The 71,532-nt window shown below is 45.4% G+C and overlaps 4 protein-coding genes across 5 annotated transcripts; 1 reads left to right on the forward strand and 3 right to left on the reverse strand.

Moving 5' to 3' along the window:
- Positions 1-15,392: 15,392 nt before the first annotated feature.
- LOC109732639 (uncharacterized) lies at positions 15,393-16,137 on the reverse strand. Its single transcript, XM_020291819.1, has 2 exons — positions 15,522-16,137; positions 15,393-15,448 (listed from the first exon to the last, which is right to left on the reverse strand). Exons 1-2 carry the CDS (start codon positions 16,135-16,137, stop codon positions 15,393-15,395), a joined length of 672 nt encoding a protein of 223 aa, XP_020147408.1.
- Positions 16,138-25,066: 8,929 nt separating this feature from the next.
- On the forward strand, positions 25,067-27,079 carry LOC109732632 (succinate dehydrogenase subunit 6, mitochondrial). The gene is made up of 4 exons (XM_020291810.3): positions 25,067-25,372; positions 25,458-25,560; positions 25,676-25,819; positions 26,762-27,079. The coding sequence occupies exons 1-4, from the start codon at positions 25,208-25,210 to the stop codon at positions 26,773-26,775; spliced, it is 426 nt and encodes a 141-aa protein (XP_020147399.1). The 5' UTR covers positions 25,067-25,207; the 3' UTR covers positions 26,776-27,079.
- A 552-nt stretch (positions 27,080-27,631) lies between these two features.
- Positions 27,632-29,864, reverse strand: LOC109732631 (MADS-box transcription factor 26). Of its 2 annotated transcripts, none has more exons than XM_020291808.4 (7): positions 29,487-29,864; positions 29,309-29,390; positions 29,119-29,180; positions 28,396-28,498; positions 28,278-28,319; positions 28,139-28,189; positions 27,632-28,040 (listed from the first exon to the last, which is right to left on the reverse strand). In XM_020291808.4, the coding sequence occupies exons 1-7, from the start codon at positions 29,666-29,668 to the stop codon at positions 27,879-27,881; spliced, it is 684 nt and encodes a 227-aa protein (XP_020147397.1). In that variant the 5' UTR covers positions 29,669-29,864; the 3' UTR covers positions 27,632-27,878. The 2 variants fall into 2 exon arrangements, with proteins under 2 accessions (XP_020147397.1, XP_020147398.1); XM_020291809.4 differs by having other exon boundaries at positions 28,148-28,189; positions 29,487-29,862.
- Positions 29,865-33,568: 3,704 nt separating this feature from the next.
- LOC109732633 (uncharacterized) lies at positions 33,569-37,556 on the reverse strand. Its single transcript, XM_020291811.3, has 3 exons — positions 37,228-37,556; positions 34,279-34,393; positions 33,569-33,913 (listed from the first exon to the last, which is right to left on the reverse strand). Exons 1-3 carry the CDS (start codon positions 37,468-37,470, stop codon positions 33,840-33,842), a joined length of 432 nt encoding a protein of 143 aa, XP_020147400.1. The 5' UTR covers positions 37,471-37,556; the 3' UTR covers positions 33,569-33,839.
- Between the last annotated feature and the right edge of the window lie 33,976 nt (positions 37,557-71,532).

Genomic DNA, 71,532 nt, shown 5'->3' on the forward strand with positions numbered 1-71,532 from the left:
TCTGACTTAAATGAATAACCGTATCACAATAAACATGACCCAATCATATTCATGCTCAATGCAAACACCAAATAACATTTATTCTAGGTTCAACACTAATCCCGAAGGTAGAGGGAGTGTGCGATGGTGATCTTATCAACCTTGGAATCATTTCCAACACACATCGTCACCTTGCCCTTAACTAGTCTCTATTCATTTTGCAACTCCTGTTTCGAGTTACTAATCTTAGCAACTGAACCGGTATCAAATACCTAGGGGTTATTATGAACACTGGTAAAGTACACATCAATAATCTGTATATCAAATATACCTTTGTTCACTTTGCCATCCTTCTTATCCGCCAAATGTTTGGGGCAGTTCTGCTTCCAGTGACCATTTCCTTTGCAGTAGAAGCACTCAGTTTCAGGCTTAGGTCCAGACTTGGGCTTCTTCCCAGGAGCAGCAACTTGCTTGCTATTCTTCTTGAAGTTCCCCTTCTTCCTTTGCTCTTTTTTCTTGAAACTAGTGGTCTTGTAAACCATCAACACTTGATGCTTTTCTTGATTTCTACCTTCGCTGATTTCAGCATCACGAAGAGCTCGGGAATCGCTTTCGTCATCCCTTGCATATTATAGTTCATCACGAAGTTCCAGTAACTTAGTGATAGTGACTAGAGAACTTTGTCAATGACTATCTTATCTGGAAGATTAACTTCCACTTGATTCAAGCAATTGTAGTACCAAGACAATCTGAGCACATGCTCACTGGTTGAGCTATTCTCCTCCATCTTGTAGGCAAAGTATTGTCAGAGGTCTCATACCTCTCGACACGGGCATGAGTCTGAAATACTAATTTCAACTCTTGGAACATCTCATATGCTCCATGGCGTTCAAAACGTTTTTGAAGTCCCGATTCTAAGCCGTTAAGCATGGCGCACTGAACTATCAAGTAGTCAGCATACTAAGCTTGTCAAACATTCATAACGTCTGCTTCTACTCCTGCAATAGATTTGTCACCTAGCGGTGCATCAAGGACATAATTCTTCTATGCAGCAACGAGGATAATCCTCAGATCACGGACCCAGTCGGCATCATTGCTACTATCATCTTTCAACTTAGTTTTCTCTAGGAACATATCAAAAATAAATGGGAAGCTACATCGCAAGCTATTGATCTACAACATAGATATGCAAATACTATCAAGACTAAGTTCATGATAAATTAAAGTTCAATTAATCATATTACTTAAGAACTCCCACTTAGATAGACATCCCTCTAGTCATCTAAATGATCACGTGATTCATATCAACTAAACCATGTCCGATCATCACGTGAGATGGAGTAGTTTTCAATGGTGAACATCTCTATGTTGATCATATCTCCTATATGATTCACGTTCGACCTTTCGGTCTCAGTGTTCCGAGGCCATATCTGCATATGCTAGGCTCGTCAAGTTTAACCCGAGTATTCTGCATGTGCAAAACTGGCTTGCACCCGTTGTATGTGAACGTAGAGCTTATCGCACCCGATCATCACGTGATGTCTCGGCACGACGAACTATAGCAACGGTGCATACTCAGGGAGAACACTTATACCTTGAAATTTAGTGAGGGGTCATCTTATAATGCTACCACCGTACTAAAAAAATAAGATGCATAAAAGATAAACATCACATGCAATCAAAATATGTGACATGATATGGCCATCATCATCTTGTGCCTTTGATCTCCATCTCCAAAGTACCGTCATGATCTCCATCGTCACCGGCATGACACCATGATCTCCATCATCTTGATCTCTATCAACGTGTCGTCACATGGTCGTCTCGCCAACTATTGCTTTTGCAACTATTGCTATCGCATAGCGACAAAGTAAAGCAATTATATGGCGCTTGCATCTTATGCAATAAAGAGACAACCATAAGGCTCCTGCCAGTTGCTGATAACTTTAACAAAACATGATCATCTCATACAACAATTTATATCTCATCACGTCTTGACCATATCACATCACAACATGCCCTGCAAAAACAAGTTAGACGTCCTCTACTTTGTTGTTGCAAGTTTTGCGTGGCTGCTACGGGCTTCTACCAAGAACGTTCTTACCTACGCATCAAAACCACAACGATTTTTCGTCAAGTGTGTTGTTTTAACCTTCAACAAGGACCGGGCGTAGTCAAACTCGAATCAACTAAAGTTGGAGAAACAGACACCCGCTAGCCACCTGTGTGCGAAGCACGTCGGTAGAACCAGTCTCATGAACGCGGTCATGTAATGTCAGTCCGGGCCTCTTCATCCAACAATACCGCCGAATCAAAGTAAAACGGTGCTGGTAAGCAGTATGACTATTATCGCCCACAACTCTTTGTGTTCTACTCGTGCATATAACATCTACGCATAGACCTGCCTCGGATGCCACTGTTGGGGAACGCAGTATTTCAAAAAAATTACCTACAATCACACAAGATCTATCTAGGAGATGCATAGCAATGAGTGGGGAGAGTGTGTCCACGTACCCTCGTAGACTGAAAGCGGAAGCGTTTAGTAACGCGGTTGATGTAGTCGGACGTCTTCGCGATCCAACCGATCCAAGCACCGAACGTACGGCACCTCCACATTCAGCACACGTTCAGCTCGATGACGTCCCTCGATATCTTGATCCAGTTGAGGACAAGGGAGAGTTCCGTCAGCACGACGGCGTGGCGACGGTGATGATGAAGTTACCGGCGTAGGGCTTCGCCTAAGCACTACGACGATATGACAGAGGTGTGTAGGGGGCACCGCACACGGCTAAGAGAAGGCTTGGTGTGCCTTTGGGGTGCCCCCTCCCACGTATATAAAGGGTGGAGGAGAGGTGGCCGGCCCAAGGGGGGCGCGCCATGGGGGGAAGTCATACTTGGACTCCCGGTCCAAGTAGGATTCGCCCCCCTTCCTATTCCCACTAGGAGAAGGAGGGAAGGAGGTGTTGGGAATCGTAGCATAATTTAAAATTTTCCTACGCTCACCAAGATGCATCTATGGAGTGTACTAGCAATGAGGGTAAGGGAGTGCATCTACATACCCTTGTAGATCGCGAGCGGAAGCGTTCCAATGAACGTGGATGACGGAGTCGTACTCGCCGTGATCCAAATCACCGATGACCGAGTGCCGAACGGACGGCACCTCCGCGTTCAACACACGTATGGTGCAGCGACGTCTCCTCCTTCTTGATCCAGCAAGGGGGAAGGAGAGGTTGATGGAGATCCAACAGCACGACGGTGTGGTGGTGGATGTAGCGGGTCTCCGGCAGGGCTTCGCCAAGCTTCTGCGAGAGAGAGAGGTGTTGCAGGGGAGGAGGGAGGCGCCCAAGGCTGTTGGTTGCTGCCCTCCCTCCCCCCCACTATTTATAGGACCCCTGGGGGGGCGCCAGCCCTTGGGAGATCAGATCTCCAAGGGGGCGGCGGCCAAGTGGGGGGGAAGGGGTGCCTTGCCCCCCAAGGCAAGGGGGAAGCTCCCCCCCCCCCCCCCCGGGTTCCCAACCCTAGGCGCATGGGGGGAGGCCCAAGGGGGGCGCCCCAGCCCACTAAGGGCTGGTTCCCTTCCACTTTCAGCCCACGGGGCCCTCCGGGATAGGTGGCCCCACCCGGTGGACCCCCGGGACCCTTCCGGTGGTCCCGGTACAATACCGGTAACCCCCGAAACTTTCCCGGTGGCCGAAACTTGACTTCCTATATATAATTCTTCACCTCCGGACCATTCCGGAACCTCTCGTGACGTCCGGGATCTCATCCGGGACTCCGAACAACTTTTAGGTTTCCGCATACATATATCTCTACAACCCTAGCGTCACCGGACCTTAAGTGTGTAGACCCTACGGGTTCGGGAGACATGCAGACATGACCGAGACGCCTCTCCGGTCAATAACCAACAGCGGGATCTGGATACCCATGTTGGCTCCCACATGTTCCACGATGATCTCATCGGATGAACCACGGTGTCGAGGATTCAATCAATCCGTATGCAATTCCCTTTGTCAATCGGTATGTTACTTGCCCGAGATTCGATCGTCGGTATCCCAATACCTTGTTCAATCTCGTTACCGGCAAGTCTCTTTACTCGTACCGCAATGCATGATCCCATGACTAACGCCTTATTCACATTGAGCTCATTATGATGATGCATTACCGAGTGGGCCCAGAGATACCTCTCCGTCACACGGAGTGACAAATCCCAGTCTCGATCTGTGCCAACCCAACAGACACTTTCGGAGATACCTGTAATGCACCTTTATAGTCACCCAGTTACGTTGTGACGTTTGGCACACCCAAAGCACTCCTACGGTATCCGGGAGTTGCACGATCTCATGGTCTAAGGAAAAGATACTTGACATTGGAAAAGCTCTAGCAAACGAAACTACACGATCTTTTATGCTATGCTTAGGATTGGGTCTTGTCCATCACATCATTCTCCTAATGATGTGATCCCGTTATCAATGACATCCAATGTCCATAGTCAGGAAACCATGACTATATGTTGATCAACGAGCTAGTCAACTAGAGGCTTACTAGGGACACGTTGTGGTCTATGTATTCACACATGTATTACGATTTCCGGACAATACAATTATAGCATGAACAATAGACAATTACCATGAACAAAGAAATATAATAATAACCATTTATTATTGCCTCTAGGGCATATTTCCAACAGTCTCCCACTTGCACTTGAGTCAATAATCTAGTTACATCGTGATGAATCGAACACCGATTGCGTCCTGGTGTTGATCATGTTTTGCCCTAGGGAGAGGTTTAGTCAACGGATCTGCTACATTCAGGTCCGTGTGTACTTTACAAATATCTATGTCTCCATTTTGAACACTTTCACGAATGGAGTTGAAGCGACGCTTGATATGCCTGGTCTTCCTGTGAAACCTGGGCTCCTTCGCAAGGGCAATAGCTCCAGTGTTGTCACAGAAGAGAGTCATCGGGCCCGACGCATTGGGAATCACCCCTAGGTCGGTAATGAACTCCTTCATCCAGACTGCTTCCTGTGCTACCTCCGAGGCTGCCATGTATTCCGCTTCACATGTAGATCCCGCCACGACGCTTTGCTTGCAACTGCACCAGCTTACTGCTCCTCCATTCAAAATATACACGTATCCGGTCTGTGATTTCGAGTCATCCAGATCTGTGTCGAAGCTAGCGTCGACGTAACCCTTTACGACGAGCTCTTCATCACCTCCATAAACGAGAAACATATCCTTAGTCCTCTTCAGGTACTTCAGGATATTCTTGACCGCTGTCCAGTGTTCCATGCCGGGATTACTTTGGTACCTTCCTACCAAACTTACGGCAAGGTTTACATCAGGTCTGGTACACAGCATGGCATACATAATAGACCCTATGGCCGAGGCATAGGGGATGACACTCATCTTTTCTATATCTTCTGCTGTGGTCGGGCATTGAGCCTTGCTCAATTGCACACCTTGCAATACAGGCAAGAACCCCTTCTTGGACTGATCCATATTGAACTTCTTCAATATCTTGTCAAGGTATGTACTCTGTGAAAGACCAATGAGGCGTCTTGATCTATCTCTATAGATCTTGATGCCCAATATATAAGCAGCTTCTCCAAGGTCCTTCATTGAAAAACACTTATTCAAATAGGCCTTTATACTTTCCAAGAATTCTATATCATTTCCCATCAATAGTATGTCATCCACATATAATATGAGAAATGCTACAGAGCTCCCACTCACTTTCTTGTAAACACAGGCTTCTCCATAAGTCTGTGTAAACCCAAACGCTTTGATCATCTCATCAAAGCGAATGTTCCAACTCCGAGATGCTTGCACCAGCCCATAGATTGAGCGCTGGAGCTTGCATACTTTGTTAGCATTCTTAGGATCGACAAAACCTTCCAGCTGCATCATATACAACTCTTCCTTAAGGAAGCCGTTAAGGAATGCCGTTTTGACGTCCATCTGCCATATCTCATAATCATAGTATGCGGCAATTGCTAACATGATTCGGACGGACTTCAGCTTCGCTACGGGTGAGAAAGTCTCATCGTAGTCAACCCCTTGAACTTGTCGATAACCCTTAGCGACAAGTCGAGCTTTGTAGATGGTCACATTACCATCTGCGTCCGTCTTCTTCTTAAAGATCCATTTGTTTTCTATGGCTCGCCGCTCATCGGGCAAGTCAGTCAAAGTCCATACTTTGTTTTCATACATGGATTCTATCTCGGATTTCATGGCTTCTAGCCATTTGTCGGAATCCAGGCCCGCCATCGCTTCTTCATAGTTCGAAGGTTCACCGTTGTCTAACAACATGATTTCCAGGACAGGGTTGCCGTACCACTCTGGTGCGGAACGTGTCCTTGTGGACCTACGAAGTTCAGTAGTAACTTGATCCGAAGCTTCATGATCATCATCATTAACTTCCTCCCTAGTCGGTGTAGGCACCACAGGAACATTTTCCCGCGCTGCGCTACTTTCCGGTTCGGAAGGGGTGACTATCACCTCATCAAGTTCCACTTTCCTCCCACTCAATTCTTTCGAGAGAAACTCCTTCTCCAGAAAGGACCCGTTCTTGGCAACAAAGATCTTGCCCTCGGATCTGAGGTAGAAGGTATACCCAATAGTTTCCTTAGGGTATCCTATGAAGACGCATTTTTCCGACTTGGGTTCAAGCTTTTCAGGTTGAAGTTTCTTGACATAAGCATCGCATCCCCAAACTTTTAGAAACGACAGCTTAGGTTTCTTCCCAAACCATAATTCATACGGTGTCGTCTCAACGGATTTCGACGGAGCCCTATTTAAAGTGAATGCGGCAGTCTCTAAAGCATAGCCCCAAAATGAGAGCGGTAAATCGGTAAGAGACATCATAGATCGCACCATATCCAATAGAGTGCGATTACGACGTTCGGACACACCGTTTCTCTGAGGTGTTCCAGGCGGCGTGAGTTGTGAAACTATTCCACATTTCCTTAAGTGTGTACCAAATTCGTGACTTAAATATTCTCCACCACGATCTGATCGTAAGAATTTTATTTTCCTGTCACGTTGATTCTCGACTTCACTCTGAAATTCCTTGAACTTTTCAAAGGTTTCAGACTTGTGTTTCATTAGGTAGACATACCCATATCTACTTAAATCATCAGTGAGAGTGAGAACATAACGATATCCTCTGCGAGCCTCAACACTCATTGGACCGCACACATCGGTATGTATGATTTCCAATAAGTTGGTTGCTCGCTCCATTGTTCCGGAGAACGGAGTCTTGGTCATCTTACCCATGAGGCATGGTTCACATGTGTCAAATGATTCGTAATCAAGAGACTCCAAAAGTCCATCTGCATGGAGCTTCTTCATGCGCTTGACACCAATATGACCAAGGTGGCAGTGCCACAAGTATGTGGGACTATCGTTATCAACTTTACATCTTTTGGTATTCACACTATGAACATGTGTAACATCACGTTCGAGATTCATCAAAAATAAACCATTGACCAGCGGGGCATGACCATAAAACATATCCCTCAAATAAATAGAACAACCATTATTCTCAGATTTAAATGAGTAGCCATCTCGAATTAAACGAGATCCAGATACAATGTTCATGCTCAAAGCTGGCACTAAATAACAATTATTGAGGTTTAAAACTAATCCCGTAGGTAGATGCAGAGGTAGCGTGCCGACGGCGATCACATCGACCTTGGAACCATTCTCGACACGCATCGTCACCTCATCCTTCGTCAGTCTCCGTTTATTCCGTAGTTCCTGTTTTGAGTTACAAATATGAGAAACCGCACCGGTATCAAATACCCAGGAGCTACTACGATTACTGGTAAGGTACACATCAATTACATGTATATCACATATACCTTTGGCGTTGCCGGCCTTCTTGTCCGCTAAGTATTTGGGGCAGTTCCGCTTCCAGTGACCACTTCCCTTGCAATAAAAGCACTCAGTCTCGGGCTTGGGTCCATTCTTTGACTTCTTCCCAGTAACTGGTTTACCGGGCGCGGCAACTCCCTTGCCGTCCTTCTTGAAGTTCTTCTTACCCTTGCCCTTCTTGAACTTAGTGGTTTTATTCACCATCAACACTTGATGTTCTTTTCTGATCTCCCCTTCCGCTGATTTCAGCATTGAATATACCTCGGGAATGGTCTTTTCCATCCCCTGCATATTGTAGTTCATCACAAAGCTCTTGTAGCTTGGTGGGAGCGACTGGAGGATTCTGTCAATGACCGCGTCATCCGGGAGATTAACTCCCAGCTGGGATAAGCGGTTGTGTAACCCAGACATTCTGAGTATGTGTTCACTAACAGAACTATTCTCCTCCATTTTACAGCTGAAGAACTTGTCGGAGACTTCATATCTCTCGACCCGGGCATGAGCTTGAAAAACCAGTTTCAGCTCCTCGAACATCTCATATGCTCCATGTTTCTCAAAACGCTTTTGGAGACCCGGTTCTAAGCTGTAAAGCATGCCGCACTGAACGAGGGAGTAATCATCAGCACGCTGCTGCCAAGCGTTCATAACGTCTTGGTTCTCTGGGATTGGTGCTTCACCTAGCGGTGCTTCTAAGACATAATCTTTCTTGGCTACTATGAGGATGATCCTCAGGTTTCGGACCCAGTCCGTATAGTTGCTGCCATCATCTTTCAGCTTGGTTTTCTCTAGGAACGCGTTGAAATTGAGGACAACGTTGGCCATTTGATCTACAATACATAGTGTAAAGATTTTAGACTAAGTTCATGATAATTGAGTTCATCTAATCAAATTATTTAATGAACTCCCACTCACATAGACATCCCTCTAGTCATCTAAGTGATACATGATCCGACTTTAACTAGGCCGTGTCCGATCATCATGTGAGACGGACTAGTCAAGATCGGTGAACATCTCCATGTTGATCGTATCTTCTATACGACTCATGCTCGACCTTTCGGTCCTCCGTGTTCCGAGGCCATGTCTGTACATGCTAGGCTCGTCAAGTCAACCTAAGTGTATTGCGTGTGTTCCGAGGCCATGTCTGTACATGCTAGGCTCGTCAACACCCGTTGTATTCGAACGTTAGAATCTATCACACCCGATCATCACGTGGTGCTTCGAAACAACGAACCTTCGCAACGGTGCACAGTTAGGGTGAACACTTTCTTGAAATTATTATAAGGGATCATCTTACTTACTACCGTCGTTCTAAGCAAATAAGATGCAAAAACATGATAAACATCACATGCAATCAAATAGTGACATGATATGGCCAATATCATTATGCTCCTTTGATCTCCATCTTCGGGGCACCATGATCATCTTCTTCACCGGCATGACACCATGATCTCCATCATCATGATCTCCATCATTGTGTCTTCATGAAGTCGTCACGCCAACGATTACTTCTACTTCTATGGCTAACCATTTAGCAACAAAGTAAAGTAATTTACATGGCGTTATTCAATGACACGCAGGTCATGCAAAATAATAAAGACAACTCCTATGGCTCCTGCCGGTTGTCATACTCATCGACATGCAAGTCGTGATTCCTATTACAAGAATATGATCAATCTCATACATCACATATATCATTCATCACATCTTCTGGCCATATCACATCACAAGGCATATGCTGCAAAAACAAGTTAGACGTCCTCTAATTGTTGTTGCAAGTTTTTACGTGGTTTGTAGGTTTCTAGCAAGAACGTTTTCTTACCTACGTATGACCACAACGTGATTTGCCAATTTCTATTTACCCTTCATAAGGACCCTTTTCATCGAATCCGTTCCGACTAAAGTAGGAGAGACAGACACCCGCTAGCCACCTTATGCAACTAGTGCATGTCAATCGGTGGAACCTGTCTCACGTAAGCGTACGTGTAAGGTCGGTCCGGGCCGCTTCATCCTACAATGCCGCCGAAACAAGAAAAGACTAGTAGCGGCAAGAAGAATTAGCAAACTCAACGCCCACAACTGCTTTGTGTTCTACTCGTGCATAGTAACTACGCATAGGCCTGGCTCATGATGCCACTGTTGGGAATCGTAGCATAATTTAAAATTTTCCTACGCTCACCAAGATGCATCTATGGAGTGTACTAGCAACGAGGGGAAGGGAGTGCATCTACATACCCTTGTAGATCGCGAGCGGAAGCGTTCCAATGAACGTGGATGACGGAGTCGTACTCGCCGTGATCCAAATCACCGATGACCGAGTGCCGAACGGACGGCACCTCCGCGTTCAACACACGTACGGTGCAGCGACGTCTCCTCCTTCTTGATCCAGCAAGGGGGAAGGAGAGGTTGATGGAGATCCAACAGCACGACGGCGTGGTGGTGGATGTAGCGGGTCTCCGGCAGGGCTTCGCCGAGCTTCTGCGAGAGAGAGAGGTGTTGCAGGGGAGGAGGGAGGCGCCCAAGGCTGTTGGTTGTTGCCCTCCCTCCCCCCACTATTTATAGGACCCCTGGGGGGGCGCCAGCCCTTGGGAGATCAGATCTCCAAGGGGGCGGCGGCCAAGTGGGGGGGAAGGGGTGCCTTGCCCCCCAAGGCAAGGGGGAAGCTCCCCCCCTAGGGTTCCCAACCCTAGGCGCATGGGGGAGGCCCAAGGGGGGCGCCCCAGCCCACTAAGGGCTGGTTCCCTTCCACTTTCAGCACACGGGGCCCTCCGGGATAGGTGGCCCCACCCGGTGGACCCGCGGGACCCTTCCGGTGGTCCCGGTACAATACCGGTAACCCCCGAAACTTTCCCGGTGGCCGAAACTTGACTTCCTATATATAATTCTTCACCTGGACCATTCCGGAACCTCTCGTGACGTTCGGGATCTCATCCGGGACTCCGAACAACTTTCGGGTTTCCGCATACATATATCTCTACAACCCTAGCGTCACCGGACCTTAAGTGTGTAGACCCTACGGGTTCGGGAGACATGCAGACATGACCGAGACGCCTCTCCGGTCAATAACCAACAGCGGGATCTGGATACCCATGTTGGCTCCCACATGTTCCACGATGATCTCATCGGATGAACCACGGTGTCGAGGATTCAATCAATCCGTATGCAATTCCCTTTGTCAATCGGTATGTTACTTGCCCGAGATTCGATCGTCGGTATCCCAATACCTTGTTCAATCTCGTTACCGGCAAGTCTCTTTACTCGTACCGCAATGCATGATCCCGTGACTAACACCTTAGTCACATTGAGCTCATTATGATGATGCATTACCGAGTGGGCCCAGAGATACCTCTCCGTCACACGGAGTGACAAATCCCAGTCTCGATCCGTGCCAACCCAACAGACACTTTCGGAGATACCCGTAATGCACCTTTATAGTCACCCAGTTACGTTGTGACGTTTGGCACACCCAAAGCACTCCTACGGTATCCGGGAGTTGCACGATCTCATGGTCTAAGGAAAAGATACTTGACATTGGAAAAGCTCTAGCAAACGAAACTACACGATCTTTTATGCTATGCTTAGGATTGGGTCTTGTCCATCACATCATTCTCCTAATGATGTGATCCCGTTATCAATGACATCCAATGTCCATAGTCAGGAAACCATGACTATCTGTTGATCAACGAGCTAGTCAACTAGAGGCTTACTAGGGACACGTTGTGGTCTATGTATTCACACATGTATTACGAATTCCGGACAATACAATTATAGCATGAACAATAGACAATTACCATGAACAAATAAATATAATAATAACCATTTATTATTGCCTCTAGGACATATTTCCAACAGGAGGAGGACGAGAGAAGGAAAGCCCCCCCCCCAACCCTAGTCCGGTTTGGGCTGGGGGGGTGCGCGCCTCCACCTGGCCGCCACCTCCTCTCTCCACTAGGGCCCATGAAGGCCCATTAACTCCCCGGGGGGGTTCCGGTAACCCCCGGTACTCTGGAAAATGTCTGAACCTTTCCGAAACCATTCCAGTGTCCAAACACAACCTTCCAATATATCAATATTTATGTCTGGGCCATTTCGAGACTCCTCGTCATGTCTGTGATCTCATCCGGGACTCCGAACAAACTTCGATACATCAAATCACATAACTCATAATACAGATCATCATCGAACGTTAAGCGTGCGGACCCTACGGGTTCGAGAAATATGTAGACATGACCAAGACACATCTCCGGTCAATAACCAATAGCGGAACCTAGATGCTCATATTGGCTCCTACATATTCTACGAAGATCTTTATCGGTCAAACCACATAACAACATACATTGTTCCCTTTGTCATCGGTATGTTACTTGCCCGAGATTCGATCGTCGGTATCCTCATACCTAGCTCAATCTCGTTACCGGCTAGTCTCTTTACCCGTTCCGTAATGCATCATCCCGCAACTAACTCATTAGTCACATTGCTTGCAAGGCTTATAGTGATGTGCATTACCGAGAGGGCCTAGAGATACCTCTCCGATACACTGAGTGACAAATCCCAATCTCGATCTATGCCAACTCAACAAACACCTTCGGAGACACCTGTAGAGCATCTTTACACCCAGTTACGTTGTGATGTTTGATAGCACACAAGGTGTTCCTCCGGTATTCGGGAGTTGCATACTCTCATAGTCAGAGGAACATGTATAAGTCATGAAGAAAGCAATAACAATAAAACTTAACGATCATTATGCTAAGCTAACGGATGGGTCTTGTCCATCACATCATTCTCTAATGATGTGATCCCATTCATCAAATGACAACACATGTTTATGGTTAGGAAAGTTAACCATCTTTGATTAACGAGCTAGTCAAGTAGAGGCATACTAGGGACACTCTGTTTTGTCTATGTATTCACACATGTACTAAGTTTCCGGTTAATACAATTCTAGCATGAATAATAAACATTTATCATGATATAAGGAAATATAAATAACATCTTTATTATTGCCTCGAGGGCATATTTCAATCAGGGAGATGGTTAATGGAGAAACGAAGGCCTCCCCAGCGAGGTTTGCATATGCTATACAAGCTTTCTCATCAAATCACTCATCAGTTCGAATCATGAAATACCATGGTCAAAACTTCCCCAAGAATCCTATAAAACTGAACAACGATGTTGCTTATTTCAAGGATGGTATGGGTGCTACGGGTGCTGTATTACACAATGATCATGTTGAGGTTGTTGTAGGTGTCATTGTTCAGCTTTTAAAATGGTCTTGCCTTCCTGGAACAATTAGGGTGCTCCCTAATTATCATCGAATCCGACTCTTTGGATATTATTCAGCTATGGAATGGTGATATGGAAGTCCCGACCCCTGTTCCGTAACTACAGATGAGTGTTTTGTGAGAGCTCAGATAATTGGAACATTCTCATTCCCACATTGTTCAAGGAGTGCCAATAAGGTGGCTCATTCTACTGCAAGGCATGCTTATGATTCAAAGTGTAGTCTATTTTGGGATGGTGGTCCACTCATGTTTGTCACGCCTCTTGTAATAATCAATGTAACGATATTGCAATAAATGAGCCAGGACGCATTTTTTCAAAAGAAAAAAATTCTATGATTTGTATATTCTTTTGAGTGGTCAACTAAAATTTGTAAGCTCCCACACAAAAAAAACTATTACCTCCATTCGTTAATATAAGACATTGGGTTAGTTTAATTTTAGGACCCTGATAAGTGTCACACGTGTGGCGCGAACACATGGCAACTCCGAACGTTTTTTATGGCAAGTTTAGTGACGCAAGAATGGCAACAGTAGTTGTCAAGCATGGTAAATTTATTTTCCGGATGGCAAGTTTTAGTTTTTTGGGTTTGTTTTTCTTTTTGGATGGTAACTTTAGTTGTAAAAAACGTCAGGACCAGAGTGCTTCATGCCACACATGTGGCACTTACCAATTGGGTAATTTTAAACTAGCCCAATGTCTTACTAGTATGACGCACGTGCAGTGCACGTGGTGTCCCGGTCGAACTGCAAATACGATATCTGTTCCTTCATTAAAAAAATCTATGTTTACACAATAGGTACTACAAAAGCCAGCCATAGAAGATCTTGAATGAGAAAATTTCTAGTCACCATCACGTGAGGATGCAAGGTGTGCAGGTAGCCGTGCAGTGTCTCGATCGGTCCAGAAAAATCCCGCCCACCTCGTTTTGGCGGGCGACTGGATGGAGCGAATCCCAGTAACTACAGCCGTTGGATCACTCGAGTTTCCTATGATAAGCGACAAGGATTCACTCCATAGAGGGAATCAACGGCTAAGAAGTGCCTCTGCTCAGGATGGATGGCTAATCCCAAATTTAAAATTTCTTGTACTATAGTAGTAGAGATATTAATGAATGGAGGTAGTACAGGGTGTGTTTGGTTCCAACCCTGGAGAACAATTGCCTGGCCTGAGACCTGCCTGAGATGTGCCTGGATATTGTTTTGTTAGAGGCCTGGAATTTCGGGTACCTCCCAGGCCTGGAACTGATAGCCTGGCAGGCATTTTGCTTAGCCTGGCTCAGGCCGATGAATTCAGACGCGTGGCTTCCAAGCTAATGCCACCCGGGACTAATTAGTGCATCTGCATGTGATTATCTATGGTTTGCATGCTCACTGCCGTCAACTCAACCTGACATGCTGATTTTTTTATTGTGTACATATGTGTGCTAGGCAAGGCGTTCAACCAAACAGCAGGAGCAGAGGCAAGCCTGACCAGACATATTTTCCCTTTTCTCCAGGCTACCAGGCATCATTTTTTGCCTGGCATGAAACCCAGGGCATCAACAAAACAGACCCACAATTTGTAAGCTTAGGTGAAAAGAACTCATCCCCGTAATTTCATGTAGGCCATTCTGGCCCATCTGGGTCGGGAAAATATCTAGTACTCCCACCCCTAGGGTGCTTCCGGTGCTTCAAAACTCGGTAGCACATTTTTAAATATTCGAAAAATTCTGAAAAAAATCCATCACATTGACACAACATCAAAGTATGTTGTCAAAAAATTTGAGATCAAAGTTCGAAATGTGGTTTGAGAAACATAAATGACAAATTCGACGGTAAATAGTACGCAACTTAAGTTGGGCTTTATATTAGGCCCATTATCACATTGATGTCCATTTTGTCATTTTTTTTCTATCTCGAGTAATGTTTTGAATTTTGATTTGAATTTTTTTAACGTACATTGATGTTGTGTCAATGTGCTGAATTTTCTTCAGAATTTTTTAAACATTTAAAAATGTGCTACCGAGTTTGGAGCACCGGGAGCACCCTAGGGGTGGGAGTACTAGATTTTTTTTTTTTTGAGGAAACTGCACCCTTTATTAATGATCAATGTTCATGGTGGTACAGATTACATCGGGCAAGCATAACAGCCACACATGGCGCCCAAGAGAAAGGGAAGAACTGGCTTTGGCAAGTGCGTGTGCCTCGCCATTATGTTGACGCTTCTCATGGATAAACTTCAGGTCTCGGAATAAGGTCCGCTGGGCTGTGATCTCCCTCAAGATAGTGACATAGTGACACGGAACGCCTGCTTCAATATTGGCCACCACTTCACTGCAATCCGAAGCAACGCAATCTGAATCCACATGCAAGTACATAGCTAATGCCAGAGCTTCGCTACACGCACGAGCTTCCAATGATGCCGGGTCAATCAAGCCTTCAAACACGACGACCGAGGCACCCAAATAAAGTCCATTTTTGTCCCGGCAGATGGCAGTCGCCGCTCCTTTCGTTCTGTCCCGCGAGATGCCCCCATCGACATTGATTTTCACATTATGCTCTGTTGGACGCTGCCAGCCCTTCGAGAGATCGTGTACAAGCCCGTCCTCCTGCACTGCACGCTGCAGCTCATTTTTTGCATGCACAGCCTTTTCCCTTGCATGCATGCCGCTGGCTCGTTCGGAGCTCTGAATAGTGACCAACTCAAGATCAGCAAGGAATTTGTTAATGAAGCAATGCATGCTAATGGGGCTCTGGTACTGATCATCGTGTATAGCCCGTCGTCTAGCCCACCATATCGCCCACATCGTCACAAGCACCTTGGAGAGGTCCTCCGACGGTAAAGTGTCCACGAGCCAATGCAACCACAGCTTAGGATCCTCCGTGCGGTTTGATATGGCGACCTCAGTCAACTCCTCGTCCGCGAGAGCCCAAACACATCTGGCCATCTGACAATCGAACAGGGAGTGGCGCCAAGTATCGTTGGCCGCCTGGCATATCACGCATTCAGGTGTTTCGGCCATGCTCCGATGCTTGCGCACATCGCCTGTCGGCAAAGATGTCCTAGCTAGTCGCCATGCAAAAACCTTGATTTTAAATGGCACATCTGCTCCCCATAGTTTTGTCCAGGAGCGCCGGTCTGCATCAATATTGGAGTGTCCCGGGTTGTGCTCCAACCAGTCCGTCCTTTGCAGCAAGTAAACGGTAATCCGATCGAACGGTGAAAACACCCTTCCTTTCATAATGCCAGGACCAAAAATCTACCTGAACTCTGGTGCTTAACGGAATATTGAGTATCGCTGCTATGTCCATCGCATAAAAGTGTTGATCAAGCACTTGAACATCCCATGACGCTGTAGCTTGGTCAATCAACTCAGAAACATGCTGCGACGGGTTATTTGATTTAGCACATACCGGCCTCAACTTGTAGTCGCGGGGGGTCCAGTTCTCTGCCCAGATGTGTGTATTTTCTCCGGAACCAATCCGTTTTATGAGGCCAAGTTTTAGCGTGTCTAATCCTTCGAAGATCGACCTCCAAACCTGCGATGGGTTTTTGCCTATCTCTGCATTTAACACCGAAGAATCAGGGTAGTACACAGCCTTCAAGATGCGGGCACTTAACGAGTTAGGTTCCTGGAGGAGACGCCACGCTTGACGAGCCAAAAGTGCCAAATTAAAGAGCTCGATGTCTCGAAACCCCATACCTCCCATGAACTTCGGTTGTGACATGACCTCCGAAGAGACCCATGCTGTCTTCCTCTCGCCTTTCTTGGAACCCCACCAAAATTTACACAGCAACCCATTAATATGTAGACACAGCCCCCGGGGGAGCTTAAAGCATGCCATAGAATATGTAGGTATGGCTTGAGCTATGGATTTGATTAGAACTTCTTTACCTCCAACTGAAAGTGCTTTTTCCATCCACCCTTGCACCTGTTTCCAAATTTTGTCCTTCAAGTATTTAAACGATCCCTCCTTTGCTCTTCCCACGTCAGAGGGGAGGCCAAGGTATTTCTCAGATAACTTATCATTCTGAACATCCAGAGTCAACTTAATTTCCTCTTTCAAATTTTCTGAACACCCTTTGCTAAAAAAGATAGAAGATTTATCCTTGTTAATGCGTTGACCAGACGCACCACAGTATCTCTGCAAAAGAGAGTCAACCCTCGAGGCCATCTCTGAGGTGGCATCAAAAAAGAGAAGGCTATCATTTGCAAATAAGATATGGTTAACTTGAGGGGCGCCTGAGGCCACCGTGATGCCATGAACTGCCTCAGATGGGTTGGTGGATTTCAATAAACATGATAGACCTTCAGCAGCCAATAGGAAAAGATAAGGTGAGATGGGGTCACCTTGCCGAATACCACGGGTGGGTTTGAACTCCTCTTGTTGGCCACCGTTAAACATAACAGCAAATGATACCGATGAGACACAACGCAGTAAAGCCAGAGCTAATTCCCAGTTTCAGCATAACAGCTCTCAAATTTTTTTTGAGGCAAACACATGCAACTTTATTGATCAAGGATGTTTACAGGTACAGAATTCGGGTCATAACAGCCCTCAAGCCAATTCTCTCGTCGAATCTTTGTGTGAACTAGCATCCGGTAGGCAGATCGCACCGAAAAAAACCCTTGCGTTTAAAATGCCAAGCCCAAAAGTCTGAGATATTGCTTGTACACAGGGGGATGCTCATTATAGCCTCGGCATCCATTGGCAAGAAGACCTGTCTGATTAGTCCTGCATTCCAAGTTGCATTAGTACTGTTGATTAGCTCATGGACCATCTGAGGAGGATTTGGGACTAAAGGCAGTAGCGGACGGAGCAGCGGCTCTTTAGGAATCCAGTTACAATCCCATATTGGTGTGGAATGGCCGTCCCCTATACGCTTGATTAATCCTTGCTGGAGCATGTCCCGCCCTTCCAACACAGCACGCCAAACTTGTGATGGGCTTGATCCCAAAGTTGCACCCAGAATGTCCGTAGTTGGATAGTATACCGATTTCAGGATACGGGCACTCAATGATTCGGGATCTGAAAGAAGCCGCCATGCCTGTCTTGCTAAAAGAGCCAAATTAAATAACTCCAAGTCTCTGAAACCCAGCCCCCCCCCCATGAACTTAGGACTTGTCATAACCTTCCATGACACCCAGTGAGTTTTTCTCTTTCCCTCTTTACTTCTGAAAGAACATGTGGTGCCCCCATGTTTGGTTTTGGTAATTGATGACAATCTCTATGGACTAATGGTTGCCTTGAGTTATATTTGAAGGATTTGTCCATAGGCATTTCTTGAAGTTCATGTGTTGGTTTCAAGGAGTTTATGTGGTGACCAAGGTGTTATTAAGGAATTATTCAAAGATTGGTCATGTGAGAGTTGAGCTTATTGCAAGCATGTCTTGGAGAAGAAGATTGTGTGATCATTCATGTATATCTTCAAGACATCATCCAAATGAAGAGAGCTGAAAAGATTCATGGTTGATCAAGACTAAGTCAAGAGTGAATCAACTTGATCAACTCACAAAGCGTAGAAGATGTACCGAGAGGGATCAAGCGATCCCATGGTGTGGTAAGCATTGTCAATTACGCTTTGCGTACTAACCCATGATCTTCGTGAGAGTTCTTTGTGGGGTTAGGTTGCGGTGTGCAAGTTCAAGTGAAGCATCATGAAGAGATCAAATGCTTGAAGCTTGCCGTCCATTGTGGTGACAATGGACTTGTGAAGATGTTGCGGTGTGCAAGTTCAAGTGAAGCATCATGAAGAGATCAAATGCTTGAAGCTTGCCGTCCATTGTGGTGACAATGGACTTGTGAAGATGTGCGGAAGAGTGGCTCACCCATAGTGGAGCATGGGGGAGCAATCAACTAGTCTTCATCGAGCCAACGCAACCAAGAAAGGTGGTCCAACTTGAGGGAGTCAAGATCGTCATCATCTAGCTCAAGTGGACCATGTGCAAGGCAAAGGTTTGCTCTTGATAGGTTTTCTATTTTACCGGTCTCATGATGGTAGTTGGGAGACCGGGTTATAGGATCGATTGTCGTACTATCAAGGGGGGCTCTCGATGAGTAGCTTGATCGTATCGTTCATAGAGAGCTCAAACCATTGCATCCTTGCATCATCTTTGTTGGTTCTTGTTTGGTTCTTCTCTTTGTGAGTTTTGGAGCTTATGGTCATCTTGATGACAAGCTCGAGTTCATCGAAAACGGAGTTCACTCGCATCTTCTATGATGTTTTCGATGTTGGAGGTTATGCCGGTTCTTCTCGGTTGGAGGTTTCACTCCTCTATTTGTTGGCATACCTCCCCTGCCTCTTCTTACTATAACCAGTCGTTGTTTTGTTGCTACTCGTCTTTCTCAATCCAACAAGCTTGAGTTTGCTCAATTCGGAGCTCATATGCAGAAGTTATGGCAGTTTTGGTTTCCTAGCGGTAGTACCGCGGGCTGGAGCGGTAGTACCGCTTGGGTGCTACAAGCGGTAGTACCGCTGGTGGCCCCAGCCGTAGTACCGCTACGGTCTCGTACTAGTACCGCCTCGATTCGAGGGGTCTTTTTCGTGTCGGGTTTTACGGTACTAGCCGCGGCAGTGGGGGCCGTAGTACCGCTCGTATGCGGTAGTACCACCCTGCCACCGCGGTAGTACCGCTCTGGGCTCAGCGGCAGTACCGCGAGGGGGAGCGGTAGTACCGCTTATAGGGGCAAGCGGTAGTACCGCTGGCCAAGCGGTAGTACCGCTCTCTGCGGGGCTGAAGTGGGGGTAACGGTTGGATTGTTCCCCCCACTATATAAGGAGGTCTTCTTCCCCCAATGGACCTTATCCTTTGAGCTCGTGTTCTTCCCCCATTATTGACCTTCTTCGAGCTTGCTAACTCTCAATCCCTCCATGGATTCTTGCTAGTTTTCGAGGGAAAAGAGAGAGGAGATCTAGATCCACATTTCCACCAATCACTTTCTCCTCTATGTGAGGGGAACCCATTGGATCTAGATCTTGGAGTTCTTGGTGTTCTCCTTCTTGTTCTTCCTCTCATTTTCCTCCCTAGCATTAGTTGCTTCGGTGGGATTTGAGAGAGAAGGACTTGGGCACTCCGTGTGCCCTTGCCATTGCATTTGGTGCATCGGTTTGAGTTCTCCACGGTGATACGTGGAAGTTACAAGTTGAGAAGCTTATTACTCTTGGGTGCTTGGTGCCCTTGAGCTTGTTCCTCTTGGGTGCTTGGGCGCCCTAGACGGTTGGTGGTGTTCGGAGCTCAATCATTGTGGTGTAAAGCTCCGGGCAAGCGTCGGGGTCTCGAATTAGGTTGTGGAGATCGCCCCGAGCAATTTGACGGGTTCCGGTGACCGCCCCCAAGGGTTGCCAAAGTGTACGGGTTCGGTGACCGCCCCCAAGGGTTGCCATTTGTACGGGTTCGGTGACCGCCCTCAAGGGTCCCTTAGTGGAATCACGGCATCTTGCATAGTGCGAGGGCGTGAGGAGATTACGGTGGCCCTAGTGGCTTCTTGGGGAGCATTGTGCCTCCACACCTCTCCAAACGGAGATTAGCATCCGCAAGGGTGTGAACTTCGGGATACATCGTCATCTCCGCGTGTCTTGGTTATCTCTTACCCGAACCCTTTACTTATGCACTTTACTTTGTGATAGCCATATTGTTTCTTGTCATATATCTTGCTATCACTTAGTTGTTTATCTTGCTTAGCATAAGTTGTTGGTGCACATAGGTGAGCCTAGTTGTTGTAGGTTTTGTGCTTGTCAAATTAACCGTTAGGTTTATTCCGCATTTGGTCAAGCCTAAACCGTAATTATTTTAAAGCGCCTATTCACCCCCCCCCTCTAGGCGACATCCACGATCTTTCAACTTCCCCACCAAAAACCATGAATAAGTGACTTGATGTGCTCACATAAACCACGGGGAAGTTTGAAACAAGCCATAGAGTATGCCGGAATAGCTTGGGCCACCGACTTGATCAAAACTTCTTTTCCTCCCACTGATAAAGTTTTCTCAATCCATCCCTTTATCCTGTTCCATATTCTGTCTTTCAGAAATTTGAAAGTGCCATTCTTCGAGTGCCCCACATCTGTAGGCATGCCCAAGTATCGCTCATTTAGCGATTCGTTAGGAACCTGCAATGCATTCTTCACAACTTCTCTAGTAACATTGTGGCACCCTTTGCTGAAGAATATAGATGACTTATCTCTATTAACTCGCTGTCCAGAGGCCTGACAATAATCTTTCAACAAGTTTGACACTTCATCTGCTCCTTCCACACTAGCCCTGATGAACAGCAGGCTATCATCTGCGAATAGGAGGTGGTTCACCGACGGAGCCGTTGAAGCCACCTTGATCCCGCTCAAGTTAGATGACTGATTAGATTTCAATAGGCACGAAAGGCCCTCCGCTGCTATCAGGAAAAGATAGGGGGATATGGGGTCTCCCTGTCGAATTCCTCTTGATGGTCTGAATTCTTCAAGTTTTTTACCATTGAACAAGACTGAAAAAGTGACTGACCTGACCATGCCCATGATCACATTTACCCATTGCTGGTTGAAGCCCAATTTGAGCATTATAGCCTCCAAGTACTGCCATTCAACTCTATCATACGCCTTCATCATGTCTAGCTTCAATGCTGCAAAACAATTTTTCTTCGCCTTGTTCCTCTTCATGAAGTGTAAGCACTCATATGCTGAAATGATGTTATCTGTAATTAGCCTCCCGGGTACAAAGGCTGACTGCTCCGCAGAGATGATATCCGGCAGGATGGTCTTTAAGCGGTTTGCAATGACCTTAGAGGCTATCTTGTAGAGAACGTTACACAAGCTGATAGGTCGGAATTGAGCGAGGAGTGTTGGATTTTCTATCTTAGGAATAAGTACCAAGATTGTCTCATTGATCGCCTCCGCACTCTCTTCACCTTGCACAATACGGAGCACTGCACTTGTGATTTCTTTTGCACACACATCCCAATGCTGCTGGAAAAAATGAGCTGGGTAGCCATCTGGGCCAGAAGCTTTTGTTGGAAACATTTGAAATAATGCAGTTTTAACCTCCGCTTCAGAATATGGTGCCATAAGGGACTGATTCATATCATTGGAGACCTTGCGGGGCACATGATCCAAAACTCTTTCCATATCCCCGACCCCTTCCGAGGCAAACAAGTTGCTGTAAAACTCTTTGGCCATTGCTTCCATCTCGGCCATATCGAATGTACTCGATCCATCTAGTTTGGTCAAAGCTTTTATAAGATTTTTCCTTCTTCTCATGCTTGCTCTTTGGTGGAAAAACTTTGTATTTTTGTCACCGGCCGATAACCACTGAATCCGAGAACGTTGACGCCACATAATCTCCTCAGGGTAATATAGTTCAACTAGCTTCTCGATAATTTTCAGCTCAGCATGTGTCGGTCCAGTCCTAGTCGGATGATTCTGCAAGTCATCTAATTCCTTTTTAAGTTTTTTGATCTCTTTCCCGACACTCCCAAAGGAATCAGTGCTCCACCTGATGAGATCGGCGGATAGTCCCTTAAGTTTTTCCTTCACAGCAGCCACCGAAAGAGCCACACCCGACGTGTCCCAACCAGCTATTACTGTGGGTTTTAATTCCTCATGATTTTCCCACATTACCTCGTACTTAAATTGCCGTGGCCCCCGCCGATCTTGCTCCTGCTCGAGTCTGAGTATTATGGGTGTGTGGTCAGATGATGCTGCTGAAAGATGGGATACCATCGCTTGTGGAAATTGGGCTAACCAATCAACTGTACACAAAGCTCGATCTAGCCGGACCCTAGTGTACGTGTCTCCAGCCACCTTCTTTTCATAGGTCCAGAACTTTCCCTTGTAGCCTAGATCATTTAGAGCACAAACATCAATGGTGTCCCGGAAGCCTTGCATCTGATTCTGTGTCCGCCGGCCAACACCATCATGTTCCTCTTGGCGTAGAACCTCATTAAAATCACCTATACACAACCATGGGAGTGGACTGTGATTAGCCATTCCTTTCATCATGTCCCATGTCTTGTATCTCTCACTTGTTTGGGCTTCAGCATATACACAGGACAATCTCCAAGGGACCGAGCCAAACCCCTGGACAGAAAAATCAATGTGATACTTAGACGAGCCCAAAAACGACAAATTTATTTCATTATTCCAGAATACACCAATTCCTCCACTTCTCCCCGAACTACCGATTGCATAGCCATTATCATATCCTAAAGCACCAGCTAAACCCTCTACTCTTGCCTTACTAATTTGAGTTTCGAGTAAACAAAAGATAGAGGGGGCAAACTTTGCCACTATGTCGCGGGCTTCTCGAACTGTCGCGGCATTGCCTGCTCCGCGGCAGTTCCAACTTAGAAGACTCATTTGGCCTGGCGACCCTCCGCTCGGGAGGACGCCAAAATTGCCAAGCTATTTATTTCCTTTGGTGAGGTAGCAATCATGCTGTGTGCGCCGTCATTAGCATTGCCCTTCTTTGGCTTCTTGTTTTGTTTCCTCGGTGATACGTATACTGGTGGTAGTGGAGGGACATGAGGCAGCTCCCCACCATCGCCCGCAGAAGGTACCGACACGAGCTGATTTTCCATTGGTGTCACAGCAGATGAAGTCGCTGTGTTCTCAAGTGAAGTGCGTTTATTGTGGGACTTGCAGTGATATCCATCAATTGCTTCCAGAACTGAACCTTTTCCTGCTGGTTCTGTTTCAACTGCCGATACATGTTCAGGATCTTTTTCTTCAGTTACGTCAGCTCCTTTTCCCATGTTCCCTCCCGTACTAGCTCCCGGCGCCGTCTTATTCTTTGTCGGGTTTTCACCATCACAATGCCCGCGAGCTGGGACGTACCCACGGCCAGCGGTGCCACCGCGGCCATGCCCCCTGCCGCCCCGAGCAGCAAAATTTCCTCCAAAAGGCTGAGAGTACGACACTGATCGGCGTTTAGCAATCATCCATTTGCCCCACTTATTATCTTCCTCTTTCCACACGCCGTTTCCGCATTCTTCATGGCTATGGCCCATGAAACCGCATATTTGACAGAAGAAGGGGATTTTCTCGTATTTAACGACCAACATCCGTGTGCCCTCATCCACCACCGTAAGAGGGGTGAAGCGAGTCAAAGGTTTTGTGGTAAGGACCCTGGCCCGAACACGAACATAGTCTCCCTCGTAGTAAAGGGTGGGTCGAAGCTGAACTTCACGAACTTTACCAATTCTACGAGCTAGCTGATCTACCACAAGTTCTTGACGATAAACCTCTGGGATCTTGTGAATTTGGGCCCAGACATACAAGCCATCTAGCGCCACTGCCTCAGGATCCTGTCTTGCCATCGTAATCCTCTATGATCACTCCTAGACCCCTGAAGAGCCAAGGACCTCCATGAACAACCTTCCTCCAATCTCCTAGGCAGAAAAGTTGGATGATGAACAGATTTTCTCCGGCCTCACGGAACTTCGGCGTTTGAGCTAGCCCCCAGATGAACTTCATATTGTCAGAAAACGCTGTGGAACTGAATGGTCTGTCCGTGTTAACTCGGGCGATCGCCAACCACCTGGCCTCCGCTTTGAATTTCTGTGCTTCCTCCTTCCCGATGACCACATCATCTAGTTCCTCGTCAAGCAACTCCATGTTCTTCAGCATCCCTTCCAGGTCAACCTCATCTGCCCCGCTAGATCGCGATGAGGAGCCCCTCTCCCTCGCCATGGTGCGCTCGGGTTCGGGCTGAGAAACCCCCACGGTCTTCAAAGAACCCCTCCGTCGCCCCCAAAAGGCCGCGGTTCGGTAATGATGTCTACAGCGTTCCTCCCCCGGCGACCAGGAAGTCGCCAGCGGCGGCGCTGCTAAACCCTAATCGAGAGGGTAATCTAATCGAGAGGGTATAACAGCTCTCAAATAAGACCCACTCCAGACGGGTCGTAGATATTTCCCCCATCTGGGTCGTAGCCAGCCCATTACTAACCTTCTCTAGCCAGCTCATGTAGACCATTCTGGCCCATCTGGGTCTTAGCCAGCCCATTTATTAGCGTTCCTTCTCTAACCTTTTCCCCAAGGAGAGAAACGAGAAAGGATCACCGTGGAACCGATCGAATCGCAGCGAAGCAGCGGCGGCGGCGGCGGCGATGGGGATCGGCGAGCACTTTGAGGGCGTGAAGCAGCACTGGGCGCGCAACTTCGCCTTCCTCGACTACTTCAAGAAGGTCTACGGCCGCGACCAGCCCCTCCCCAAGTGGTCCGACGCCGACGTCGAAGAGTTCATCGCCTCCGACCCCGTCTACGGCCCCCAGGTATCTCCCTGCCCTGCCCTCTCCCGCAACCCGATCCCGATCTTTCCCTTCCTCCCCGCTCTAAATTACAGAGATCCGTTTCCAGCTCAAGGCCCTGAGGGAGTCCAGGAAGTTCGCGCTCGGCGGGGCCCTGGCCGGCGCCGCGCACCTCGGCGGCGTTGCCTTCAAGTACTCCAAGAGCCCGCACGGTACGGAAAATCTCTCGATCGATCTTGATTCTTGGCTTGCACGCGTCGTCGTTGCTGCTGTGGCTGATCGAGATGCTGCGGGGAATTGATCCGTGGCTGACTGCCTTGCCTGCAGGTGTCGTGCTGGCGACCGGGTTCGGAGCGCTCACAGGCGCCGTGCTCGGGTCGGAGGTGGCCGAGCACTGGTACGAGCTCTACAAGATGGACAAGCAGGGGGCCAACCTCAGGTTCATCTACTGGTGGGAGGACAAGGTCTCAGGTGTGTTGCTTTCTTCTGGCTTCATTTCACATACCACATCCTTCTGTTTATCCTCATTGTGTAACTCAATTCCAAAAGGCAGCATGTTGCATGTTAATACATGTATGCCATGCCACTTTGTGTAAGAGAACATTATGATAGTGATTCCATCGGTTCCTGGTCAGAAGTTTTGACTGGGAGGTCTTGATGCTATGCCACTTGAGTGAATTTGGATTTTGGGCTGTGATTATGTGGTATTGATGATAATTTTCGGACTGCAATTATGTGGTGTTGGTGAAGTGTTGTCTGAGTGAACTAGGAACGCTAGAAGGATATGATGTGGTTGTATCAGTTTCAGCATGATGATACTCATCAACTTGCACCTGATCATAGTCCAGTAAATGCATGGGGTTGACATGTTTCTGTTTAGCTCTCACAAAACAATTATATTATATAAGAGTGACTCGTGTAGTATGAATTGTCATGGTCAAGTGGCTGCATACAGCTGCATGCCAATATCTCATTGAGCTTTGCATATTTCTGTTTTTTTTTCTTAGAGCATTATATGATAGTGATTGGCATTGTGATTGTAATTGTGTGACAGTATGATAATGTTTCATTTAGTTTTGTATGTTTCTGTTTAGCTTTCTTAAAGCATTATATGATAGTGACTCTGGCAGTGTGATTGTGTTTTGTATGTTTCCGTTTAGCTCTCCTAGAACATTATATGATAGTATCTCCAGTAGTGTTGATGTGAAGGTCTTAGGGATTTATCATAAAACTATTTATTGTGAATTAGTAGTAGTAAGGTATAAGATGAAATATGATTGTTAATTTGATGATAGTACTTGCTAACACACCATTGTTGATGAAATTGCCTGCATGAAAGTATTTTGTTTACTTCCGCTGCCAAACATTCCCAAGATTATTCTAAACTTGCTGCAAATCTTCTTCTGTGAGCAGGCCAGAAGAACTGAAGAAGACTTCTGCATAAGCTTATGCCTGTTTCAGCATACTGGTTTGACAAGACAATGATGTCTCCAGTTTGGGATTTCTAGTTTTTACTTCCTAGTCTTTTTCCAATAAGGTGCATATTGGCCATCAACTGGACAATGTATTTTATTTTCTCTACTATGGGTTGCTCTCAGTTTCTCTATGATGTTCATGTTTGCACCTATGGAAAACTAAATGCCAGTACTTTTCAGTCTATCAGTTCGCACATGACCTGTAAGTATTCAATGACCGTAAAAATAATATCGGGGATGCCTACTTTCTTCAAAACCATTTCCACTCAGGTTTCCAGTATGAATATGAGCGTAGGTCTTGAGGCCTGGAATTATGATCTGGGGTTCAGAGTCTGGTCTCTCCTACTGCAAGTGATTATGATTCCAATTGCATAGGAGAATTCTAGAACCAGCTTTCCTGACTTGATAACTGCGTGTTTCTTTGGGTCATTATTTTGATGCTATGTCATGTTGTAAGCGTCACTGCATTTAGTTGCCTGAGAAACTATGTTGTATCAGCATTTCATAGGTATCAACACTTCTGTAAGTAGGCACATTCACCTACCCTGAGTTTAATTAGACTGTGTCTTAACTCAGCTGCCGCTGGATCTATCCTTGGTACTTGGTTTTAAATATGCCTCGTCAAATTATCTGATACTAGTGATTTTCCAGCATGGTTTGTCATGCCTATAATGCTAACAGTTTTTGTTTGCATGCCACATTTGCTTCATGAACCAAGCTGATATCATGCATCAAATTCAAATAAACAATGTGCCCATGTAAAAACAAGTTACTCAAGGGATAATAAGTTTGCAACATCTCAACATTCGAAGCAACACACAAACAAAGGTCTTGATTATGTGAAATACCAACATCAGAGCTCCTCAAGAGTTCTTTAGGTAATGTAAAAGCACAGTGCAGTACAATACTTAAGGCCTTAAGGGCACTCCTGAGGGAATATGGCCTATATAAATATTACAGAGTAGTACCGGAGCAAATCATACGTAAAGCAAGCTTTGTTAAATATTAACCACCATATTACACACTAATAATAGTCCCTCAGGGCGTTATTACCATCAGAAGGAATAGCCCATCTCTGAGCCCCTACAAGTAGAATAGCCACTCAGTATAGTCAGTGGGTTAGTGATCTCCTCTAACATTGGGACTGTACTAAAATGCCCATTCTGCTGATCTGCTATAGTCATGCCTACGTCGATCAGTCCATGCTGTTCTACTATCTGCAACCAGGAACACATTTTTTGGTATCAGCAACCATGCTTGCACGGCGGTCTAAACACAAAATCTAGTTTGCAGTTCCATGTGTCAATATACGTACAATCGGTACCTTTTCCTGGAGAATTTCGTTGGCAGCTTTCAACATGCCCTCCTGCATATAAAGAATCTAACTCTACTTTCAGCAAATTGTCAATGATATTTGGGTATTTATAGATTTGAACTGTTACTAATTGACTTGCCTTGCTCTTCAGTGCCTGGATCTCTTGAATCATTATCTGCATCTGTTAGATAAGAAAGTTTTAGTGGTGCCCAAAGGAGTTTCTCTTCCAATAATTTATAGGCTTTGTGTTGAATTACCTTTGCGGAGCGGATGTTGAACATCCATATCTCCAAGTACCTCTCCAGGGCATTCAGCTCGTCAACATTCATGTGCTCATTTGCCCTGTTTCCATAAATGTACCTGCCATGGTTTTCATTTTGCCAAGATTAAGTCTCGGAGTTCATCAAAGTATAGCTAGAAGACTTTGATGTTCATGTCACAGCCTTTTCCTTTCAATCAATAGTTTTGTTTGGTTGGTGGAGATGGAGTTCAACTAAATGTAAGAGCAAAAGCAGGTTTCTAAGTTTGTGCTTCTTACAGACAAGTTTGTGTTGCTTTTAGATGATTCTGTGCAAGTAAACAAAATATTTCAGGGTTACCAGGGTGCAGTGGCGGACTTAGTGAGGGCCAAAGGGGGCCATGCCCCCCCACCCCCACCCCACCCCAAAAAAAATCAAATTTATTTCTTTGCATAAACACATAATATTTAAAACTATTTGAGCCAAATTTAACATAACACACTAGATTAGCCCTTTCAACTCTACTTAAGACTCATTTAGCCCCATCTCAAATCGCGTTGAAGGTCCGCCACTGCCAGGGCGGCTTTGAATAATAAACTATATTGGTGCTTATGAAATAAACTAGACATGCTGGAAACGTGTATCACTTCATCTCCATTTGTGAGCTAATGTGATCTTTACTTGGGCATAAATAATGTGACTTGTTGAAGCAAAGCGAAATGAGTAAGCAGGATGGAGTACCTCAGTCCCTTCTGCAGAAGGTCTATTTCTTGTTTCAGCACCATTGCCTCCTGCTTTGGGTCCTAGTGACAAACATGGTCAAGTTTTAGAATTTCACCAAGTTTTAGAACTGACATGCCCACTTAAAAGTCTCATGTGTGACTTAGACTTGTACATGAAGAGGAGAGGACATGAGAAGAAGCTTAATTACCACTCTCTGGTCGCCGCAGCCGTCGCCGGTCATGCCTTCTCCACTGGCACTCTTGTACCTCTCGATCAGCCCATCCATGGTTCTGCTCAATATCAAGACAAAAAGAGATGAATGAGCTCGAGGTTGAAGGAGCAAATCAAGAGAACCGAGAGGAAGTGCATGCACATCCTAGTCATACCCGGTGGTGGCGAGGTCGTAGAGCTTGCCGTGTGCGGAGAAGATGATGATGCCGATGTCGGCGTCGCAGAGGACAGAGAGCTCCCTGGCCTTCTTGAGGAGCCCTGCGCGGCGCTTGCAGAAGGTGACCTGCCGGTGGACGGGGTTCTCGATGCGCCGGAGCTGGACCTTGCCTCTCGCCATGGATGATGATGATGGATGGATGGATGGGTGGATGATTGATAAGGGGTAGATGGAGAGACGAAGAAGATGATGGATTGCACACAACCTTCCACTAGTTTGGACTAGCTTCGAGGTTGCTGCGGTTGCACCCTTGCAGCTCTCTCTATGTGAGACTACTGTCCTGGTTAAACCACAGGTGAGGCTAGAGATGTCGTTTTTATAGTGGGAGCAAGAACCAATTCCCTTCCCCCTCCCCTGGCATCCCCCACAATAATAATACTTGCCTCTCTAGGCCTACATCGTCCCCTACCAATCAGTGTTTGAGGCATTTGGGCGGTCAAGCTAACAGATGGGAGGGAAGAAAGTTGGTGTGGCACCTTGGAATCCATGTGTGGCGATGCACCACATGTTGTACACCCTTTACACTTGGCCTCATGACTGTGTTCCATTCTAATAAGTTCGCGAAGATGAGACGTGTGGCGGTTCATGGAACGGACATCGGACATCGATCATGACCGTTCAATTGACATGACTGCCAGCTAGGATGAGCTTTCTGAAGTCAACCTTGGCACAACAACAACAAAAATGTATGGCACAAACTAGTGAAATTTCATACAAAAAAAGATCAAGTGTTAATGATTACTAGTAAATTTCTTCTGTTGGAACAAGTATGATGGACTAAGGAAATAGAGGAAGAAAGAAAAAGCATTGTAAAGAGATCAGATAAGTGCTAGATGTAATGCCATTTTTCTTTTTTTTAGAACAATTTGCTGACCTTCTATGCCGCAACATTAGGTGGCTAATGTCTGTCTATGAATTCCTCCTCTGTTTGCTTTACGACTATATGTCTTGTTATAAAGATAGCTAGCTTTGCTAGCTTAATCAAAACAGGATGCTCATTTGGTGTCATGTCAATAACCCTTCTTTTCCATCTCTTTTGTTGGACAAAGCATCTGTACCCAACAATTTGCAGTTTTAAACACCTCACTTGATAGTGCTCCAAAAAATTCTTCATCCCTATCACCCTCTTTAACATTTTCTTTTTGGCACACACAAAGCAAAGCTAAGCAAACACAGGGTAACTTGAGGACACATGAAAGTTGTTATTTTTCTTCCGAATGAGAATATATAGTACCTTGTGGGCGAAAACGATGTTTCCTCGTTAAAAATAAACCCTGGCATAAATATAAAGTAATTCTTTTGGTCTCTACATTATGCACTGAAAATAAAACATGAGTGGTTCTAGAAAACTAAATGTATCTTCCCGGTTTTGAAGGTGTGCATGATTTTGAATTCTGGAGACTTGTGAGCCTTAAGAAGCCCATTGTCTGTCGTTTGATTCAGATTGCAAGTTCTTTGATTGCCTGCATCACATATAATTTGTGCTTTGGTCTTCAAGAACTTACCTTCACATCAATGGTTGACAAATAAAGGTTTTGCATAAAGGGTGTATGGAGATGAGAACAAGAAAAACCACTTCTCCCAGATGTCAGTCTGGATTCATCAGTGAAATGGAGGGGCTGTGGGAGGCTGCCACCTGGTGAGACATCTCCTTGTGGGATGCTTCATAGTAGTAGATGCTAGTGGTTTAGAGCATAAAGCTTCAACAGATTCCAATTAATTTGCCTTTTGATTAATGAAAGGGCAAAGGAGAGTGAGTGCTCATTGGACATTCCCAAGAGAAAGATTGCTGTCATGTCATCTCCTCCCTGCATGCTTGGCCTATAACACTTGAGGCCTTTTAGATGCTAGCTCTTTCCAGTGTTCTCTAATCCACCAGCATAACATGCTGCTACTGTAGTTAAAGATGTATACTAGTACCATACTCCTAGCTAGTCATGGATATGTTATTATTGTGGGCCACTTTCTGTTCATGGTTCTTTGGCCTTATTAGGTGGCTGCTGTAAGCCCAATTTTAAATTACTCTATGTTGAGATAGCAATCTTGCCTATCATGGCCCTGTCTCTACAGATATACATAACTAACTAGAGTCATCAACAACAAGATTGTTTCAAGGAATATATTTGAAATTATACCGAAGTAAAGCGCATTTTGTCACAAATACGCAACGAGTTCAGCAATCTTAAATAATCAGGGAATATTAGCATTGGCTCTTGAAAAGTATGGCCCTCTCTTAAATCATCCAAATATTTAAATGAGTCTCATGGTAATGAACAATTTGGAGAATCAAGAATGAAGCCCAGCCAATCATATTAGGTAACATCATCAGATTAAAAGCAGGCTGCAAATAATACTTTATATCCCCAAAGTTAAGCTCATGGCTTCACGGCTACAGATTGCTGTTATATTTCTACCTAGGGTGAAAAGTTACCTTTTATCAGATATTATATTTATGTCTTAAACTATACAAACGCATTAGCGATCGTTTCATAACCAAGGTGCGCAGCAGCTGCGCGAAGCAATCCATGATCGAATTCCTCCAAGATTCTTGTAGTTAGGGCTCTAGTTTAATGAAGCATCTTATGGAGCAATATCACACAAGAACTAGACCACTTTTACTCCTTTCATATTTTGCTTCACGATATCTGATCGGTTTAATCCGCTAACCGGCATTGGACAGAGAAGCTTGTCCACATCGTCTAAGATGGTTTGAGCATATACAACACAGGCCTACAGAAGCGTCAGTGCATAGCGAACGATTAAGGCGTGTTGATAATGTCAAGAGAGGGCGGGGTAGACCAAACTTGACAAGGAAGGAGTCCGTAAAGAGAGATCTGAAGGACTGGAATATCACCGAAGATTTAGCCATGGACAGGGGTGCATGGAAGTTAACTATCCACGTGCCAGAACCATGACTTGGTTTAGACATCTTATGGATTTCAACTCTAGTCTACACCAACTTGTCTGAGACTGAAAGGCTTTGTTGTTGTTCTCGTTGTCTGCAGCCACATTTATGTTACGGGTGTGGCTAGGTCTCAGTCGACTAAGATTTAACGAAGCCTCATTCAAGTGACATAATTTGCAAGAAAGAAAAAGAAAAAACTAAAAAGAAAATTTTGCACAAATCTCGGATATAGCATCGACTGAGACATAACCAAGTCTCAGTAGACTGAGATTTAGCAAGACTGTTATATTAATCTAATGAGCATGTTCAACCTATCTAAGTTTTACATATATTAAGGTAGAGATGATATGCAAACCTATACCTAGTCTATGCTATGCCTAGGCACATAGAAAACTTAATAGAAGGACTAGAAATATGCTAGTGGCACAATGTGCAAGCACTTGCTCATGTCTGCCATGGTGCATTGAATTTTCTCTCCTCTTTGTCTTTGTTGTTATGCTGCATGGTGGATGTACTAAGACATGACAACAAGTACTTAGTAATCATCAATTGGCTGCTACAAGTCGGTCGCCAATGGCGTCTGAAAAGCCCACTTTTGTATGATGCAAATGCCCAAGGCAGAGGAGAGCAAAGCCATCCAGGACCACTGCCTGCCTGCCTGCCTTTGGCTCTGAATCTAGGAACACCAAAAGCAGCCAATGCAGAGCTTGGCAAGTTGCAGTGTCTGTTAGAACAAAGTAGAAATGCCTGGCTATGCATGCAGAAATCAATCCCCTAGAGATGCATAGTTTATGGTTTCTAGTTAGGGAGCCTTGCTGGTCCAACAAATGTTGATTTGCTTTCTGCCATAGGAAGAGTTATATGAGGAAAAAGGAGGAAGATATGGTCCTTTTGTTTTGTTTGACTGAGAAAAACAAACCTGTTAAACAGTAGCCATTTCCCCTTATAAACAGGGATGTGTCCTTCGATTCCCGCCTGTTTCTATTCCTTTTTATTTTTTACCAAGAACATCAGTTCTATTTTCTCGAGAGACAAATGAATCTCCAATGATTGGTGTAACTAAGCGAACGGGGATGTGGATGCAAACATGACATCCAATGAAGGACCATAATCTCTTTCAGAAATATGGGAATTTGGGCACAAACACTAACTTTTATCTTTTACAAATTTAGACGAATACAAAAGACTTCTGAGAACAAAGATCTGCATATAATGCAAGCATTTTTACTAGTGGAAAATACATGAAACTTCAAAATTAGACAGACAACACCCGCCTTATAAAGCATAAACAAGTCCTGGAAACTAGCCAGACCACACCCGTATTCTGAATCATAAACAGGTCCTCCAGAGCCTAGCACAGCAACTTGTTCCATGGCACTTCGGTAATCAGCGAAACCGCCGGGAGCTATCCTCACTTCCCAGTCCAAGGGATCTCTGTGCATTGGCAATCCCTTCTTCATCTGAAAGAGGTGCAGTCAAAGCAGAAATAAGCAATTGTGTTGTAATTGAAAAAACAACGAGGGGCACATAACATAAGTGAACTATAGTTAAAGTTATCTTGATATCTGGGCATCTGGCACATATTTTAGATTAACATAATATTGATCCGCTAACAGTGACCCAACGCATTTGAGAAGAAAAAAATGTTATTTAGTCGGTTTTATTCTTGGTACGGGAATAGGATATCAATAACGGTGTTATTTTTTAGGAGTACTTAATTTATTCACTAGGAGGAAATGCTGAATTGTGTTATACAGAACAACAACGAATAGGATCAGAGTAAACCAGGTTAATACAATACTATCTTGCCATTGACTGAGCTCACCCCAGAACTGTGTGAAGATCTTGAAGAAAAAGTTCACATTACGGGAGACACTGTATGCCATCACAGGAGGAAGAGGCTTGACAAGTGTGTCCACCGTGAAAACTCTCCGCAGAAACTGCAAAACAAAGGGCTTCTTGTCAGACAATTAACCAACAACGAACAAAATAAGTACAAGATTCCTTTATTTCAAAATCAATTATCCTCGATAGGAGGGATTTGTTGATTTTCTTATCCGTCTAGACATCTAAATAAACTTCGAAGTGAATGAAACATTAGGACCACACAAAGTGAATGAAGTATTAGGAATCACACACAATGACAATATCTATCTTTTACCAAATAAGAAGTCAATATCTCTGTGATAGTTCTTATGCACAATATCAGGATCGCCTGTTTGCAACCCCTCCTCTCTGGGTTGACGTGTAACAAGGGGTATGCCTCTTTGGGGGGATGAGTCGCAAACCAAACAATTCCGGGTCGACGGCCATGGTAGGACATAGTTTTTTCATTGAGATTACTAGTACCATTTTTTTTCACTCACGCCAATTTTTAGAGGCTAAAAGTTTTGATATAGCAAAGAAGTACTACCTCCGTCTAGGTGAATAAGTCATTCGCGTAGTTCTAGGTCATCAATTTGAGGAATTAAATATGTGTTATATGTCATGAAAAGTATATCACTAGATTTCTACACAGATGTAGTTTCTAAATATATATTTTTTGTCACATATAATACATATTTAGATAGTTAAATCGTCGACCTAGAACTACGCGAATGACTTGTTCACCGAGACGGGGGTAGTATAGAAGATCAAGTGTCTAAATTGTAAAACAAATGGAAAAAGTTGGCATGTGACTTGCTGGGTTGGCCTAGCACAGCACACACATCTCTCTTATTTTGACGTACTCCAGCCCTAGCATCTTATTCTTACCCTCAACCACCAAGTCCTGAACACCATGTGTTAATTATATTCTAACCATCAGTCTCTCAGCTCCCACCAACACCCATCCTGCTGTCACTTCCGACCCCTCCATCCACCAGCAATAGATTGAAGCGCCGCTGTGGTTCTCTGACAAAGAATCAAAGGCAACCACAGGTACGCCAAGCGCAGGAAAGGGGCGGGCAACATCCAAGCATGGTCATGGTGCCACCATGGTAATAGCGGGATGAGGAGCCCAAGTGACACACAACGACGACTTCGTGCGAGTTCTCATTTGGGATCAAGAGCAACTGTTTTGGGCCGTGTTAAGTCCGTCAACCCACCGTGACCCCTACTTACTCGACACTAACCCTTGACTGGGGTGATTGATCATAGGTCAAGGGATGTGGCGTCGACCCATGATCCCTGTTTCTATGGGTAGGACTACTATGATGAACAAGTTAGTACAGAGTCAAGAAAAACTGTGATAAAGGCCATGCAGGGTAGAGGATACTCGGACATGGCCTTCCATTTACACAACTGTGCTTGTCAGTGGCAAATTATTTACTTGAACTAAAACTATGTTTTCTCGATATCTTGAGGAAAACAATATGGTCACCTGAATTAAGCTGGAAACCATGATATGAGAGAAACCAAGAGTTCTCTGTGATTTCTTATGCACAACATCAGGATCTCCTGTTTGCAACCCCTCCTCTCCGGGTTGAGGTGCAAGTACTATTTTTTTCACCCACGCCAATTTTTAGAGGTTAAAAGTTTTAATATAGCAAAGAAGTATACAAGGTCAAATATCTAAAATGTAAAACAAATGGAAAAAGTGGCATGTGACTTAACCCTCCAGCCCATACATCTCTCTTCTCTTCACGTACTCCAGCCCTAGCATCTTTACCGTCGACCCCCAAGTCCTGAACACCACGCATTAATTATAAACTAACCATCCGTCTCTCTGCTTCCTCCCTAGCATCTTTACCATCGACCCCCAAGTCCTGAACACCACGCATTAATTCTAAACTAACCATCCGTCTCTCTGCTTCCTCCAACACCCACCCTGCTGTCACTTCCGACCCCTCCATCCACAAGCAACAGATGAAGCACCACTGCGGTTGTCTGACAAAGAATCAAATGTAACCACAGGTATATTAAGCGCAGGAAAGTGCCGGGCAACATCCAAGCACGATCATGGGGCCGCGATGGTAACTGCAGGATGAGGAGCGCCAAGTGACACACAATGACGACTGCATAGTGCGAATTCTCATTGGGTATCGAGAGCAACAGTTTTGGGCCATGTTAAGTCCGTCAACCCACGGTGACCCCTAGTTACTCGACACTAACTCCGGATTGGGGTGATCGACCCCAGGTCAAGGGACGCGGCGTTGACCCATGATCGCTGTTTCTATGGGTAGGACTACTATGATGAACAAGCTAGCACAGATGTCAGGAAAAACTGTGATGAAAGCCATGCAGGGTAGAGGATACTTGGACATGGCCTTCCATTTACACAACTGTACTTGTCAGTGGCAAATTATTTACTTGAACTAAAAGTATTTTTTGTCGATATCTTGAGTAAAATAATATGGTCACCTTAATTAAGATGAAAACCATGATATGAGAGAAACCAATAGTTAGCAATTGTGGGGCTGTTTATTTCATCTAATACAGTTTACAAATTTGTGTTGCTATTGAACCTTTGTCTTAATTATTGTGGTTAGGGTTATGACGGTAAAAGGTGAAGTGCAATCTTGTGAATTTTGGCCAACAATGTTCAGTTGGTTTTGCAGTGCCTCTATCCAAAAAACCAAATCTACTGTTTCAGTTTTACTACCATTAGGTCCATTACCAGTTGATTGAACCCTAAACTTGTTAATTAATCCTGAGGAAATTCCTTCTGTTACAACTGCAGCCTCTGAGAGTTCAAAATTCGTCGAACACCTAGAGCGAATCGCCCAACAGCAATAAACAAGGAAGAGGCATAGGGGGAGGGAAGAGATTGGTGCGTGGCGCGGGCGGGGCATACCCTGCTGTTGCGCTGGAAGGAGTAGCGCAGCTCGGGGTCGATCTCGTCCTCCTCGAAGTCGTCGACGGCGAGGTCGAGGTCCGGGCGCTTGCTGCGTGGCATGTTCATGGTGGGCGTCTCCCCTGGGTTGCTGGTGACGGTGACCTTCCCCTCGCGGCTCATCCTGGACGCCTCGTCGTCCTCCTCTGCCTCCCCCGTCCGCCATGGCGCCGACGACAGCAGCTCCTTCCTCTTCCTCACCATCGTCCCCTCCTTTCTTCTCGCGTGTTGTCGTTTGCTTTCGGTTTGGTTTTGCGAGGAGGAAGGAAGGGGATGACGATGACGAGAGGATGAGGTAGGAAAAGCTTTCCGTTGGGCTCTGGTGGGTCGGATTGGAGAGGAAGTGGACTTTTGTGGGCTGAATCACGTGCTTTAGCTCCGGGATGCACGCGATGGATGTCGTATGGGCCGGCCCATTTTACGTTTATTTATCGTTTTTTCCTTCTTTCATTTTTTGTTTTTTCTTTTCCTTTTTCCCTTTTCCTTTTCTCTTTTTATTTTCTTTAATTTTTTTCACGTGTTTTTGGAAATTTTATTTTCAAATTCGCCAACATTTTTTGTTCATCCTATTCAAAAAATGTTCATCGAATTCATTTTTTGTTCATCATATTTAAAAAACTTTCATCAAAATTCAAAATATGTTCATCGTATTCACAATTTGTTCATCATTTTCAAAAAATACTCATCAAATTCTAAAAATATTCATCAAATTCAAATTTTGATCATGGAATTCAAAATTTGTTCATCATTTTTTTTCAAAAAAAAATGTTCATCTAACTCAAAAAATGTTGATCCTATTCAAATTTTGTTCACTATAATTTTTAAAGATGTTCACCAAATTTAGAAAACTTTCATCAATATCCAAATTCACTAGCATTTTTTGAATCAAGAGCATTTTTCAAATTCATGAATATTATTCGTATTCTGGGACATTTTTTGGCTCCACGAACTTTTCAAAATTCTCATTTTTTTATTTGGAACTATTTCGAAACCTGAATTATTTAAATAAGTAAAAAATGAAAACGGAAAAAAGGGGGCGCCCCGCCGCCGCTCATGGGCCGGCCCAAATGGGCGCGTGAGGGGAGCAAGGGGTTCACGCTGTGACTCCCCCAGCACGCTGAATACGAAATCACTAGTTGAGGAGTACTCGATGTAAAGATCACTCCAACTCCCCATGTTGCGACAAGTGACGCACATGCAGCGCGCCACTTGTCGCAACCTGAGAGTTTTTATCTCTCAAACCATGCGTCCAAATCTCAAACCGCTTTCACCGTTGGATTCCTCGCGTCGAAATCTTCAAAACTAGATCCCATGTTGACAGGTTTTGACGAACTTTTTTGTCAGGAAAAAACCGGACGAAAAAACCGAATCGGAAGCACGGGTTTTTTCCCTTTCCGAAAGAGGCACGCCCGTGCCTCTCACGAAATCACAACTGTGCCTCTCGCGGAAACAAAACCATGACTCTCGCGGAAGGAGAAAAAAGCGAAAACGCGTTTTTTTTCGTTTCCGAGGAGGCACGGCCGTGACTCTTGCGAAAGCACACCCGTGCCTCTCGCGGAAGCAAAACCGTGAATCTCGCGAAAGGAAAAAAAACAGAAAACGCGTTTCTTTTTCGTTTCCGAGAGGCACGACCGTGACTCTCGTGAAAACCGTGCCTCTCGCGGAAGCAAAACCATGACTCTCGCGAAAGGAAAAAAAGAAAACACGTTTTTTTCATTTCCGAGAGGCACGGCCGTGACTCTCGCGAAAGCACAACCGTGCCTCTCGCGGAAGCAAAACCGTGACTCTCGCGAAAGGAAAAAAACAGAAAACGCGTATTTTTCTGTTTCCGAGAGGCACGACCGTGCCTCTCGTGAAAGCAAAACCGTGGCTCTCGTGGAAGCAAAATTGTGACTCTTGTGAAAGAAAAAAAAACACGTTTTTTCGCGCCGGGAAAAAAACGTTTAAATAGCCGAAAACGCGTGTGGAAAAATTAAAAAAAATCAGAAGAAGCGCCCAGAGCGCGACACGTGACGAATGGCTAAGAGCGCGCCAAGTGTCGTTAATCGTTGCGAGGCTTCCGAAGAAGCGCTCGTTAACTAGTGGCTCCCCGCTGAATAGGAGGACCCTTGTGGGATGTCGTAGGCCCTTGCGTGTCAAAGTTGAATGGGCTGTCATTAATCAGCTTGAGGGCGTATACGAATCGAGCTGAATTTCATTGACTCAGAACAAAGCATCAAAAGAACACAGACACAACAAGTCCACACCTATGTCTAAAAAAACAAGTTCACACCTGGTCTTAGTGAAGAAAATACAGTCTACGATTCATTCCCACAGTGTTTTAATACAATAGATTTTTTGACTTATCTATTGAGAATATCATTGACGCCAATTCTTCACGAAACCTCATACTTGAGTAAAATGATCGACCAGGTTTGATACCTCAAAATTTCACATTTTTTATTCTTTTCTAGTTTTTTTGTTACTATTCGTATAAGGTTCACGAGCACCCAAGGGCTCCAAGTCTGTGTCCCTACTATAATCTAATACTTCGTCCATTTCTTTGCATATAAGTTTTGTTTTAAGTCAAACTTCATAGAATTTCATCAAGATTGCGGAAAAAATATGAACATTGACATCATCAAATCAATATCATTACATGTATCAGGGACTTAATTCATATCGTACACCTTAACTATTGTAGATGTTGATGCTTATATAGAAATTTGGTAAAATTTCACAAAGTCTGATTTAAGACAAATCTTATATGCGGAGTAAAAAGAAACAAAGGGAGTATTTCTCTAACGTGTATTGAGAATGCCCGCAATTCATGATAGTGGAATGTAGATCGCAACGGCTCGACGTGTTAGGAGAGAAACATAAATATGTTGAATTGTAATGCAGCGACGTAGGGACATTGACAAGTAGATAGCCGGCGGACGGAGAGAACTGCAGGCGTAGAGCGGCTGCGTTGGCACAACTTTCTTGTCATGATGGTGTCTTTGTAGTTGGCAGCCCTGCTTCCGGTTGGAATTAGTCTCTGGTTTCATACCAGCGGCAGCTAAGCTGAAAACCGGCCTCGCGTCCCTTTCCGATAGCTACCGCTCAACTGATGGCGATCCATGCCTGCTTCACACGCTTAATCTTTCTTCTTGAGAAGAGGTGGTATCTGATGGTGGCTTCTTCCGGGCAAAATCACAACTGACCAGTTGTTTCCGAGCAGAAGCAAACGCCACAAACCGGGACTTTTCCTCGTATTTTTCTTCTCAGTGCATGCTTTATTTTTAAAAAATTTGAAGCATCGGTGCATGCTTTATTCTTGTTCTGGACATATATAGGATCTGCTCCCTGTAAATTCCCGATATCTACTGGAATTTTTTTTCTAGGGTGTTTTCTTTTATTTTCATTTTGTCTGGATAACTGATTGTTACTCATAGAAGAATATGAAAATGTGAGAGAGGATTTTTAGATGTTACTGATTGTTAGGCCTATTCGAATATATCACACTTTTTTTGTGACAGCCGTATGAAACATTGTATGTTCTTGAGATTTCAAAAGGGCAGCTTCAGTGACTTCATGAAGCCAAGTCTCATCGTGACTTACCCCCCTTTACCGGCCATCCATTAAAGATCCGACGTACCAGATTGACCCATATTCCGAACTGGAAAGTTTAAAGTGTATAGAAAAAATAAAAAATCCAATAAATCATAAATGTTTCGTATTGTATCATGTGAAAGTTTCAATCCATGTGTTTATGAGTAAACATTTATTTATTTATTTGAGCTCAAAAGGCTATTTAATCACAAACCATACATTCAAGTGGGTTGAAATTTTTCCAGAATACAAAACGCAACATTTAAGATTTATTGAAAAAAGTTCGATTTTTCTGAACACTTTAAAATTCTCAGTTCAGAATATGGGTCAATCTGGTACGTCGGATCTTTAATGGATGGCTGATAAATGGGTAAGTCAAGCTGAGACTTGGCTTCATTAAGTCACTAAAGTTGCGTCCCTATGCAAAGGACTGGAAGATGCGCGAGTGTGACACACATTCAGAGAGAGAAAGAGTTTGGCGGATATTTTCAACACATAGTAGACACCATAGAGTTTACATATCAAGTTTGTAATGGGTATGTAACTTGCATAACTAATCTACTCAGATATATCAAACATTTTTTTACAGCCGTATCAAACATTTATGTTCTTGAGATTTCAATGCTCCTATGTAAACAAAGGACTGAATGATGTGTGAGTGTGAACAACATTCCGAGTGAGAAAGGGTGGGGCAGATATTTTCAACACATAGGAGAAACATAGAGTTTACATATCAAGTTTGGGATGGGTATGTAACTTGCATAACTAATGAAAGGATCGATATAGTTGACTAGAGGGGGGGGGGGGTGAATAGGCAACTAACAATTTTTAACTTTTCTTTACCAAATTAAACTTTTGCATCAAAATAGGTTGTCTAGATATGCAACTAAGTGAGCAACCTATATGATGCAATGACAACAAGCATGCAAGCAAATAAGAGATATAACACTAGTAAACTTGCGAAAGTAAAGGAACGAGATAACCAATAGTGGAGCCGGTGAAGACGAGGATGTGTTCCCGAAGTTCCTTCCTTTTGAGGGAAAGTACGTCTCCGTTGGAGCGGTGTGGAGGCACAATGCTCCCCAAGAAGCCACTAGGGCCACCGTATTCTCCTCACGCCCTCACACAATGCGAGATGCCGTGATTCCACTATTGGTGCCCTTGAAGGCGGCGACCGGACCTTTACAAACAAGGTTGGGGCAATCTCCACAACTTAATTGGAGGCTCCCAACGACACCACAAAGCTTCACCACAATGGACTATCGCTCTGCGGTGACCTCAACCGTCTAGGGTGCTCAAACACCCAAGAGTAACAAGATCCGCTAGGGATAAGTGGGGGGAATCAAATTTCTCTTGGTGGAAATGTAGATCGTGGCCTTCTCAACCAATCCCGAGCAAATCAACAAGTTTGATTGGCTAGGGAGAGAGATCGGGCGAAAATGGAGCTTGGAGCAACAATGGAGCTTTTGGGGGAAGAGGTAAGTCAACTTTGGGGAAGAAGACCCCCTTATATAGCGGGGGGAACAATCCAACCGTTACCCCCACTCCAGCCCCGCAGAGAGCGGTACTACCGCTTGGCCAGCGGTACTACCGCTTGCCCTATAAGCGGTACTACCGCTCCCCCTCGCGGTACTGCCGCTGGGCCCAGAGCGGTATTACCGCGGTGGCAGGGCGGTACTACCGCATACGAGCGGTACTATGGCCCCCACTGCCGCGGCTAGTACCGTAAAACCCGACACGAAAAAAAGACCCCTCGAATCGAGGCGGTACTAGCACGAGATCGCAGCGGAACTACTGCAGGGGGCTACTAGCGGTACTACGGCTCTAGAGCAGTACTACCGCTTGTAGCCATAAGCGGTACTACCGCTCTGGCCCGCGGTACTACCGCTGGGACCAGAGAAGGCACACTCAAAAGGGGAACGAGCCCATCATAGAAGAGGAAAGGCTCGGAGGGGGACAAAGGAAGTGTACGTGATGATTCCGCCCTAGCCTTGCCAAAGCGGACCCCCTCTTGATAGTACGGTGATCCCTATGAAACTAGTCCACCAAACTAATTCGAAAGAACTACACCGTCTTCGCTTCAAACTCCGAGGGGAGGGAATCGTCTCGTGCCAAAAGGATGAATCTCTGAAAACACTCAATGCACACGATTAGTCCGCAAAAGCATTGTCATCAATCACCAAAACAACTTAGGGACAAATATGCCCTTACAATCTCCCCCTTTTTGGTGGATTGATGACAATACGGGATTTGCACAAACGGGAAAAGACAAGGACATAAGCAAACCCCAAATCTCTAAAATATAGACGGGCTCCCCCTAGATGTGTGCCATCAAGATAAGTGCTTTGGACTGCACGACACACATACTAGGATCAACACTCCCCCTGTATTTTAGAGACCAACAACCTAATAAGGAGATTCAGGAGAGCAGGAAATATAAGCTAATAAGCATGCAACTCATGAGATACCAAATGACTAGAGACATAGATAAAGATATGATAAGGATAAGGTAGCATAAAAGGTAGCATATGTCTCACACCATATGACTGGGACTAAGGTCTTACTGAACACAAAAACCAAACCAAGCACAAGGTAGCAAACACAACGAAACCACAAAGACACACTCGCAACACAACGACGCAAATACGCAAATCCCTAAACTCTCTCCCCCTTTGGCATCGAGACACCAAAAAGGGGCAAAGAGCTAACCTACGGCTCCAGGTGAGAGCATGCTGAGGATCTCGAACATCAGGGCTCTGCGTGATCATCTGCACCGCCGTCCCCGATCGGAAACTGCTCGGCATCTGAATCGGTCCACGGACAGTGCTGCTGGATCCACTCCTCCTCCTCAGTGATCTGACCCTCAGAGCCGCTGGTGACTGTCGCACCCATCTGACGCATAAGCTCCTTGTGACGCCCCCTTGCCTTCTTCTCAGCCACATGAGTCATGTACTAACCGTGAGACTCCATGCAGAACAGCTTCTTCATCTTGCGTTTGAGCTTCTTTGCCCAAGAGGGCTCTGCCGCAGAAGGCTCTGTCCCAGAAGGCACATAATCCTCATCGTCATCATCGGCATCAGTCTCACCCTCGGTCTCCATGGCAGCAGCAGAAGATGGAACTCCAGATCTAGGAATGCCCCAATTATCCTTCTTCCTCAGACGTTTGATCTCATGGGAAACCAACTCTCCAGTTTCCAGGTGCTCCTCAGGATAGGTACGTCTCCAGGCCTTCTCAATGAGAAACATAATGAACGGACCATAAATGGGGCACTTGCGCTCAGAAATAGCAGCAAGAAGTTCAGACCACATAACATGAGAGATGTCCAAGGACTCGCCAGTGTTTGCGTCCTTCTCACGCTGGCAGAAGAGAAGCATGTCCACGAGATAAGAGTGTACCATGTCCAGATTCCCGATACGAGGGAAGAGAGTCTCGCGGAAGATACGGTGAAGGATGTTCATCACCTGGAAACAAACACACGGACACACGAAACAACCAGAAGAAACGATCAAAACCAAATAAGCACAACAAATATGGATCAACATGTGGTAGAAAACGATGGAATTGGGCATCCGGCGGTAGTACCGTGCCTGCACAGCGGCAGTACCGCAGCAGCGGTAGTACCGCGCCTCCACAGCGGTAGTACCGCTCCAGCGGTAGTACCGCGCCAGATGGGCGGTAGTACCGCCCGAGACGGGGCACGGAGGATACCTACTGCCGTGGTCAGATCCGGCACTACCGGGGATGCCAAATTCAAAAATAAACCTACCAAACATCAATCTAAAGAGTCTAGTTGCCTTCTCCAACCTACTCAAGCCTAGATTTAGCCAAAAATCTAGAGATGCAACCACTATTGCCCCTAAAACGCGATATCTGAAAACTAGACAATAAGAGAAGAGGAACGGGGGCAATACCGGCATCCATGGCAAGAGGACGAGGTGGGGATCGACTCCACCGAAGGAAATGGAGAGGAATGGTCCGGAGACGGAGGGCTGCCGGAGCCCTCCCGCGGCGAGATGGCGCTGGAGAGAGAGGAAGAGGAACCAGGGGACAAAGCAAATGGGTATGGGGTGGAGGAAACCACCCCTGCCCACGACTTAACCCCCTGGCCCCGCCCCTCAGGGGTAGTACCGTGGAGATGGGCGGTAGTACCGCTTAGCCACATAAGCGGTAGTACCGCACCGTAGAGCAGCAGTACCGCTCCGGCGGTAGTACCGCCTAGCGCAACTCAGAACAAGACTCAACACCTATGGCACAAAACAAAAGACGGGAGACGACGGCAAGAAGACCAACAAGAGCACCAGCAAGAGAACAAAAACCACGCGCCTCTATATGAGAGGGCGGTGGCCGAGGCCACCTATTTTGAGTCAATTGGTATGGCACCGCGAAGAATTATCCTTGGGCCCATGACCAAAGCTCGTCTTTGAAGCACAAGTACCATCAAAAATGGCTAATGTGAAAGAGTGAGATTAGTTTATGCATTATGGGGGGAGGAAGAATTCATTGAGAGAACAACACTCCCCCTAAGTCCATGCCTACACCTAGATAAGAATGCATGATGAATGTGAGGGATGTGCAAAGGTTCAAACCACATTGCTCGAATCAATGATATTTAGCTCATGCCTTAACTCGCGAAATCTTGCTTCATCCAATGGCTTCGTGAAAATATCTGCAAGGTTATCATGAGTGTTGACATAGTTGAGCTCGATCTCCCCTCGCCTAATATGATCCCGGATGAAGTGATACCGAATCTCAATATGCTTTGTCTTGAAGTGTTGCACCGGGTTGAGAGAAATCTTGATAGCACTTTCATTGTGACACCAAAGAGGCACTTTGTCACAAATGACACCGTAATCCTTTAAAGTTTGCCTCATCCACAAGAGTTGTGCACAACAACTCCCGGCCGCCACATACTCCGCTTCGGTGGACGAGAGAGACACACAACTTTGCTTTTTAGAAGACCAACTTACCAAAGAGCAACCAAGAATTGGCACCCTCCGGAGGTGGACTTCCTATCCACTTTGTCTCCCGCCCAATCGGAGTCCGAATAACCTACAAGCTTGAAGTTTGCTCCTCTTGGGTACCATAAGCCAAAGTTTGGGGTATGAGCCAAATATCGAAAGATTCTCTTGACCGCCACAAAGTGGCTTTCCTTAGGTGCGGCTTGAAACCGTGCACATATTCCCACACTCAACATGATATCCGGTCTAGATGCACAAAGGTAAAGCAAGGATCCAATCATGGAGCGATATACCTTTTGATCCACCGCTTTACCATTGGGATCAATGTCAAGTTGGCACTTGGTGGGCATCGGAGTGGAAGCCGGCTTGACATCACTTAGCTTGAATCTCTTTAGCATGTCTTGAGTGTATTTGGCTTGGTTGATGAAGGTTCCTTCTCTTCTTTGTTTGATTGCGAATCCGAGAAAGAACTTCAACTCTCCCATCATAGACATCTTGAACTTTGAGGTCATGAGAGCGGCAAATTCTTCATTGAAAGCTTTGTTAGGGGAACCAAAAATAATATCATCAACATATAGTTGGCACACAAACAACTCCCCTTTGACCTTCTTAGTAAAAAGAGTGGGGTCGATTTTCCCGATTTCGAATTCACGATCTTGTAACAACTTTGTAAGATGCTCATACCACGCACGTGGGGCTTGTTTAAGGCCATAGAGCGCCTTGTGGAGTTGATACACATGATCGGGGAAATAGGGATCTTCGAACCCGGAGGGTTGTTTGACATATACCAACTCATTTATGGGACCATTAAGAAAAGCACTCTTCACATCCATTTGTTGCAACGTGAAATTATGATGAGAAGCATAAGCAATCAACTAACGAATAGATTCAAGGCGAGCGACGGGGGCAAAGGTTTCACCGTAGCCGATACCCTCGACTTGGGAGTAGCCTTGTGCCACCAAACGAGCCTTGTTGCGAACAATGATCCCATGAGCATCTTGCTTGTTCTTGAATATCCACTTGGTTCCAATGACATTATGGTTCCCGGTTGGCCTTGGCACTAATTTCCACACTTGGTTATGTTCGAAGTTGTTGAGTTCTTCATGCATGGCATTGAGCCAATCCGGGTCCTCGAGCGCTTCATAAAACTTTTGGGGTTCGACACAAGAAACAAACGCATGATGTTCACAATAGTTTGCTAATTGTCTACGAGTGCTTACCCCCTTTCTTAGGCTTCCAACCACATTCTCCATGAGATGACCTTTGGTGGTGAGCTTGGAAGCGATCTTAGCGGCACGACGCTCCAATTCCTCCTCGGAAGTGAAGTGAGGAGGGGTTACTTGATCATCTTGAGCATCGTCTTGAGCTTGTTCTTGATCTTGAACTTGCTCGAGGGGAAGAACTTGACCTTGGGCATCATTTGGTGGATCACCACCATCTTGAGGTTGATCTTGCCCTTGATCTTGTTCATGAGGTTGAGGGCCTTCACTTTGTTCTTCGGAAGCGTGTGGGTCTTGGGTTGGTGATGGCTCCACTTGAGTGGAGCATTGTCCTTCTCCTTCGGCCACAAGGGGTTCCTCAATGGGTAGGATATATCCAACACCCATTCTTCTTATGGCTTGGGGAGGAATTTCATCACCTACATCACAAGTACCACTTTGCTCCACTTGGGAGCCGTTATTCTCATCAAACTCCACGTTACACGTCTCCTCAATAAGTCCCGTGGACTTATTGAGAACATGGTAAGCATGGGAGTTTGTAGCATAACCAACAAATATGCCCTCATGAGCTCTAGTCTCAAATTTAGACAAACGAACACCTTTCTTGAGAATGAAACACTTACACCCGAACACCCGAAAGTACTTCAGGTTGGGCTTGTTACCGGTGAGTATCTCATATGGAGTCTTGTTCAAGCCTTTGCGGAGATAGAGCCGATTTGAAGCATGACACGCGGTGTTGATGGCTTCGGCCCAAAAGTTGTGTGGAGACTTGAACTCCGCCATCATGGTCCTTGCCGCATCCATCAACGTCCGGTTCTTCCTCTCCGCAACACCATTTTGTTGAGGGGTGTAAGGTGCATAATATTGATGCTTGATCCCCTCATCACTAAGAAACTCATCCAAGGTGTAGTTCTTGAACTCGGTGCCGTTGTCACTTCTTATTGTCAAAATCTTTGCATTGTGTTGACGTTGGGCTTCATTTGCAAAGTCAATGACTGTTTGTTGGGTCTCACTCTTCCTCTTGAAAAAATACACCCAAGTGTATCTAGAATAGTCATCCACAATTACCAAGCAATACTTTCTACCCCCAAGACTATCAAAGGATGGAGGCCCAAAGAGATCCAAAGGCCTCTTCGAATAAATGAGAGTTGTGGGAGGGTGAGCCTTCTCATGAAGCTTTCCTTCGATACAAGCACTGCAAGCACGATCTTTAGCAAAACTGACGTTCGTTAGTCCACGGACATGGTCCCCCTTGAGAAGACTTTGCAAAGATCTCATATTGACATGGGCTAAACGGCGATGCCAAAGCCATCCCACGTCAACTTTATCCATTAGGCATGTCGCGGTCTTAGTGGGTCGCTCCGAAAAGTTAATCACATAGAGACCGTTCTCGACATGCCCAACAAAGGCTACTTTAAGAGTCTTGCTCCACAAGAGGGCCACGGTATCAATATCAAAGAAAGTGGCAAAGCCCATGGTAGCAAGTTGACGAACGAAAAGTAAATTGTATGCAAGGGACTCAACTAGCATGACCTTCTCGATCGTGAGATCATGAGAAATGACAACTTTGCCGAGTCCCAGTACCTTAGAAGACGAGGCATCACCCCACTCGACATTGGTGGGCATAGATGGAATCTTGTGCATGTCCACCACCAAGTCCTTGCTTCCGGTCATATGATTTGTAGCTCCACTATCGAGCAACCATGATCCCCCACCGGAAGCAAACACCTACAAGAGATCAATGCTTGGTTTTAGGTACCCATTTTGTAATGGGTCCTTTGATGTTAGTAACAAGGGTCTTAGGAACCCAAATGGACCATTCAATATACTCATTAGGAGAACCAACAAATTTGGCATAAACATGCCCATCACTTGCATGGCATAACACATAAGAAGGATTAAAGTCGCCGGCTTTGTTGGATGGGGTGGTATTGCCCTTCTTGACACCATCACCCTTCGCATTGTTCTTCTTCTCCTTGGAAGCACCCTCTCCCTCCTTCACAAAAGTTTGCTTGAGAGGAGGAGGTCGTTTGGTCTTGTCATTCTTCTTCTTATTCTTGGGTTTGGGTGCGAACCCAATCCCCTCCTTGGCCACAACTTCCTTTTGGTTTCTCAAAAGGTCGTTGAGGTTTTTCTCACCTTGTATGCATGACACAAGGCCTTTCTCAAGTTGCTCCTTCAACTTAGCATTCACCTCAACAAGATGCACATGCGCACAACAAGGGTTAGTAGCATTTTCATTATCGATTAACACCAAATGAGGGAAGGTGGCTTTCTCCTTAGTTAGCTTTACTTGGAGTTGATCGTGAGACTCCTTGAGGCTAGCATGAACGCCCTTCAAGACTTTGTGAGCCTTGTCGAGAATGTCAAACTCCTCTTTAAGTCTAGCAAGATCAACCCCAAGTTTTGCCTTCTCGGAGGTTAGCACACGAGACACAACAAGAGCATGATCAAGATCTTTCTTTAACTTAGCATGATCATCGTTGTATGACTCCTCAAGAGCCAAACGAAGACCACGCTCTTCGTCAAGAGCATTGGAGAGATCCGAAATCTCATCGGCATAGTCACGACCATGCCCCTCCATCTTAGAGATGGTATCTTCGTGAGCCTCGATCATGTCATTGGCTTCACCAAGTTGTTCCAAGAGAGCAACGAAGTGCTTCTTGGATTTACCCTTGAGTTTACGCATAAAGATTTCAAACTCATTTTCCTCCACATTTGTCCCCTCATGTTCATCAATGCTATCCGTCGAAGAAGGATGATTAATGATGGTAGTTTTGATGTTGGAGGTTACCTTATTGGTGGCTTTAGCCATGAGGCACTTGGCGGTGATGTTCTCATTGGGTGAGTCGAAGAGAGACACCCGTGGAGTCTTCGCAATGGCAACGGAGGCCATGGCAACCGACTCACCATCTTCATCATCGTCATCATCCTCATTGTACTCTTCTTGAACCACCAATGCCTTGGGTGGACTCTTCTTGGTGAAGTTGCTCTTGTTGGGGAACGACTTGGCCTTGTCCTTTCTAATGAGCTTGCCACCATTGTCTTCCCTCTTCTCGTAAGGGCACTCCGCAACAAAATGGCTCACATTGCCACAATTGAAGCAAGTCCTCACTCGTTGCTTGCCCTTCGCGCCACTTGAATTGCTCTTGTTGAAGTTTGGCCTTGTGTTCTTCTTGCTCCAAAATTGCCTTGAAGCAAGAGCCATGTGTTCATGATAGGCATACTTCGTAACTTCGAGGTTGCCCTCCTCTTCTTCCTCTTCATCCTCTTCATCCTCTTCCTCCATACTAACCTTGGCCTTTAGAGCAAGGTTGGGCTTCTTTACTCTTTGAGAACGAAGAACCGCATTGTCGGCGGTCTTGTCCAAGATGCTCATAGCAACAAACTCATCCAACACTTCACTTGATGACAAGGTGTGGAAGTCCGGCCTTTGACGAATTATGGAGGACATGGCTTTGTGGTAGGGCATCATTGCCTTGAGGAATTTGCGCTTGATCCAATTGTCATCCGTGTCTTTACTTCCATGATCTCGGCGAGAGACCGCGAGTTTGGTTACTCTCCGAAAAAGCTCACGAGGTTCTTCATCTTCTTTCATTGCAAACTCGTCGGCTTCATCTTGCACCACTTCATAGTTGGAGCGTTGAATGCTTGCGCTTCCCCGATAGAGGGAAACAACTTGGAGCCAAGCATCTTTGGCCACGGTGTAGGGCCGGAGATGAGGAAGATCTTCAGGTGGGATTGCTTCTTGGATGATGAAGAGAGCATTCTCATTGAATTGATGATCCACAACTTCTCTAGGAGTGAAGTTACTTCGGTCATGCGGATAAAAACCTTCTTCAATGATTCTCCAAAGGTTAGTGTTCACATGATTTAAATGACGCTTAAAACGATAGACCCAAGAGTCAAAATCTACATTCTTCTCAATCTTAGGGGCCGGGCCGGCATGATTGAAATGAGTGGAAGGGAGCGGTCCACCATAGACAGGTGGAGGTTCTACATGGGCAAAGATGCCGGTCCCATTTTTATCACTAGAAAAAGGAGCTTTCTCGCTAGTAGCTTCCCCCTTGTCGGAGGTAGCATCCGTCACCTTGTTAGTGGGATCACCCACTTTCAACGGTGCGGTGGTAAGTTTAAGCCCTTCTAAGAATTTATTCAACATGCTTTCGACCTTGGTCGTCATGGAGGTTTTCAATGTGTCCAACGCCACATTGAATTCCTCACGAGAGACCGCGGTACCCCCATCTCCCGTAGACGAGACCAGATTCTCACCGGAGTGCTCCTCCACACCGTCTACGACGTCAACCATACTCTTTGGACGGTAAAGTCCTTAATAAAGAGACGAGGCTCTGATACCAATTGAAAGGATCGATATAGTTGACTAGAGGGGGGGTGAATAGGCAACTAACAATTTTTAACTTTTCTTTACCAAATTAAACTTTTGCATCAAAATAGGTTGTCTAGATATGCAACTAAGTGAGCAACCTATATGATGCAATGACAACAAGCATGCAAGCAAATAAGAGATATAACACTAGTAAACTTGCGAAAGTAAAGGAACGAGATAACCAATAGTGGAGCCGGTGAAGACGAGGATGTGTTCCCGAAGTTCCTTCCTTTTGAGGGGAAGTACGTCTCCATTGGAGCGGTGTGGAGGCACAATGCTCCCCAAGAAGCCACTAGGGCCACCGTATTCTCCTCACGCCCTCACACAATGCGAGATGCCGTGATTCCACTATTGGTGCCCTTGAAGGCGGCGACCGGACCTTTACAAACAAGGTTGGGGCAATCTCCACAACTTAATTGGAGGCTCCCAACGACACCACAAAGCTTCACCACAATGGACTATGGCTCCGCGGTGACCTCAACCGTCTAGGGTGCTCAAACACCCAAGAGTAACAAGATCCGCTAGGGATAAGTGGGGGGAATCAAATTTCTCTTGGTGGAAGTGTAGATCGTGGCCTTCTCAACCAATCCCGAGCAAATCAACAAGTTTGATTGGCTAGGGAGAGAGATCGGGCGAAAATGGAGCTTGGAGCAACAATGGAGCTTTTGGGGGAAGAGGTAAGTCAACTTTGGGGAAGAAGACCCCCTTATATAGCGGGGGGAACAATCCAACCGTTACCCCCACTCCAGCCCTACAGAGAGCGGTACTACCGCTTGGCCAGCGGTACTACCGCTTGCCCTATAAGCGGTACTACCGCTCCCCCTCGCGGTACTGCCGCTGGGCCCAGAGCGGTACTACTGCGGTGGCAGGGCGGTACTACCGCATACGAGCGGTACTATGGCCCCCCACTGCCGCGGCTAGTACCGTAAAACCCGACACGAAAAAAGACCCCTCGAATCGAGGTGGTACTAGCACGAGACCGCAGCGGAACTACTGCAGGGGGCTACCAGCGGTACTACGGCTCTAGAGCGGTACTACCGCTCCTAGAGCGGTACTACCGCTTGTAGCCATAAGCGGTACTACCGCTCTGGCCCGCGGTACTACCGCTGGGACCAGAGAAGGCACACTCAAAAGGGGAACGAGCCCATCATAGAAGAGGAAAGGCTCGGAGGGGGACAAAGGAAGTGTACGTGATGATTCCGCCCTAGCCTTTCCAAAGGGGACCCCCTCTTGATAGTACGGTGATCCCTATGAAACTAGTCCACCAAACTAATTCGAAAGAACTACACCGTCTTCGTTTCAAACTCCGAGGGGAAGGAATCGTCTCGTGCCAAAAGGATGAATCTCTGAAAACACTCAATGCACACGATTAGTCCGCAAAAGCATTGTCATCAATCACCAAAACAACTTAGGGACAAATATGCCCTTACAACTAATCTATCCGAATATATCAAACATTTTTTGTTTTGATAACCGTATCAAACATCTATGTTCTTGAGATTTCAATGCTCCTATGTATACAAAGATTGAATGATGTGCGAGTGTCACCCATATTCGGAGAGAGAAAGAGTGGGCAGATATTTTCAACACGCAGGAGACACATATAGTTTACATATCAAGTTTCGGATGGGTATATAACTTACATAACTAATCTAAATTACAAAGCTAGTTCAGAGGATAATCATCTAAGTTATGGTGGCAAGTTTTGTTGTCGAGCATCTAAATTTTAGATATTTTTATTACCATTCGTTTTCTCCAACATCCTTGGCATGAGGGAGAAGGTTGACTCAATCTCTGTCGTAGGTCAAAACTGGGAGAGGATTTGTAGCACCAAGGTGCGGGGGCGGCCGCAAAAATGCAGCCACCCGATTGCTTCGTGATTTGAAAAATGGTTTGGTCTTTGCATGTGCTTCGACTCTTAATTACCTTAGATGGGTCGATGCTTGCAGCTTGTCACGGTTTCACCCATCCCACGTCTCATGTTTTTTTTATTTCGACTTACAAATTTGAATCTATTATATCTTTTATACCGAAAGTCCAATTTATATTTATTTTTTGCATATTCATGTTTCTGGTGACGACACTTTCAAATAAGATGCACTTTTGAATACGTTCTGATGAGTTTTTTTAATGAAAATTTTGAACTGTTGAAACTTGGTACGAGCAAACGACAAAATCACAAGTTTCAAAAACTGGAACTTAAAACTTGGTGTGCCCTCGTGAATCCAACGACTTTCCGGATCGCGAGGCAAATCGGGCGACCGGGCAAGTTTCAACTACTAAAACTTAGTAGGAACAATGATAAACTTAGTAAATTTTAAAAACTAAACTTAAAACCCTAATCCCAGAAACCTAAAACCCTAAAAGCATATGACACTTGGTAAAACTTAATGTTACGATTATTAAGTTTCAATATTTAAAACTTAGATTAAAAAAAATTGTTGAAATATATTCAAGATTGGTCTTGTTTGAAAGTTCTCATCGCAACAAGCACAAAAATGCAAACAAAACTCATTTTGGACATCCGGTTCAAAAATATATAATAGAATGAAACTAAAAGACGGAATAAAAAAAGACATGAAAGATGGGACGAATGGCACATGCAGCTATGGTAAAAGCTGCTAAAAGAAGCATGCATAGATGGCCCTCTGTGTACAATAATGAAAGGCCTAAGACTAAACAAGTTTACAAATATTAAAGCAATGGGATGATCGGACATGACTCGACAGGGGTGTGCCCTGCACCTTGGTGCCCCTGCGAATTTCCAATCAAAACTGAGGCGACCGGCAATAAGGTGGTGTTTTTTTTAACGCAGTACGGACGCAGACACTCATACATACACAAATACAGTCATCGCTATGAACGTGCACACATACATTATACATCGATAAGCATCTTCGAGAGACTGAGCCGATACATCAACTTGAGATTGGCGAAATTGTCACATACGCCTTCATAGTAGACGGAAACGTCTACTCCCACTAAACGCACATCACCAGAAGGCCTGGACTAAATCCAATCACTATCATCCTAACCATCCAACCATAGGTTGGTTCGCGGTAAGAAGATGGTGTTGAACCGCACTTGTGTACGTGCCACTGTCCCCAATACGCGCATGTGGACCCCACCTACATGTGCGCGGTGGATCTACATTTACAAACTTTCTAAAAATGATCTAGATTTATTATCAAAGTTCATCGAAAGTACAAAGCACCTTAAGCATAATAAAAAATTGTATCGAGATTCCATGACCATCGAACAACCATTGATGCCGTAAGAACAAGCCGCCGCCGGGCCGCTGTGGCCGCTCCCCTACCGGAGCCGGCTTGACCTTGTCGATGGCTGTCGGGAAGTCTCCGTGCACATGCCCCTAAGGACCAATGTTCCGGAGCCACAGTCGTCGTTGTTGAACCCTTACATGAATTTGAAGCACCTAATATCAAATGTCGCCACATGACGAGAAACCCTAACCTACCATCCCAAAGAGACAACAGGAATCTACACAAAGCTCCGCAACTACGTCCAGACAGATGAACTCAAAAGGATTGGAGCTCCGAAGACAAACTCAAAGAAGTATCATCGTCATCCGCCCGAGCGCTGCACCTGTGAAGACTAAAAACCCTAACCTAAACTACTAATCGGAGCTGAGGCACCGAGATTCCCCTCCCCGTCACCGATCGCTCGCTGGAGCGGCGGACAGAGGGGAGACGAATTCACGGGCTCACCGGTGAAGCCTAGAGAGGAGAGTTTGGCCTAGCCATCTAGGGTTAGGAAAGAAAAACGAAACAAAAGAGTTTATCTGGTTGCACCGTGAAGAAAAAGGTGGGGTCAAGCTAAACTTGAATTCCACCAACACTCCAATATGCTGCATCTGACTGGTAGAAACGTAGATCGTTTTACAAATGGGCAAATGACCGAGGGTGGCTGTTTGTTTGGCTCGCAAGCTCATCTACTCCCATGGTGAACAGTAATTTTTAAAAAATACTAGAAAATTAAAAAAAAATCCCTTTTTGCATGAAGATGCGTAGGTACGTGAGGTCCGCTTCAAATTTCAGCTCATTTGGACATCCGGATAGCTCTCGGCAAAAAGAAAAAATTAAGGTATGTGAAACAATCTACTGTTCATGTAGTGTTCTGGCCTATTTTTTTTCTGAGAGCTACTTATATGTCCAAATGAGCTCAAATTTGACACGGACATCACGCACCAAATCATCTTCCAAGAAAAAAAATAAAAAATGAACTTTTTAATATCTGTTTTGAATTTTCTTTTAACAGGTGCAGATAAGCCCGGACTCAGAATGGATATTCGCAAATGGCCTGCCTTCTTTGACTCCCTCTTTTGTTTCTCCGGTGGAACTCCACACGAGATTGACGCGTTGGAATGTGAGAGGGCGTTGCCATTAGCTCAATCTAGTGACATGTGCACCTTTGGTCGCATATAGCAAACTATCGCACGCAGTCGCAGTGGATGCTTTGCTCACGACATACATGTATTTTTATCGAGCCATTTTGAACGGTCCTGCGTAGCTTGTACAGCGGGCCGTCACCTGGCGATGCTAGGTTTTCCGCGTTGTAATCGTGTCACTGATATAAAACTTGATGTCGTTTTCTCTTTATGTCGCTTCTTATATCGAGCACATGCACGTCCATGTCCATTGCCCAAGCTATCGGCTATCGGTGTCAGTGAATACTTAGGCTGTGTTCGGCAATCCACCGCTCCGTCATCAAGAAGAAAAGCGCGCGGAGCAGCCTGTTTACCGCTCTCCGTATTTCTACGGTATGCCACTCCGCTCCGCAGCGAAGTTATGGAGCGGAGCGATTTCAAACGAAGCCTTACTTTACAGGTTTTACACAGAATACCATGTATTCATGACATTCCTTGCAAATAGGTCTAATCTAAGGTTTAGATACACTGATGTGATTTTCGACGGGTGGGTCTGACCGTAAGTGTACACGTGGCGGCGAAGAAAACCGGCCATATCAGTCGGTCAACTAAAAGGTCAATACCTCCAAAACTTTTAACTGAGCTGAATTTTTCTCATATTAGTATTGAGTACATGTAAGGTTACTACAATCTTTTTACATTTTTTAAATGTTAAAATTTCAAAAGAAAAATTGAACGAGCGAACTAAAATTGTCAATATCTTCCAAATTTCTAGTCCAAATGAGTTGAGATTTTTCTAGAGCAATGCTCGATACATTTATGGTTTACTAAAATTTTAGTTTTCTAAAAATGTTGACTTTTGAACCAAATTTGAATTAAACAACTAAAACTCTCAATATCTATCAAACCTTTGGTCCGAATGAGCTGCATTTTTTCCAAGAATAATACCGGATACACGTGTGAATTACTGCATATTTGCATTTTTTAAATGTTGAATTTCGTGCCAAATTTTTGAACGGGCCAATTGAAACTGCAATTAGAAGTCCTCGATTTGACCTGTTGTTGATGTGCCCGGGTTTCTTCGCAATGCGTGCACTTACGGGTGGGACCCAACCGTCGAAAATCACATCAATGTATCTAAACTCTTGATTAGACCTCTGTGCAATGGATGGCACCAATACATGGTGTTTCATGCAACAAACCCTTAAAGTAGGTCCTCTGTGCAAAATTGACACCGATAGTTGGTGGTTTCTACAATTTCCATGCGATTTCATGAAGAAGAATAAAGATTATCATTAGTTATTAAAAACACTAGGACGAAACCACACAATGGCTTGATTGATTAAGTGACAACCAAGCAAAAATCCAACTATGACTAGAAGGAACAATGAAACAACATAGCCGACGCCAACCAATTTTGACCTCCACCGCCTACATGTCCACAACACGGAGAGAACAGTGCGAGATCTTCAGAGACGCCTCCATGAAGGAAAAAGGACACCTGTCGGCGCCGTCGTTGCCGACATAGACCCTCTCGATCACTAAAGCTTTCACCCCGAAACCGCTCTTGACTCCCAGCGGAACCTTAGGGTAAGGTCCGGCCACTCCAACAGCCCCCTCCCCCAGCAAACAAGTTATGAGATATGTGTCTTATATTGAGTATTGACCAAATGTTACTGACTTGGAACATGTTCATAAACTTGTCTACATAAATTGTCAATCTTCAAAAATATCTTGCAAAAAAAGTAAATTTCTAGAAGCAACATGCATTATGGCGCGAAAGGGGTGTTGCAAATTGTGTCACACTTAGTCCGATCTAGTCGTCTCATTACATTTTGACACAAAATGGTCCTCAAAGCATAAGAAAATATATTTAACAGTCATGAGTTAGCACATGGAATGAATATTGCACCCCTAGTCCAATTTCTCCAAGCTACTAACTTATCATACAATCATTGGCTGATGACAGGTCCATGTAGGAAGGAAAAGAAGGGGAGGGTGAGGAAGAAGTAAAGAGGGATGAGGAACATAAAAGGAAGGTGAAATCTGACCTATACACGGGCAACCAGTAAGGATGAGGATCACACGAGATGTTGATGGGTAATAAGCGCCCCCATTGAGTTTAGAGGAATGCCCAACGTGAAGACAATGATGCCCCAAATCGGTGTTGCAGGAGCTGATGGATGCATATCATATAAGGGACAGAAGTGTGAGGACACAAGTTGGTCTCGTGATTGAATTGGTAATCGGTAAATTGGGGATGAGCAGGTAAAGAACCAAGGGAAAGACGAAAGATGTAGGAGGGATTTAAACGTTTTCATTCATTATCAATGTCAAACGAGTACAATGAATTCAGTTTAAATAGCCATGTTTTCTTCAACTCTCATGCACACACCCGCTTATACCCCTGCTATGGTCACTCGTCTATAGGCACCTGCTATGGTCACTGATACGCCTCCAACATATCTATAATTTTTTTATTATTCCATGCTATTATATTATGAATCTTAGATGTTTTATATACACTTTCAAGCAATTATATATCATTTTTTTGGGACTAACCTATTAAATTAGTGCCCAATGCCAGTTTCTATTTTTTTGCTTGTTTTTGGTTTCGCAGAATATCAGTACCAAATGAAGTTCAAATGCCACGAAACTTTTTTGAGATTTTTTCTGGACAAAAGAGACACCAGAAGCTTCGGGAGAAGACCAGATGATGAACCATGGGCCCACAAGGCACCAGGGTGCCCCCAGGGGGTAGGCGCGCCCTGGTGGGTGGTGGGGCCCATGTGGCTCCGTTTGACCTAACTCTGCCTCTATAAATTCTCTAAAATCGTGAAACCAACAGAGGAGTCCACGAAATACTTTTTCCGCCGCCGCAAGTTCCAGAACCACGAGATCCCATCTGGAGGCCTTTTCCGACACTCTATCGGAGGGGGGATTCGATCACGGAGGGGGCTCTACATCATCCTTGCTGCCCTCCGATGATGCATGAGTAGTTTACCATGAACCTATGGGTCCATTGTTAGTAGGTAGATGGCTTCTTCTCTCTATTTGATCTTCAATACAATGTTCTCCTCGGTGTTCTTGGAGATCTATTCGATGTAATGACCTTTTGCGTTGTGTTTGTCGGGATCTGATGAATTGTGAGTTTATAATCAGATCTATCCATGAATATTATTTGAGTTTTCTATGAACTCTTTTATGCATGATTGTCATAGTCTCATATTTCTTCTCCGATTTTATTGGTTTGGTTTGGCCAACTAGATTGATTTATCTTGCCATGGAAAGAGGTGCTTTGTAATGGGTTCGATCTTGCGGTGCTCAGTCCCAGTGATAGAAAGGGACATGACACGCATGTATTGTTGCTATTAAGGGTAAAAAGATCGGGTTTATTCATACGCGAGTTTATCTTGTCTACATCATGTCATCTTGCTTAAGGTGTTACTCCGTTTTTCCATGAACTTGATACACTAGATGCATGCTGGATAGCGGTCGATGTGTGGAGTAATAGTAGTAGATGCAGAATCATTTCGGTCTACTTGTCTCGGACGTGATGCCTATATACATGATCATTGCCTTGGATATCGTCATAATTATTGTTTTCTATCAATTGCCCAACATTAATTTGTGTACCCACCATATGCTATGCTCTTGAGAGAAGCCTCTAGTAAACACTATGGCCCCTGGGTCTATATTTTATCATATATTAAAACCAAAAATATTTTGTTGCAATTTTCTTTATTTATTTTATTTTATATTTTTTCCGATCTATTTATCAAAAAGTATACAACTTAATCTTGCTCGTAACCGTTAAGTGATTGAGAACCCCTTGTTCGCGTTGGGTTGCAAGTATTTGTTGTTTGTGTGCAGGTGCTGTACACTAGTCGTTGCTTGGTTCTCCTACTGGATTGATAACCTTGCTTTCATAAACTGAGGGAAATACTTATCTCTACTGTACTGCATCATCCTCTCCTCTTCGAGGAAATCCCAACGCAGCTCACAAGTAGCAGGAAGAATTTCTGGCGCCGTTGCCAGGTAGACATCATCAAGAACTATCAAGTACCTACGCATAAACTTTCATCTTCTTGCATTTACTTTATTTTCCATTTGCCTCTCATTTTCATCTCCCCCACTTCTAATTCTTTTTGCAGAAATACAAAAATATTTTTCGTTTGCCATTTTGCGTGTTTTGTGTGTTTGCTTGTTTGCCCACTTTATCGCTATGGCTAATTCTTCTCCCAACTTGCCGTTTCCTCCTTACTTAGGAGAAGATTCTGGAATCTTAAATTTTAAGTATTCAAGTGATGAATCTTTAAAGGAAGCTTGGGGATAGATTATTGGAAATCAAATGAGAGCTAGGCCTCAAAGTCACATTAAATTGCTCTTGAGATGTTTTTTATGTTGGTTTACCCCTTGCTTATAGACGTATTCTAGATTCCATGTTTGAAAATGATTTTCTTGCGAATAATGCCTTTGACACTTATGAAAAGGTGAAAAGCATATTTGGGCAACCAAAGGTAGACACAATTGAGCCCACTACTCTAGTAAGCTTTCGTCAAACTGAGATGATTAAAGAAACTAAGTCTAGAATGGAATCCAATTTTGGAGGGATGTTTAATCTTGCTTCTAAAATAAATAGCAATGTGGTGTCTCAGAATAGGAGACTTGATGTTTTGGAACAAAAAGTTGATGCCTTTTGTGTTTTGTAAGAAATAAAAACCCTTAGTACCAAGCTTGATCATTTAGTTCATATTACCAATAATTACAAGGAGGGCGAAATAGATGTTTCCAAATTTCCAAAAACTAAAGTTGACAACACTTAAAACTATGCATTATGCCTAGCTAGGGGCGTAAAACAATAACACTAGTTGGGAGGCAACCCAATAATTATCTTTTAATTTTTGTTCCTTTGCTATTTTTCAATAAGCACACAATTATGCTATTGTTATGATTGTGTTTCAGTGTATTAATTAGTGTTTGTGCCAAGCAAAGCCTTTGGGATGATTTGGGTGATAGTTGCTTTGATTCTGTGCATTAACAAAAAAAATGCGTCCAGTAGAAGAATTGTTAAAATTTGCTAGAGCGCAATAAAATTCTTAATTTTCTACACATGGTTGATATACAAATTACCAACGATGTCCTAATTTTCCAGAATTTTGGGAGTTACATAATTATGATCAACGTACAGATTTGTATAGACTATTTAGTTTTTGACAGATTCTGTTTTTGATGCATTGTTTTGTTTGTTTTAATGAAACTATGGATTGTATTGGGGGGTATAAGCCATGGAGAAGTTAGAATACAGTAGCTATAATGCAAAAAACAAAATATGAATGGGTTTGCAACAATACCTAAAGTAGTGATTTGCTTTATTATACTAATGGATCTCACGAGGTTTTGTTGAGTTTGTGTGATTGAAGTTTTCAAGTTTTGGGTAAGATGCGATGTATGAAGGAATAAGGAGTGGCAAGAGCCTAAGCTTGGGGATGCCCGAGGCGCCCCAAGGTAATATTCAAGGACTCCCAAGCATCTAGGCTTGGGGATGCCCCAGAAGGCATCCCCTCTTTCTTCTAACGACTATCGGTAATTTTACTAGGAGCTATATTTTTATTCGTCACATATCATGAGTTTTGCTTGGAGCGTCGTGTATTATATGAGTCTTTGCTTTGTTTGCTTTTTAGTTTCCCAAAATCATCCTATTGGGAAACATAACATGCAATTTCAAAAAAATTCCTACGCTCACGCAAGATCTATCTAGGAGATGCATAGCAACGAGAGGGGGAGAGTGTATCCATGTACCCTCATAGACCGAAAGCGGAAGTGTTTGACAACGCGGTTGATGTAGTCAAACTTCTTCTCGTTCCGACCAATCAAGCACCGAACGTACGACACCTCCGAGTTCTGCACACGTTCAGCTCGATGATGTCCCTCGAACTCTTGATCCAACAAAGTGTCAAGGGAGAGTTTCGTCAGCACGACGGCATGGTGACGGTGATGGTGAAGTGATCCGCGCAGGGCTTCGCCTAAGCACTACGACAATATGACCGAAGGCGTAAATTGTGGAAGGGGGTGTCGCACACGACTAGGAATCAATGTTGTGTGTTCTAGCGGTGCCCCCCACATATATATAGGTTGGAGGGGAGGAGAGGCAGCCAAGGGGGCTCCCAAGTAGGAGGAATCCTACCTGGGCCCCTAGTCCAATTCGCCCCCTTTCCTTTTACCGAAAGGGGAAAAGGGAAGAGAGGGGGAGGAAGGAAGGGGGGGGGGGGGGGCGAACCCCCACCTCCTTCTCATATTCGGCCTCCTTCCTTAGGGGGCGCACCACCCCTTGTGGGCTGGTTTGCTTGCCTCCTTTGGCCCATAGGGCCCATTATTCCCCCGGGGGGTTCCGGTAACCCCCCGGTACTCCGATATGTACCCGGTATGCCCCGAAACACTTCCGGTGTCCGAATACTATTGTACTATATATGAATCTTTACCTTTTGACCATTTCGGGACTCCTCGTCATGTCCATGATCTCATCCGGGACTCCGAACAACTTTCGGTCACCAAATCACATAACTCATATAATACAAAATCATCGTCGGGCATTAAGCGTGCGGACCCTACGGGTTCGAGAACTATGTAGAAATGACCGAGACACCTCAGCGGTCAATAACCAACAGCGGAACCTAGATGCTCATATTGGTTCCCACATCTTCTATGAAGATCTTTATCGGTCCTACCGTAATGACAACATACGTTATTCCCTTTGTCATCGGTATTTTACTTGCCCGAGATTCGATCGTCGGTATCTTCATATCTAGTTCAATCTCGTTACCAGCAAGTCTCTTTACTCGTTCTATAATGCTCATTAGTCACATTGCTTGCAAGGCTTATTATGATGTGCATTACCGAGAGGGCCCAGAGATACCTCTCCGATACTTGGAGTGACAAATCATAATCTCGATCTATGCCAACCCAACAAACACCTTCGGAGATACTTGTAGAGCATCTTTATAATCACCCAGTTACGTTTGATAGCACATAAGGTATTCCTCTAGTATCCGGGAGTTGCATAATCTCCTAGTCAAAGGAATATGTATATGACATGAAGAAAGAAATAGCAATAAAACTGAACGATCAATGTGCTAAGCTAACGGATGGGTCTTGTCCATCACATCATTCTCCTAATGATGTGATCCCGTTCATCAAATGACAACACATGTCTATGGTTAGAAAACTTATCCATCTTTGATTAACGAGCTAGTCTAGTAGAGGCTTACTAGGGACACTGTGTTTTGTCTATGTATCCACACATGTATCAAGTTTTCGGTTAATACAATTCTAGCGTGAATAATAAACATTTATCATGATATAAGGAAATATAAAATAACAACTTTATTATTGCCTCTTGGGCATATTTCTTCAGTCTCCCACTTGCACTATAGTCAATAATCTAGTTCACATCGCCATGTGATTTAACACCAATAGTTCACATCTTTATGTGATTAACACCCATAGTTCACATCGCCATGTGACCAACACCCAAAGGGTTTACTAGAGTCAATAATCTAGCTCACATCGCTATGTGATTAACACCCAAAGAGTACTTAGGTGTGATCATGTTTTGCTTGTGAGAGAAGTTTAGTCAACGGGTCTGACACATTCAGATCCGTATGTATTTTGCAAATTTCTATGTCTACAATGCTCTGGATGGAGCTACTCTAGCTAACTGCTCCCACAGTCAATATGTATCCAGATCGAGACTCAGAGTCATCCGGATCGGTGTCAAAGCTTGCATCGACGTAACTCTTTACGATGAACTCTTTATCACCTCCATAACCGAGAAATATTTCCTTAGTCCTCTAAGGATAACTTTGAACGTTGTCCAGTGATCCACTCCTGGATCACACTATTGTACCCCCTTGCCAAACTCATGGCAAGGTACACAATAGGTCTGGTATACACCATACACTACAAAAAAAGACACATCCGTGACATTTTGGGCCGAACGAAATTTTTTCTGTCATACTTATGACACTTCTATGACAATAATTGTGACAAAACACGGTATCATCATAGATGTGGTGGGGTCCTACTTCTATGACAAAAAATCATGACAGAAAATGGGCTTTTCGTCCTGGGCGGGCTGGAGACGCAGCTGCATGACATTCTTTGGGCCGTCCATGACGGAAAAAACCGTGGTAGAAGCGAGGGCGAGGAAAATATCGGGGTGTTCCCGGTTACGGTGGGTGGTCGGGGCCGAGCGATGCGCGTTTCTCTCATACACACACACGCGTGGGTGCGAGGCGTTGGGCTCTGACTGAACCCGAACGAGGTGTTGGACTCTAACTGAACCCGAGCGATTGCACTGCAGGCTACGCGTTACTGAACCCGAGCGATCGATCGATGGCGGTTAACTGAACCCGATCGAGCGGTTCCTTCGCTACTGCTGCTAACTGAAGCCGACCGATGCTGCCTCGGGATGAACAGTGAGCGTTGCTGGGGGGGTTTGGATGAACAGTTCCCGGTGGGGGTGGATGAACAGGACCCCGTGGTGTTGCCTCTGGATGAACAGGACCCCGATCGATCGAGCCGGTTGGGGCTGGATGAACAGGACCCCGTGGAGGGCTGGATGAACAGTAGACGGTGGAGGGTTGGATGAATAGTAGCCCATGGAGGGGTGGTTGAACAGGAGCCCGTGGAGAGGGCTGGTTGAACAGTAGCCGGTGGAGTAGCGCGCGGTGGAGGCTGGATGAACAGGAGCCCGTGGATGAACAGTCGCAGGTGGAGGCTGGAGGAGGTCGACGGTAGATGAACAGTAGCCCGTGGAGGCTGGAGGGGGTCGACGGTGGAGATGAACAGTATCCCGTAGAGTCCCGTTTTGCGGTACGCCACACCCCTCCCAATGAACAGGTCCCCCGTTTCGACCGTAGCGCTCCAACACAAGTCCGTTTCCTCCGTTTTGCGGTACGCCACACCCCTCCCGATCAACAGGACCCCCGTTTCGACCGTAGGAGGTCTGTTTCCTCCGTTTTGCGGTACGCCTGACCCCTCCCGATGAACAGGATCCCGTTTCGACCATGGCCGGTCGAACACAAGGCTGTTTCCTCCATTCTGCGGTACGCCAGGCCTCGTTTCCATCGGTTGTTCCGTCCAAGCCCTTCGATGAACACGACGACGCATTTCGTTCCGACCCAGCCGGTTGGCTCCCCATGAACACGACGACGATGCTGTTTCTCCGTTCCGACCCAGCCATGTACACGAGCTCTGGCCGTACGTATGCGCGAGTAGGCGTTCGAGATCCTTCCCGTATGTACGTACGTGGCCATATTTTCTTTCTTGCACACTGATCGCTGTACGTACGTGTACATGCTACGTGCGCGCCTCTACTACGACACATGCGTGCCTCTACATCGACCAGTATGTACGTACATGTTCGCGACCAGAATGACAACGCTACGTATGCTTCGACCAGGTGGGTCCCGACTGTCAGGCACTTCCTTGCCTGCGAAGATGTAGCTGGTGGGTCCCAGCAGTCAGGGGGCGAATCATTTTTTTTCGCCCGGACACACTTCCTTGCGTGCGAAGATGTAGCTGGTGGGTCCCAGCAGTCAGGGGGAAATGTTTTTTCACGAAATACGGTGGCCCGTCCGGTGGGTCCCCGCTGTCAGGTGGAGGAATAATTATTTTGCGTGCAATAAGGAGGCACTTCCTTGCTGCGGCCGTGGACCCAGCTGTCAGCCTCTTCACGTACAGTCCACGTCCGATGGAAGCCGTTCCTTGACCACGTTGACCACACCGCGCCGAGAGCACCAGGGCGGTGGACGACGACGAGACCTAGGAAGGGGACGACGCGGAGCCGGGGAAGACGCGACAGTGGATGCCCACGCGTAGAGGAGTACGAGGGTTCACTGGTTCGTTGCGGTGTGAGGCTGCCGTCGCCGCAGAATAATAGGGGGTGTGGGTGAGTAGAGGGATGGCCTGGCCAACGGTGGGAATAGTAGGGGGCGGTGAGGCCTCCGCGGCAGCACAGCCGGCCACGGGAGGCAGGAGCATGCGGCACGACCGGCGCTGCTTTGGGCGGCTGGAGTAAGAAGACCAGAGGTTGAAGAAGCACTACGGCCGTTGGATGGACATCGTACGGTCACTGGAGCTAGAATCGTTCATATTGACTAAGTTGACAAAGCACTCCATCCCCGTCAACTTAGTAGGCCCACAAGTCAGCCTCCCACCAAGGTGGGTCCCAACCAGCAGGGGGAGTATTCATTTGTTTTGTGCGTAATAAGGAGGCACTTCCAGTGGGTCCGAGCTGACAGCTGGGGGAACGTTTTTTTCACGCAATACGGTGGCCCGTCCGGTGGGTCCCAGCTGTCAGGTGGAGGAATCATTATTTTCCACGTCATAAGGAGGCACTTCCTTGCTGCCATCATGGACCCAGCTGTCAGCCTCTCCACGTACAGTCCACATCCGATGGAAGCCGTTCCTTGACCACATTGACCACGCCGCGCCAAGAGCACCAGGGCGGTGGACGACGGAGAGGCCTAGGAAGGGGACGACGCGGAGCCGGGGAAGACGCGACAGTGGAAGCCCGCGCGGAGAGGAGTACGAGGGTTCACTGGTTCGGCTGCGGTATGAGGCTGCCGTCGCCGCGGAATAACAGGGGGTGTGGGTGACTAGAGGGATGGCCTGGCCAGCGGTGGGAGTAGTAGGGGTCGGTGAGGCCTCCGCGGCATCACAGCCGGCCACGGGAGGCAGGAGCATGCGGCACTACCGGCGCTGCTTTTTGCGGCTGGAGCAAGAAGACCAGAGGTTGAAGAAGCACTACGGCCGTTGGATGGACATCGTACGGTCACTGCAGCTAGAATCGTTTATATTGACTAAGTTGACAAAGCCCTTGGTACGCGTCAACTTAGTAGGCCCACAGGTCAGCCTCCGAAACGGTGCGCCCCAGATGTCAGGGGGAGGAATCATTTTTTGGGCGGCTGAAGCAAGAATATCCGAGATTGAAGAAGAAGCACGACATCCGTTGGATGGACATCCAACGGCCACAGCTGCCAGAACCGTGTGTTGTTGACAAAGCCTTACATATGCGTCAACTTAGTTTTTTTAGGGGACACGTCAACTTAGAAGGCCCACAAGTGTGTGGCACAGAACATATAGCCCATTTGCGATTTGTAAGAATGTACAACCCATTTTTTAATTTTAATGGAATTTACTACAGCCCATTTAGAGTTTGTTAAAAGTACAACCCATTTTCTAGCTAGGACAACGATTAATAATTTCAACCAACCGCTCAAAACAGAATTCAAAAAAAATTCTCACATTTTTATGGGATCCGAAATATTTTTATCCGAAATTTCTAGTCAGATTAAATATAATTTCAAAATAAAGTTGTATTACGTTAAAATCCAATGAAATATTGCGCGCGCAACAAGTAATGAAATTAAAATTTTAAAATTCCAAAAATAATATATTTTTTAAACTAATTACGTGTTTGGTGCATTTTTTTATAGTTACTGCCCAGTTATTATATTTACATCCCATTTATTATTTCTTAAAGTCCATTTTTCTTGTTAAGCCTAATGCATACCTCCTAGGAAAGTTTGCAGCCCAGCGGGGCGGACCCAAACAAGGCTTCTGTACAACTTTTTGAAGTCACTGAGCTCAATTAATAACTTAAGAAAAAAAGTTAGATTACAGTGGAACCTAATTAAAAGTTGTCACGAGCAAAGAAATAATTCAACGGGTCCCACTTATGCGTGTGTGTGTGTGTGTGAGAGAGAGAGAGAGACCCATCGGTCGATGCTCGTAAATACATCTTTCAGCCATATGCATTGCTGATGCACAGTAAGAACTTATATAGTTGACACAATTATATAGAACATCATAGCACACTGAACTTGCATACAAAAATTTCACGCAGGCAGCACAATCAGGATGGAAGCAGTGGATCGCTATGGGTAGGGCTATGTTGAAACCAACGAACTCGTACATAACGGTTCATCATCTTTATCAATGACAGGGAAATATCTTGAATGTTGTGCAAAGAAAACAGACAGACAACACAATAAGTTCTGCTAGCACATTAAGTTGACGTACAACCCTTTCTTAAAAAAGTTCAGGTACAAAATTAGAACAAGTCACAATCAAATGTACTGGCACATCAGTGCTTCACACCCATAGCTCGGATTTAACTAGTATCTGACAAGATTCAGTTGTTACCTCAAATTAGAGCACATCCAGGCAGCCAGCCCTGCCTCTTCTCCCAAAGAAGCAGTGGCCTCCGCCACGCGATGGAGTAGGCCCTGTGCCATCCATCGTTCCGAGCAACACGGGGAAAGTCTGACGTTGACTTCTGTAATGGACGTCGTCGACGGACCCTGGCACCAGCGGCGGCGGCAGGACTTCGATTGATGGATTGACCACTTCTTCGACATGCACGAACACTCGATACAGATACATCCCTAACATGGTCCGCGGCGGCCTTGGTGGCGAAGAATAGTACAACCCCGGTTCCTGCACTAGTATCTCAACACCAATCACCTTCGGTATGGTGGACGGCTTCTTCATCTATGCCATAACCGTCAGAGCCCAGCTGTCTGGAGGAACAAACATACTTACGAGCTCACCTCCAAGGTCGTTGATAAGCTCATTCATGGACTCGCTGTTCCAAGCACGTCGAGGCATGCCGTGGATGGTAAGCTTTGTTAAAAACTCAAGCTCAGAAGGCACCGAGCCCCATCCTGGGTGCCACCGATCAAAGCTCACCAGCGTGCCATCGCAGAACAAATGCCGGGAAGATTCGAACACACGACTGCAGTCGAAAGTTGTCCGGAACCTGACGAAGAAATCAGCCGGTGGCGGACAGACTTCGACGAGCAAGTCACTTGTTGGATGCCGTGCACAATGCCAAGAGCTTTGACAAGGTCGTCCGGCGAGACGGAGGCCGGTCGCCGTTGATGGTTACCATCAGCACTTTGCCGACAAACTGGTCGTCAAGCGCCGCCATGCCACTATTGAGCGACAGCACGCAGCGACCGAAGGCAGGACGGACCTCAGGATCTCCGGCTCGGAGATCCGCGTTGACCGGCGACATGATAGTGAGCTTGAATATAGGGAGTACAGGAGGGGGATTTGGGGGAACTGGAGTAGGAATCGAGATTCCATAGGTGGGGGAGGGGTGGGAGATTGGGGATGAAAAGGTAGCTTGAATTTCGAACACACGCCAATATGCTCTCGGCGCGCAAGCGCACGAAAACACCGGTGGCGCCCACATGTCGGCCTAAGAGTCCTTATTGTTTCTTTTTTTGGAGAGCCCGGCCTTTTTTTGAGGATCTTTTGAGAGCCCGGCCTGAGAGTCATAATTGACCTATTTGGCATTGCGTTACTACTCGGCCCATATTCAACGACACCTCACTGGCCCAAACAAGTGTACATCATCGAAAAGACACTGAGCTCAAATTATATAACTTGAAAAATGGAGATACACTCTGAACACTGGAGAATGGTGATGCCCTCATTTAGCCCACCAGTAGTTCGAGACAATAAACAGTTCAAAACAATGATATATACAACATTCAAACACTGACTAGTGACTACTACTGACATAAACAGCAAGACATGATAGTTCATAAGAAGTCCTGCTACACCACCAAAACGCACCCATCTGCAGCGCTCAGACTCTCGTGATCCAGATGAGAATGCCATTCTAAACAGAGGCAACTATTACATAGTAAGAGTGACATAGACGAGGATGACCAAATGACAAGGAATATGCATAACAAAAGAAAGAACTACCCATCCAGAACAAGCGGCAAAGACAACAAAGTCATTCGAAGAGATGATCCAACACCATCATAATTTGCAGCCCCGCTTTAGCAACCAATAATCCGGAGACACCAGTACTCCACCCTTTCGACTCAACAACCCAATTACCTATCAACCAGAAGGCTTGAACCACATCACTGCCTGTCGTAATTGAGACATCCAAGGATCAAAGTTAATCCGGATGCCTTTGTCATTCTCATCTTCTTTTGGCTGCAGGCTGTATCGTTGACAATCAGGAGAGTTTGCTCCCAAACTCCTAGGGCTCGCCGTGTAGACACAGTTTTCCATAGCAAATAGAGCCTCTCTGCCATCAAGGTCCTTGCCAACGGTGATCTCCTAGTTAATCGGATAATTGATTCCGAGAAACAGAGAGTGTGAACCAAGGCTGTTTACCCGCCTCCAACTAAAAATCCTGAAGGCCCCAACAAGCTGGTATCCTGCTCATAGACATAACGGCCACTGTCCGGATACTCACGTATTTCACGGTGCTTGTATACAGTGGGGTTTTTGCAATATAACTTTTTCGGCTCATGTGTCTGAATGATCATCAGTCTTTTGTCGTCGTCTGATCGAGCGAGGAACCAGTTGCGCTTCCCTGTTTTTGGCAAAGGTGGTGTGATTACAAAGGGCAGTAACTGTAGGGACACTGCATCATATCAAAAAGGACATGCATTGTTAATGTAAGATCAGCATTGTTCAGAGTATGAGTAGGATAATGCAAGAAACAGCATTGATATGTCCCTGTTGGAACTGGGAGGAAAATACAGGGAAATGTATACTGGGTTCGAAAATATAGAAGTGCCATGCATGGGTATACTCATGTTATCTCGCAATCGATTCTTCACAGGAAACTACCATGTCATGCATGTTATGGAATCATGTTCTGTCCTCACAAACAAATTCTTCAAGGTAACTAACAGACCATGCATTGTTATATACTCATGTTCTATGGGCAAAATTTTTGTGAGGATATTATTCTAGCCATTGATTGCCGAAGGGCGAATATAGGTATGTACACATGGTAAGCATTATAGGATTTCACTACTTCCAAATATAGAGTTCTCCATATGCACATTTACTTCCCTAATGTATGGTTAGATGAAACCAACAGTGTGGTGCATGTTTCTACATCATGAAAATGAGGAAACTAACATGGCCATTGATACACACTCATATTTAGTAGTAGTATATAGATTACTGTAAAATAAGGAGAATATCCATAGATTCCTAACCGTTTGATTATTCAGGGGTACAAATTGGCTGTAATGACATGATCACAATCGCATGAATTAACTCATTCCAAATATAGCTGATTTACGGCATCTCTAATACATTGCCATAGTTCTACCCAAATTCTGCTCAAACAGGGATATGCCAATCATTACAAAAGGTTCAAACAGTGTCATGGCGTCATCATTAACATGAGACGGAAACAACTTACACACGCCGTCCCAATACGTGGTGCCATCTGCTTTGTCGATCGCGTAGATGATGCCATTGTGTTCAATAGCATCACATAAGTGTGTATCAGCTTCGACGATGATCCACTGCGAGCTGAGTTGTCTCCAACTAAAGAAGGCACCGGCGTAAAGATAGGCTAGTCCGCGGTCGAACGAGGCAATTAGCTTGAAGTCTGCGTAATTCGCATGTCGTGTGGGCACTTGGCAGATTACAATCTTCTGCAAAACAAGGTCCGTCCAACTGACATGGTAATCTAGATGACTAGGACCGCGATGGTAAAACTCTATATAATCCAACAGAGGAAGGATAATCCCATGGGAGGTCTGGAAGTTCACGAGCACCAACTTTTTACCGTCTTCTCTGAAGGCAGCCATCCAGTGGGAGTTCATGCCGACCCAGTACATACCTGCCAAGAAGTTTCGGGCGATGGTGATCGGATCGAAGTTGAGGGAAATGATGTACGGCGA

The sequence above is a fragment of the Aegilops tauschii genome, chromosome 7 (assembly GCF_002575655.3).
Source record: "Aegilops tauschii subsp. strangulata cultivar AL8/78 chromosome 7, Aet v6.0, whole genome shotgun sequence".
In the NCBI taxonomy this organism is placed as follows: Eukaryota; Viridiplantae; Streptophyta; class Magnoliopsida; order Poales; family Poaceae; genus Aegilops; species Aegilops tauschii.

What these genes read in the sequence shown, in the direction of transcription:
- LOC109732639 (XM_020291819.1), bottom strand. Translation starts at nt 16,137, where the DNA reads ATGGCCGAAACACCTGAATGCGTGATATGCCAGGCGGCCAACGATACT. An exon ending in CCCGGCATCATTGGAAGCTC is followed by an intron (nt 15,449 to 15,521) that starts GTGCGTGTAGCG and finishes TTCGGATTGCAG; the next exon opens with TGAAGTGGTGGCCAATATTG.
- LOC109732632 (XM_020291810.3), top strand. Translation starts at nt 25,208, where the DNA reads ATGGGGATCGGCGAGCACTTTGAGGGCGTGAAGCAGCACTGGGCGCGC. An exon ending in ACCCCGTCTACGGCCCCCAG is followed by an intron (nt 25,373 to 25,457) that starts GTATCTCCCTGC and finishes ATCCGTTTCCAG; the next exon opens with CTCAAGGCCCTGAGGGAGTC. An exon ending in GTACTCCAAGAGCCCGCACG is followed by an intron (nt 25,561 to 25,675) that starts GTACGGAAAATC and finishes CCTTGCCTGCAG; the next exon opens with GTGTCGTGCTGGCGACCGGG.
- LOC109732631 (XM_020291808.4), bottom strand. Translation starts at nt 29,668, where the DNA reads ATGGCGAGAGGCAAGGTCCAGCTCCGGCGCATCGAGAACCCCGTCCAC. An exon ending in TACGACCTCGCCACCACCGG is followed by an intron (nt 29,391 to 29,486) that starts GTATGACTAGGA and finishes GATATTGAGCAG; the next exon opens with AACCATGGATGGGCTGATCG. An exon ending in TCCAGGAAAAGGTACCGATT is followed by an intron (nt 28,041 to 28,138) that starts GTACGTATATTG and finishes TCCTGGTTGCAG; the next exon opens with ATAGTAGAACAGCATGGACT.
- LOC109732633 (XM_020291811.3), bottom strand. Translation starts at nt 37,470, where the DNA reads ATGGTGAGGAAGAGGAAGGAGCTGCTGTCGTCGGCGCCATGGCGGACG. An exon ending in CCTTCCAGCGCAACAGCAGG is followed by an intron (nt 34,394 to 37,227) that starts GTATGCCCCGCC and finishes TTTGTTTTGCAG; the next exon opens with TTTCTGCGGAGAGTTTTCAC. An exon ending in GATCTTCACACAGTTCTGGG is followed by an intron (nt 33,914 to 34,278) that starts GTGAGCTCAGTC and finishes CACCTCTTTCAG; the next exon opens with ATGAAGAAGGGATTGCCAAT.